Raw genomic sequence first — 71,379 nt, forward strand, 5'->3', positions numbered from 1 at the left:
GTTTCTTTTTGTGGTTGTGCTCTCGTTCTTGTCAGTCTCGTTGGTTCTTCAGCAATATAAAGTCTCCAATCCAAGCCCTGAAGTTTTACTGTAACCATTTCCAATTCCCACCCAAAGATACAACCTACAACGAACAGTATTGAAGATGATTTCACCCTACATTCTTAAAACTAATGGTCAGATGGAAGTCACTCTTAATATACCCAATTGACTCAATTGATCAATTATTGCAAGAACTAGATTTACCTCTTGATAACATGCATGTTTATTATGTTAATATGACCATTTTTACATGTCTATTTGCATTAGATCACTCATATTTGCATGTTATCAAGATTAAAATGATTAAATCTATTTTTAGAATGAATTTCTGAATTTTCTACATTTTTTGGGAATTTTCTGACAATAAATTCTAAAAGAATACAATTTTCGAGACAGAAAATGATTTTTCCAAAAATTTTCAACATTAAACTTGGAAAGATATGATTTTTATAGATCGAAATATATATATTTATAAGTATTTTTTGGGATTTTATTTTAATTAATATGGATTTTGAAAATATTTTTTAGCCCTTTATATTGCGCCACCACATGTTGCCGTTCGTGTCGAACGATGGCGAATTAGAAATGATTATGATGATTGGTGGCAACGAATCATTTCGTCACGCAATCATGGCTTTGCGATTCACAAATCCATGATTGCAATTATGACTAAAAAATCATTTTTTGAATTTTTTGACGCAGATATTGGCGAATCGGAAAAAAAGAAGCTATTTTTTGTAATAAATGAGCGCGCTGGCCGATGGAAAAAAGACAAAATACAGCTTTTCTCTTTTGTTTTCTTTTTTATCTTTTGAAATACGGGGGGCGACGTGGCCACACAACATGATGCCTTGTGTACACGTGGCGCGCACATCCGTTGCTGATTTAATAAAACAATTCCCATGCTGACATGACCTGACATGTCACCACTCCAGCTGCGAGTCTTTCCCTTTTTATTTTGTTGTCTTTTTCTTTTTCTTCATCTTCCCCTCCTCTTTCTATCCATACCCTCTGATCTATAAATAGAGGCAGGGATCATTGTGAAATTCATCTTGAACTTTCTGCCTACTTGTGTAGGCTGATTGAAATATAGTGAGTTTTGAGATCCATGAAGTGTGTTCTTGGTGTCCTAGGTGTGTGGGGAGAAGCATTGGAGAAGAGGGGGGGGAGCTTACCAGAACTCGTAAATTGTTGTGATCCTGGCGGAACATAAGGATCTAAGGTAAGAGTCTTCGCCTTACATTGTTTCTTTCCCGACATCATAATTCGTTTAATTAGTGTTTTTCATTGTATCTTCACTCGCATTTTACTCATTTATACTCTTTTATCTCATCTCTCTATCCTCTCCATCGTACCACTCCACATCCAACCACTATCCTCGTTCATACCATCGTCCATCATTGTGTTTGTCCCATTCACTTACTCTTTTCTTTAAGTTAGATTAACATATAACTTACGTATTTTTAATCAATATCACTAGTTCATATCCCCAAATCTTGTCTTCATATATCCTCTCATTGATCGTCACTATCATAAGAAATTAATACCTTAATCATCGTTCCCTGTGGAGACGATCCGTACTCATGACTAACTAAGTATTCTGAAGTACGGTTAAATATATTTTTATCGAATAATCTCAATTACCAACGACGAATTAAACCCCTAAAATTGACATTATCACCTCTTAATATACTTAACTCCATAAAGTTTTGGATGACCATTAGACCATATTACTTGTGCCCACTAGCACTTCCAATGATTGAGAATGACATGTCTATCCAAAAGCAGTCATTTCACTCAGGTTTGAATAATTTTCAAATAACTTTTTAGTCATCTGATGCAAATATTTGTCAAATGGAAAGGTTTCCCATTTGTGAAACCACCTGTGAGGATGTCAATACTATCAAAAGATGATTTATGAGATTCCAAATTGAGGAAAATTTCACTCGCGGGAATGGAAGCATTGAGATAAATCTCCCACAGACTTATTGTCAAAATCACATGAAATATCTGATGGCGAGGACGCCAACACATCACCATCGGACGCGTCGCCATGGTCAACCGAAGTCAACGTCTCCGCCACGGATATGCCACCACAATCAACCGACGTCATCACTTCCGCTATGGACATGCCGCGACCGTCCCCGCTATGCACGTCTCCACGCACGCACATCAACATTCCCGCTACGGACATGCCACAACCATCTCCGCTACGCACGTCTCCACGCACGCGCGTTCCTTCGCGCATCATGATACGTCGCCAACGGCAGATCAACAACCTTGGCGTGACATGAAGCACGTCTCGTCTTTAATTTCTCGTCTTTAAGTTGTATTTTCTCTTTCCTCCAAGGCCTATATGTATAGGCCATTGTTTCAAGAAACAGTTAGGCAGTCATATTTCAAGAATTGAGTTTTGTTTAACTCTTCTTGGAGGACTGCCCAAGCCTCCCTATCTCTCCAGCCCTAGCGCCGCCGCCGCCGCCTCGCACCGTCGGCCTTCCACCCCTCATCCTTCCCCTCCTCTACATTCTCCCCCTTCCTTCCCTTCTCTCTTCTCTCTCTTCCTCCCCCCCTTTCTTGTCCCAGGTTGCTCACCTAGGACCGCTCCTAGGCCGCTCCAGGCCGCCCAGGCTGCCCGCCCAGAGCCGCCCAAGGGCCGCCCAGGCCGCCCCTACTAGGGCCGCCCAAGGCCGCCCCCAGGCTGCCCGCTTAGGGCCACTCAAGGGCCGCCCAGGCCGCCCCGACCAGGGCTGCCAAGGCCGCCCCCATGCTACCCCAAGCCGCCTGCCCTCGGCCGCCCAAGGGCCGCCCAGACCGCCCCTCAAGGGACCGCCCAAGGGCCGCCCAGGCCGCCCCTGCCAGGGCCGCCCAAGGCCGCCCCCAGGCTGCCCACTTAGGGCCGCCCAAAGGCTGCCCAGGCCGCCCTAGGCCACCTGCCTAGGCCGCCCAAGAGCTACCCTAGGCTGCTCGCCCAAGGTCGCCCAAAGGCCACCAGGCCGCCCATCCAGGCCTCCTGCCCCGCCTCGCTAGTGTCTGCACTCGTCCGTCTCATTCACCACCAGGGCCGTTCAACGCCCGGAACGTCCAAAACCCAGCGTCCAGTGGGCCTCTCAACACCCAGATTCGCCCAGCCTCGTCACGATCAGAATTTCCCGCATCCTCTTCACGCACTACGGTGCCGAGGTACGCCTGAACTCTTTGGTGTCGAAAGTGTTCTCAGTCCAGTCTTTTCTTGAGAAGTTTCCACCGCCGTCAGAATCAGATTTGGTTTGAATTTCCCACTTCCCCCCTCTCTTCGAGTGTTTCTTCGTGACGCGAATTCAGGTATTGATTTCGGTGCTTAGGCATTGTCGCGGTAGGGGAAGACAGTACTCTCGTCCTCGATAAGGGTCGGAGCTGCACCACCAGCTTTTCATCAATTTTAAAAAACCGAATTCGACCGTGTGGATTTCTATGGACTGTTTTATCCCTCCCCTACCCTAACCTTCCATTGTCGTTCATCCATCCATAACCTTTTCCCGTTATCCCTGCCGTCCATTCCTTAGTTGCCCTGCATCACTAATCGCCCAATCCTTGGTCGTCCTGCATCAATATCTCAAGCAAAAGGCGATACAGTCCCAGTCGTATGTCAATGGTTTGTTTCTTCATTTCAGGCCAATAGTAAATTTCATTTTTAATGGGAATACCCTCCATGGAATTTTTGTAACCTCTTATCCTGGTGTACTTCTCACATCCTCATCTACTTGGAATCATCTTCTATCTTGTGCCTCAATAGAGGTTCTATCCAAGAAAACCTGAGATAGCCCTCTCATATTCCCATCCTTCTGATGATCTTTCTATCAGTCTTCCTCTACTATCGCTATTTTCTCTGATAATAAATCTTGGTTTCTTATCACAATGGACCTGCAGTTTCAAGACGCACGCGAGAATGATGAAGCAGGGAGTAAAGCCTCATTAGAAATAAAGGGATAAGTTCCATTGGTAGTTGAAGATTGGACTTATTGGAATTCATAACGACAACCATAGGAGAATGGGATTCTTTAATCCGAAGGGACAAGGTCATGTGGCTGACTTCTAATCCTTCTGTCCTTCTTCTACTTTTCCCCTTTGGAAATATCTCCAAGAATTTTATTCTTAGGAACGGTTCTAGATCGTTTGAAATTCCTATTTCTCAGTAATATGCTTTGGGATTCATAACAAACAAGGAAAAGTCCTGGCACTTTGGCAAGCTAGCAAGACAAAGCCAAGGAAATTTGGATGAACATGAAAAGGGAGATCTGGACTCTGCTGAAGTGGACTTAAATCATCAAATTGTGGGCCTCAATTATAGTTTATTGATGCTGCTGCTGGACCACTCTCATCATCCCACCTTCCCTCCCTATCTCAATGTTCATCTCGCTCTCTCTCTGTCTCTATCTCTGTCGTTCTCCCACTCTCCCTCCCTATCTCAATCTTCATCTCTCTCTCTCTCTGTCATTCTCCCACTCTCCCTCCCTATCTCAATTTTCCTTTCTCTCTCACACTCTCGTTTTCTCACTCTCCATCCCTCCCTTTATCTTCATCTCTCTATGTTGTTCTCCCAGTCTTCCTATCTATCTCAATCATCATATCTCTCTCTCTCTGCCGTTATCCCACTCACCCTCCCTATCTCGATCATCATATCTCTCTCTTTCTCTGTCTCTCTCTCTGTGTTGTTATCCCACTCTCCCTCCCTATCTCAATATTCCTTTCTCTCTCACACTCTCATTCTCTCACTCTCCATCCCTCCCTTGATCTTCATATCTCTTTGTTATTCTCCCACTCTTCCTCCTATCTCGATCTTCCTTTCTCTCTCACACTTTTATTCTCTCACTCTCCCTCCCTCTCTCAAACTTCCTTTCTATATCTTCCACTCTTATCGTCTTCCTAACTTTTTTCCCTCTCTTGATCTTCAACTCTTATTGTCTTCCTAACTCTTCTCCCTCTCTCAATCTTCTACTCTTATTTTCTTCCTAATTCTTTTCCCTCTTTCACTAGTTTATTTGGTCCAACTATTTTCTAATTTTATTTTACCATTGTAGCTGTGGCATGTGGGTGCTGCTGATGTGATTGCAAATGTGAGCTAAAGACATGACCTGAAGTCAAAAGTTTTATACTGGCAAATTTTGTATTCATTTATTTAAATATTACATTTTTGGGCAACGGAACCCTAGAATCTGAAGAGATTGGCGACGGAGAGCAAGGACAACATAGGGTGATAATGATGTTCCGCGGCATTGGTGTGGGATCGATGATGATGACAAACCACGCTCGACGGTGATGTTAGTCAACGGTGGATGACGGCGCGAGAGGTGGACGAGGCTTGAGGAGGACAACAGTCGAGGCCGTCTGGGGGTGGAAACCCTAGAAGGGCGAAGGAGCGCGCCAGAGGAGCAGGACAGTGATGGTCATCAGCGACACTCAAGGGTGACACCGTAGAGCATAATGGGCAACCAGCATACGTTATCGTAGTTTGTCGGCCAATCCCTAGGTGATGATTTGATGGCAGAGCTCAACAGCTGTGACATTGATGTTATTTGATAGTGGAGCGATAGAGCAACATAGACAATGTCTGGGTAGAAGCACATAAAGAGAGTACGCTTGGGCTCGACGGAAGAAGGCGGAGATGGTTTGTCCCAGGTTGTTGAAGGAGAGTTTTCAGAAAGTAGAGTCAGGGAGAGGCAGTCAGGAAGGGCGACCCACAATGACGAGGAAAGGTGGAGATCAATCAGCGGGGGTGGTTTAGGGTGAGGACACGTCAAGAGTCCAGGTACACTTTTGTGAACTCATTGATTCCTTGGGGGAAGGGGAAAATGATGATGACAAAGTGTATCTAGGCACCGGGAAAGGGTGAAGAGTAAACAATGCCTGGTGAGAAGAGCCCTCGAGGCAAGATACATTCTAATTCAAGAGTTTTTCTAGACTTAGTTGTCTTTGGGGGAAAGGGGTCAACGACGTGGGAGGACGCCCATAGGCAAGGGAGAGAACATGAAAACTAGAGAGAACTTGTGGCATCAGCAAGATTACACCTTGAAGTAGACAGAAGGGCTGAAGGCAATTGACGACGGGCAGACGCATGGTCGAATTGATAGAGTGGTGGGCCGAGGGGATGACGATAATCTCAGAGTGGACTGCCATCGGTAGTGTGATAATCCCAAATTTTGGTGTTTTAAATAATGATTTTTAGACTTTTTTTATCTTATCAGTGTGTGAGGATCTGAGATTATTCAACAAATAAAATTACCTCACTAACCTAGGGTAAGTAAGGGTCGAACCACAAGGAGCAGGTATTTCAGTTTAATTTCTATTTCAATTCAATCAATAGTTGTTTTAAGATTTAATAGATTTAAGATTTCAATTTTTAGAGTAAGAATAAAGATTCAATTATCTTAAAAAGATTTAATAATTCAAAATTTTGAATTATTATCTCAGATAGATCTGGACGCGTAGTGGCGCCCGGCGCTGCGCGTGTCGCGGCGCGCGGCCGTGCGCTGCTCGTGTAGCAGTGCTCGGCGCTGCGCGTGTCGCGGTGTACGGCCGTGCGCTGCGCTGTGGCGCCGGCTGTGCTGTGCGCTGCGCGTAGTGGCGCCAGTGCTGCTGTGTGTCGGCGCGGCGCTGTAACAGCGCATGCTGCTGTGCGCTGCGCTGCTGTGCGCTGCAATACAAGAATCCAATGCTTAGTTGAAATTTCAACAAAGTCTTAGATCTGCTTATCTCCCAATGATATTGAAATGATAAATATTGAACAAATTTGGTTGGATAAGTTAGAAAGTTACAATCCTGTACTTTCCAACCCAACTAAATCTGTCTTAAAAAAGAATAATTAAGCAATTACTGAATTCTAAGAAATCACATTTACCTTGTGTCACACCCCTTGATCGGCTTGGAAATGATCCTCCTCCTTAGAATCTTCTCAGCTTTGCTCCTTCACTCAACTCAATTGTTCATCAACAATAGAGGGTCTATAGAACTTTGAGAACAAAACAACACTCCACTCTCCCAACGAAATTTCTAGACAAAACTACACATTGTTTTTGAGATAGTATTTATAATATTTCTTCTCTCTAACTGCTTGGAGATTTGAATGGTCCATATTGATCTCCATAACTGCCACTTGACTTGGTGTATGTTGCTCCATAACCGCTATTTTGACTTGGTCCAAGCGCCCTTCTTTGATTCATTTTTCGCCCATGTATACTATCTCCAATCAATTTCTGTACTCATTTAAGCAATAAAACATAAACTCTTGTCATTTCATGATAATATATATGCGTAAATGATGGCATAATTTATGATAAAACTATGTTCATCATAGTGTTAGACATCAAGTGTCCAAGAGAGCAACGACATGACAGAGATCTCTAGCACAATGGACTGAGAGGTAGAGGGTGGTCGCAGTAGCGAGGAATCCATAGTCGAGATTGTGATAGGGGTTTGATGGTGTTAGATACAATATTAAGCATGGCACCGGCTCCAACTCCATGGCGTAAGTGTTGGTGGAGTGAAGAAGAGAAGCTAGGAGGGGACGACGCCAATTTGACGTACCAAAAATGGGGAGTTAAATTTGTTGTTATTATTTTTGCTTCAATCAAATAAAAAAATTAGTTTGTAAACTTACTCAGAATTTTATAGTGTTGAGTTAGGTCGTCTCCGCAGGGATTGGCTCTTAGGGTCAAATTTATTTAATGATTAGAAGAGTAAAGAGAGGAAGGAACTTAGGAGGATAATACTAAAAGGATTTTATGTGATTATTAATATTTCAATAGTATATAAAGAAGTGTTCATGAATTTTTAGATGACGATTTAATTGAGATGTAATATAGCTTGAAGGAACTGTCCACAATAGTGAGATACAAACTCCACTAAGTGTTTGATGTAATGTCTATGGGAAAAGAAGAGAGAATTAAATAGTGATTTTATAAACGAATTCCCATCTAAAGATTTTATTTGGATCTCAAATTATATATATATGCAGTAGATGTGTATTAATGATTTTGGGAAATTTTTGTAGAATTTTTCAGATTGGATTGGCCAGAGAAAAATAAGAGTCAAATATTGAAAATGAAGAGTTCGATAAAATGCCTTAATGGAGTTTTCGATTTTTTTTTCTTTTGCTCAAAATTGAATTACTTCAATTTTAAGAAATGGATTGAGGATGATTCCTCAATCATTTCTTATAGTTATATATCAACTAAAAATAACCAATTTGTATTTATTTACCCGATTTCTGTAGTAGGTGGAGGGTGCCGACGGCTCCTGACCCCGTCTCTGGCCACGTCGTCCTTCAGGTAAGCGTTCTTTGATCTTTCTTTGAATGTCTCTCACTTTTAGATCTCCCTTCAGGTCACAGACCTGTCAGGACCGACGACCGATAGAACCGAGAAGAGAATGACTGGAAATGTGGCTCCATTCAAGAAAACTCAGATTTTCTGTCTTGAAATTTGGCGGCGAAAGATCATTTTTAAGGAAATTTTGAAAGTATTTTGTAGGTCAGGAGTGTTCCAATGACCTTCCTAACCGATATGGGACATTCCTGCTGCCGTCTACGGCGACGAATCGTTGCCGGAATTACTGCTCTAGGGAAGGTCCGAACTGCCCCTAGAGCGTTAGATCCATGCCGTGATGGTTCAATGGTAGGATTTAACCGTAGACATGGACCCTCTTTAGTTCTGATGGACCCTGCTTTTTCAGTGATAACTTGCAAATTAACACGATTAATTAATGAATTTTACATTATATTTATGTGTTTTAATGACTATATTTGCATGTTATCATATTAAAATAAAGATAAATCACTTACACTTTCATTTTACTATTATTTCTGATTTTTTATCATTTTTAACATGGAATTTAACCTCATTTCAGTGAAGAAATATTTTTTGCAGGGCTTTAAATACTTGGCTAAAGGTTGGTAAGCGTTTTTCTAATTTTTCTGGAAATTTTCCATATTTTTATATAACTTTTTGACCATTATATAGCCAAGAAATGATTTTTATATATTTAAATAATACATATTTAATTTATTTGGCATTTTATAATGTATTTATATATATACTAAAGGGCATCCACGTCATTCGCCCAAAATTCGGGCAAATGAGTGGATAATTATTATTAAATAATAAGAGAGAGAGAGAGAGAGCGATTGATTTTTTAAAAAAAATAAGGCCACCGACATGCACGTGCGTTAAAAAATTAAGCAGCGTGCATGCGGCGTCGAGTTGCCGCGTGCATTAATGCACGCAGCAACCGACATGCACATGCATTAAAAAGAAACGTGCATCTGGCGTCGAGTTGCCGCGTGCATTAATGCACGCGACAACCGACAAGCATGTGCACTGATAAATAATAATATACGTGCATGCAGCGCTGAGTTGCTGCATGCATTAAAGAAACTTTTCTCTTTTTATTGCATTTTTATTTCACAAATAACGGGAATTAACCTAATTCCCTAGCTCTCAATTTTTCTTGTCTATTTTGTTTCAGTTTATAGCTTTTCCAGGAATAAAGAAGAAGAAGAAGTACAATTCGCACACAAAACGAGATGTCGGATCATCATTAGTAAGTTCTTCAAAGATCACGCCTAAGCAGGTTTGCAATTCTGAACTTCTGAATTACAATTATGATCCATTCCCATGCATTGAGGACATTGCATAATTTAGTGGGGGAGAACATTTCATGTGCTTAGGAGTGCAAACTTTTGTTTTTTGTGTCATATAAATTCCATGTATAATTGAAAACCCACCTTTAGGAGACCTTCTTCATCCATGAATTTGAATTACATGTGTAGGGAAGTTTGGCTTTATATAACGGATCATGTTCATGCAAAAATAAAACAAACCTTGATTTTGGATAATGTGGGAGTCAATTTCCAAATGGCTAGGGTATCTAGTGGGTGTGTATGGGATAGGAAAATCAAAAGATTGAAGCACTATGACTCAAAATGGTAGAGAGTTGTGTGAATTGAGGAACCCCACCGCGCCACCATTCACTGAGCCGATCCTACTTGAATGTTTTTATTCTTTCATTAAGTCAATCTCACTTTAGGGTGGAAGATAGGCATTTCTCCAAGTCTTTAAGCACATAATTTCCTTTTCTTGATTCTCCATCTATCTTGCCATGCCATTCCACTATGTCATTCCATTTGTTCAACCATGAGCCATATACCTATCCACTTTCTTGAACTTTTCTCTAACCAAACAGCCTTTCATGGATGGTAGCCATCTCCCAAGCCATTCTATCTCCCTTTCCATGGGATCACCTTTATCCCATCTGTATCACCATTTCTGTCTAATTTTACTCTTCAATTTCTTATTACCTCTTCTTCTCTTCAATGATTTTACATAATGCCCTTATTAGAGTCAATGATAACTCCATTCTGTTTTATTTTTCACAATGTTTAGTATTTTCTTTACCCCTTACAAAAAAAAAAGAAGAAAGAAAGTCATCAAGTTCAAGCAAAATATGAGGAAAATTAAAAAAAAAAAGGATTTTTGTGATAGGCATTGTTACTACATTAATTTTGTTTCAAGTTATTGAATCTAGTAAGGGCATTACTCATGATTTCTTTCTTTCTATTTCTTTCTCATTTGTCTAAGTCTTCGGAGAAGGCAACCTGAAATGATATATCATTGATGAAACCTTTTATTCGAAATCCATCTCTTCCCCTTTGAGCATGCTATCTTTCGTTCATTCTTATTCTCTGACCCATGCCATCACACTATTTGATATTCTGCGCTAACTGGGAGGCGGAGAATGTCTAGATTTCATCTTAGAGTTAGAGGAAACTTAGTGGGGAATTTTAACACAAAGTAGCCGCTACCCGGAAGAGAGTGATCTTGATATGAGAAGCGAGAGGTCCACCACTTGAAGAGTGCAGTGAGGAGCATTCTGGATCTTTCTGGAGAGAAGTACATCTTTCTATTTCATTTCATTAGCTCTACCCAAAACCAAGAGGGATGGCACCTATATTCCTGACAATGGTGGAATCCAAATTGTCGAGGGGAGTTTTGTTTGAGCATGTTATTGATAATCCTAACACTTCATGCAGATGAATGAGGATTGATGGATGAAGAAGTCATCTAAAGAAATAATGGTACATTGCTAAGGGACTAGCAATGATTTAAGTGGGGGGGTATGATAACTTGCAAATTAACACGATTAATTAATGAATTTTACATTATATTTATGTGTTTTAATGACTATATTTGCTTGTTATCATATTAAAATAAAGATAAATCACTTACACTTTCATTTTACTATTATTTCTGATTTTTTATCATTTTTAACATGGAATTTAACCTCATTTCAGTGAAGAAATATTTTTTGCAGGGCTTTAAATACTTGGCTAAAGGTTGGTAAGCGTTTTTCTAATTTTTCTGGAAATTTTCCATATTTTTATATAACTTTTTGACCATTATATAGCCAAGAAATGATTTTTATATATTTAAATAATACATATTTAATTTATTTGGCATTTTATAATGTATTTATATATATACTAAAGGGCATCCACGTCATTCGCCCAAAATTCGGGCAAATGAGTGGATAATTATTATTAAATAATAAGAGAGAGAGAGAGAGCGATTGATTTTTTTAAAAAAATAAGGCCACCGACATGCACGTGCGTTAAAAAATTAAGCAGCGTGCATGCAGCGTCGAGTTGCCGCGTGCATTAATGCACGCAGCAACCGACATGCACATGCATTAAAAAGAAACGTGCATCTGGCGTCGAGTTGCCGCGTGCATTAATGCACGCGACAACCGACAAGCATGTGCACTGATAAATAATAATATACGTGCATGCAGCGCTGAGTTGCTGCATGCATTAAATGCACGCGGCAACCGACATGCACGTGCACAATTTACGATTTTTAAAGTCGTTAGTGTGTGCATTTAATGCATGCGCTAACCGACATTTTTTTTTTAAGAAATCGACGCAGGTAAGCTTACCGTAATTTTTTATTATTATTTTAGAAATAACGCAAGTCAAAAATTGCGGCTAACCTTGTCCTTTTCTGCTTTTGAGAAAAATTAAGTAAAAAGGGGTGACGTGGCAATTTTATAGCCATTTAAACTCAGGAATCGATTTCCAATCATTGCGGGCGGCAAACGCGGACAACGACGTGTCGACACGTGATCCGAGAAGGCAAAAAATGAGAACAATCATGCCGACCAATAGAAAAATGCCATTTCCAAACTTCTTGGAGGAGAGATAAATAAATCCAACGGCCTAGATTAATCCTCACTAAAACCTTGATATCTTGAGATCTAGACGTCCGATTGGGCTGAAATTTTGAGGGTAGGTTTGTCTTTTCTCTGTCTACAATCAAGACGATTGGATCTTTAAATGGAGCTCTGGAAATGGGCAAAAAGTACTTTTTGAGCATGCATTCTGAATATTCTTATTCGAATAATAATTAAGAAGGACATTGAAGTATCCGGATAGAATAGCACTATCTAGCCTCATTCATATGATGAGTATTGTCGTTCTTATAGACATGAATGTGAAGAAGCTAAGGATAGATAGTCGGTGCTCTTTAGTAGAATGAGTTCACTGAATTGATTCGTATGGATCCCTGAATGGTATTATACTAAATTGTCAATAGATTTAATTCACGTCACGATTGTGTAGGTGGTCCATATGCCTAACATACCAAAGACGTCCTTTGGATGGACATTTTTACTTTGACTATGACCTATGAGTATCTAATGATGGGATTCTAAATAGTCTTAGTTCCGGTACATCTAGAATTTTACGAAGATGATTGAGTGGTCAAGGTTGGATTGTCCACCCTCGATATAGGAGGTGAAAGCTCAAGGAAGATGATGAGGTGAATTTCTTAGCCAAGGTAGTGAAGAGTTCGCCGATAATTTCTAAATACATCATTACTAACTCAAATGAGTGATTAGGGTTTGACAGTTGACCATACCCTAAGTCCTAGGAGTGTCAAGTGGATGAGAAAATATATGTACATGGTAACCGATGATGACCAAGTTCTATGAGTGATTCAATACACACTCATTTGTATCTTCTAGAGCACGAGGTGTAGCTTGGCACCCCACATGTTGGAGACTCAACTTATTGATTTGATTAAATCTATCCAATATTAATTAATATATATGATGATATAGTTAATTAATTTGGAAGTCTAATAAAGGTTATTGGGCCCTTGGAGTCGTTAACTAGAGTGATACATGGGGCTAGAAGGTCACGTGCAAATGGTCTTTGGACGTCAAAAGATATACTTAATTTTGGGGGTTTTATGAAAAATACCCACTTAGTATAAATAAGGGAAGGCCTTGAACAAAATTCACATATTCCAGAATTGTTCAGGGGCCTTCCCCTTCTTCTCCCTTCTCCCCATTCCTCATCTCCACTCTCGATGTGATGGGGATGATGCAATGACGATGACGGAGGGTGAACTAAGTTCGCAAGGGTGAAGGAGGAGATTCAATGATGGAGGACCATCGAGAAGCTCCTAGTCAAGCCTGCCAGCAACCGCAACGTGATGCCCAAGCCGATGCGAAGAACCCAACATTCAAGTACACGGCTTGACGACGGGTAAATTACGCATCTTATTCCAAGTATTTCTTTATGTGTAATGAATTTCAAATGGGGCCACCTGTTTAGGCCTTTTTTTTATCTTGATGTAATTTTTTTATTGGCCCATTAGGAAAAGGTCTCTCACTTGGACCTTTCCTCTAATGGCCCATTAGGCATCCACCTATATATAAAAGGGGGGGATGCCTTAATGGAGAACTGGTGTGTCATTTGGAAAAGTTAAATTTTCGAGTTAGTGGTCTTGTTCATTTTTTTCCTTCTCTTCTAGTAGTGGGTCCCATCTAGATTTCCTTGGAGCAACGATTACCGTTGAGTCTTTCATCAAAGAAGATGCAACTTTCATCAATCTCCACCAAAATGGTCTTGTGAGAGGAGGATCTGTCGTCGTGATCTTTCCAACCTGTTGGAATGTCAATATCCCATGTCTGATCCCTCTCTGGTGAGTCAGAAATGTGGCACTATCCTTGATGAAATTTATCTACCGGCGATTTAATTGGGTACGATGGCAACCAATGCATCTTGCTTGAAGAAAATTTCAACTTCTAGGTCAATTCCGAGTGCTATTGTATTCTTATTTGAGCAGATTATGGTATCATTCTAATCCCGAACTCCACGACCCTGATTTGGGCCCGACTTGGTTGATACTGATTTCATATGAGCACTTCAGCATGTGATCATTGTAAATTACCTGCTTGCCACCATTGTGCCCCAAAGGCATAAACTTTCATTGGTGTTGAACCTCAGAGATCAAAGAATATTTATTGATTTGAGCTAATGTATCTACGATCCACCGTGCTGTTTCCTTCTTCGGCCATTGCGACCCCTTTTATTCTATCGATATTCCTCAACATTTGCAATTTCCAGGGATTGTCAAATTCCATCAATTTGCGACATGTTTTCAACAACCAAGACTCCAAGCATCTCGATTGAAATAGCTTGTTACGTCATTAGTCGAGAAACAATCTTGAAAATCATTGCTCCAGTATTTACAAGTCGATAGTTAATCACACCATCCGGAGTATCATTGATCACCATCGACTGGGTCATCCGCTGCAGACCTCTTATCAATTGTCCGGTCGCAAACCATCACTAGCAATTCCTGGGCATTGACGGACAAGGACGAAAAAAAAATTCAGATCCAGTTCTTCCCCATTGTTTCCCTCTAATTTCAGCATAATTACTTTCTTTAGTGTCGAAAACATCATTCCTCTACCGGAGAGATTTCTTTATGTAGGATTAACCTCTTTGACTTTGAATGAGAATTCTCTTTCTTGGTGTCGGTTTAGTATTGTCTCATACAGGGTTGGAACATCTACGGGCAGTGATTGCTCATCTCACCTCATTCAAGTTCGTGACGGTCCCTTGGTCATTGGGAGCCTTTCGTATTCTAAGTTTTCATCTCGAATGTCCTATCGGGTCTAAGATCTTATCCGACGGCAATTGCGTATTTTAAAATTTATCATTCATTTGCGGCATTTGCACTTGTTTATTTATGATTTTGTAATTCGATCGATGAATTAATCAGATCATATTACATCAAATTGGTATCAGAGCCGATCGTGCTAACCTCCGTGCTTAGCACTATTGGTCCAGGAAAAAAAAATTATTTTATCTCATCTTTTCACGTCTTGCACGTATTCATATTTTCAAAATTCATATCATGTGCATTCATGCATATACTCATCATTTCGTCAGTGTAGGAACCCGATCCTATACTTAGTATCTGGCTAGACAATGGGTCAGAATTGTAACCGCGTTCAAGGAAACTACATGATCGATCATGGATTGGAGAATGACCCCATGTACTTACATGGATTGGAGACGAATTTATCGAATCGTATTACATCATTCAATGTGCCAAAGATCACGTAGATATGTCAAGAGGCTACACGCTTGAGCAGCTCGACTTGTCTCGCTCTCAGATCCAAAGGAATAACGGATGTGATCCATGCACAAGCACTTCGTTTCGATGTTTTGTTGATCTTGTTATGATTTTGTTATAAGTCTTCCGATGTGTGGAATCCTTGTGTTCATCCAGATCAAGGCCTCCAGAACCCAATAGAACATTCATGAAAATATAGACCTAGGCATTTACATAAATGTGCTAAGCCTTAACTTTCATTTATATGAATAGAAATCATCTATGATTGTGATATATTTTTTATATTATAAATGTTTGATATAATACCGGAAAAAAATATTACCTATTGGACAGTTTACCCTTGAAACTTTCAGATCGCTTAAAATATAGAAAAATATTCATATATTGTACTCTTTCTTGTATTTCGTGAGAGGAGCCTCTTATTGGGCCCTATGTGTGGACATGGCCCATATATCTCTCTTTTTCTCTCTCTTCTATCTATTGATGTACCTCCTAATTCTAAATTACAGATTCTATGTGGTCACATCACGGTTCTACATGGTATCAGAGCCTAGGGCTCAAACCTGTGGCGACCTCTTCCCGACGATCTTCTTCGGAGATATTTTGTGTTTGTCGGTGGTATTCTGTGTTCGCCGACAATCTTCCCGGCGGCCCTACATTCTTCTCGGCGGCCCTATGTTCTTCTCGGTGGCCCTATGCTTGTCGAAAGTATTCTGCATTCTTCGTGGTGGCCATGTGTTCATCTAGACCGACGGTGCTCTCTTCTGGACCGGCAGCATCTTCGTCTGGCTGGTGGTACCCTCTTCTTCCCGGCAGTGCCTTCCTTTTGGTTGACAGCGTCTTCTTTTAGTCGACGGCGGTCTCCTTTGTTAGTCGGTGTCATCCTTAACATGTTCAGGTGATCCTCCTCTCATCGGAAGTCCCTTTATCGTCATCTTCGACGATCTCTCTCTTTGGCCAGCAGTGGACTACTCTGCAAACTCTCTGTCGCATCTCGATATGCCCACTCATATGCCTGGACCGGTTAATCCATTTATCTCCCAGTTGTATCCCCCGTGTTCAATCTTCTCTGGGCGCGGCTCAAATTACATCACGTGGTCTGCGAGCTTTCGTTGATTCCTATTGATACATCAGCACGAGTCTCTTCTGACAGAAGAACCACCTCCACCCAATGATCCTCATTATATGAACTAGATCACACGTGATAGTACAGCCACTGCCTAGCTTCTTAAGATGCTCTCTTCCGATCTCACCGACTCACTACAACTTATCTCCCTGAAAAAGAAGATGTGGGACGAGCTCTTCTGGATGTATGGTCCCAAGAGTAATATAGCTTCCACTATAGACATCTTCGAGAAGATGTTTAAACTTAAAGGTTGTGAGGGTTCACCCAAGACGGTTTATACCACTCTTTGTGGATGTGGTTCTTACCTACAAGTGTATCAGCCGTATACTACAGATCTAGCGGAGCAAAAATGTTATCAAGAGGAGTTACAAGTATCATTATTTCTTAAGAACCACCTCCACCCAATGATCCTCATTATATGAACTAGATCACACGTGATAGTACAGCCACTGCCTAGCTTCTTAAGATGCTCTCTTCCGATCTCACCGACTCACTACAACTTATCTCCCTGAAAAAGAAGATGTGGGACGAGCTCTTCTGGATGTATGGTCCCAAGAGTAATATAGCTTCCACTATAGACATCTTCGAGAAGATGTTTAAACTTAAAGGTTGTGAGGGTTCACCCAAGACGGTTTATACCACTCTTTGTGGATGTGGTTCTTACCTACAAGTGTATCAGCCGTATACTACAGATCTAGCGGAGCAAAAATGTTATCAAGAGGAGTTACAAGTATCATTATTTCTTAAATCTATTCTTACAGCAATAAGTACACAGATATGTGGCTCTATTCTGAGTGGCGCGACTCTTCCCTCCCTGGACGATGTCTTTAATGTGACTCAATGTGTGGACAGCCTCACTCCCGTCAGGGGACCTTCTTCAGTCACTTCTCTCGCGTCATCTGACTTTTTGGCACTCTTTACTTCTAATCCTCTATCTCTAGCTATCAATGGGAGAAGCTCTGGCAATTCTTAACACTCTGGTGATCGCTCTTTTGATCATCATCGCAGCAAATATACCAGTCATCCATGCATTCATTGCTCTTGCCCGACGCATTCATCCGTGCGGTGCTATCATAAGTGGGGTTATCCACGTGGACATCCTCCTCATGTCCCCTCTTCATCGGGCACTCCACCGGTGACTTCTCAAGGGTCTGTGCAACCCTCCTCCTCTGTATCGGCCACTCCATCTTATGTGCCAAATATTTTCCACTGAGCTTCCGGCCCACTTCAGCGCACTTACCACTCCTACTCGTGGTACTTCATCATTTGGCCAAGGTACTACCTCCTTAGCCTCATCTTCGAGGTCTTGGATTATTGATTTTGGGCTTCGCGTCATGTGACGGCTAACGACATTATTCTTTCTCGTCTTTCCAAACTTGCCAACCCTAAATCCGTATTTGTTGTGGACACACGTTCCTGCTTGGTTACAAGCAAAGGCACCGCATCACCAACATCTCAGCTTCCGCTTCATGATGTCCTCTATATTCTGAGCTTTCTAGTCAATCTTATCTCCTTTAGCATGTTGACTAAAGCTCTTTCTCTGTTCGATAACATTTTTGCCTTATCATTGTGTATTTCAGGACTAGAGGACCGACGCACAGATTGGTTTGGGGCGTAAGACTCGTGGTGGCATTTATGAGCTCATGTCCAATACTCCATCCACGGGCCTGATCTATCACATCTCCCATTCCTCTACCTCTCTTGAGTGGCATCGTCGACTTAGACATCTCGGTATCACCAAGCTTCACCAAGCTCTCCCATGGGTTCCAATTCAAGATTATTTTTGTGAGTCATGTCGAATGGGAAAACATCATCATGCTACATTTCAGCGTGTTGAATCTATTAGTTCAACACCTTTTGATTCAGTGCATTGTGATACTTGGGGACCATCACACATTCCATCAAAACGTGGTTTTTCAGTATTACATGGTTCTTATTGATGATTACTCACGCGTGTCATGAGTCTATCTTATGGCCGACCACACTGATGCTCTCCCGATGATCCGCCAGTTTCTCTAGGAGGTCTCGACTCAATACTCGTGTACTCCAAAGATCATTCGTACGGACAATGCCGCGGAACTTGTCCAACGATAATTTCAAGAATTGTGCGCCGCAGCTGGATTTATTCATCAAACGTTGTGTCCTCACACCTCTCAGCAAAATGGAGTGGCTGAGTGGAAGTATCGTCATTTTCTCGACATGACTCGGGTGGTCTTATATGAGATGAATGTCCCGCATGAGTTTTGGGTTGATGCTATAATGACCTTGACCTTCCTCATCAATCGCCTTCCTTCCACACCTCTTGGCGGCGACATTCTTTTTCATCGACTTCATCCCAATAGGGTGCTCTTTCCCTTACCGCCCCTCGTAATTGGGTGCGTCACTTTTGCTCGTGACCATTCGGCCACCAAATCTAAACTTGCCCCTCGGGCGACCAAAGGAATGTTTGTGGGCTATTCTCGCACGCAGAAGGGATATCAGGTCTACTTTCCTAAGAGTCATCGCTACATAGTCTTGTCTGATGTTACATTTCATGAGTCGACGCCCTACTTCTCAAAACCTCTCCATCTTGGAGCATTCGGGTCCACCTCCTCCTATTACCTCGGTAGCCCCATCTCTTGTGCCTGACTTGCCCTTTCCCCTCCCTTCTGCTCCCCTACCACCATCACTCCCACTACCAGAGTCCACTCTAGCCTCTTTGTCGGCTCTACCTCTTCCTGCCCTCCCGGCTCCTGGCTCTTCGGCCCCCGAGCTCCCCGCTAAAGACCAATCTGCGTCCTCCTCAAGCCCGCCATCAGATGATCTTCATCTTCTGATCGTGCTTCAGAAAGGTACATGCTCCTACACTCTTCATCCCTACTCTAATGTGGTCTCATATGATAGATTATCTACGCCCTATCGTGCCTTTGCCGTGACATTGGCTGCTAAAACTATTCCTCAATCTCCTGAGACTGCATTATTGATTCCTCGCCGGAAAAAAAGAGTATTCTACTCATGTTTGTTGAGGTACATGGGAGCTCGTTGGTCAACCGGCCCACACTAACGTCGTCAGCTGTCACTGGGTGATCACCCTTAAATATAATCCTGACGACACAATTCATCGCTACAAAGCTCGTTTGGTCGCTCGAGGTTTCTCACAGGTCCACGGCATCGACTATGAGGAAACCTTCTCTCTAGTGGTTAGACTCAACTCCATTCATATACTTCTTTCGATGGCAATCAACTTTGACTAGCACCTGAACCAACTTGATGTCTCCAACACCTTTCTATATTGAGACCTCTGTGAGTGTGTCTACATGCAGCAACTTCCTTGTTATTCGGTTGAGGGGAAAATGATAAGGTATGCCTTCTTCGTCGCATTCTTTATGGCCTCAAACAGAGTCCACAGGCGTGGTTTGGGAAATTCAGTGAACTCATCTTGCATTGTAGATTGGTGGCTTCTGAAGTGGAGCCCACCATATTCCGCAAGACTACTTTGGTCTGTTGCATCATTTCACCTTCTACGTGGATGACATGATCATCACGGGCAGTGATCGTGTGGGTATCCAACATGTCAAGACCTTTCTACATCGACATCTCGACATTCGTGACTTAGGGGAACCTAAGTATTTCCTTCGCAACGAATTTGCCTCTCGGCCAAGTGCTCTCGTTCTCAAGCAACGCAAGTAAATCCTTGATATTTTGCAAGAAGCGGGTCTCTCTGGATGCAAACCCTACGCATCTGTGATAGATAGAGAGCCCCAGATTTGGAGTACTACGTCTCCACTTTATACGGATCCAAAACGGTATCGGCTGGTTGGGAAGCTCATCTACGCTACGCTGACTCGGCCCGACATCAGCTTCACCGTAAAGGCTCTGATTTAGTTTATGCTTGCCCCTCGAGAGGTTCATTGGGAGGCTACTCTGTGTTTGCTTGCATATCTTAAATATGCCCCAGAACGAGGACTCATCTTCCGACCTCAGGGTCGTCTATAGGTCGTAGGGTACTCCGATGCAGGATCTGTCGGCGATCGTAAAGACCAAAAATCTACAACTGGCTACAATGTGTATGTGGGTGGTAATCTTGTCATTTGGTGAAGTCACAAGCAATCTATCTCATCGGTATCAAGTGTCGAGCTAGAATATCGAGCAATGGTAGAAATATCCTCCGAGATGTTGTGAGTGTTGGGTTCTAGATGCCTAGATATGGATGAACAAATCGAAACAATTCGTAGCGGAAAACCTGAACGAATCGAATGGCATCATTAAAAACCATGAACAAAGTACCTTTACACAGATCAGATCCGTGATTTCCTGGATCCCAGAGCGAGACGAGTCGAGTTGCTCAAGTGTGCAGCCTCTAGACGTATCCACGCGATCCTCAGTACGTCAAATCTCCTCCTTCTCGTTGATGAGCCCCGTTCTTTCTCCGTCTTCGTCGTTACGTCATCCCGATCGCATCGGGGATGGAGAGGGAGTATGGGGAGGAGGGAGAAGAAGGGGAAAGGCCCCTGAACAATTCTAGCATGGGTGAATTTCGTTCAAGGCCTTCCCCTATTAATACTAAGTGGGTATTTTTCATAAAAACCCCAAAACTTAAGTATATATTCTGACGTTCAAAAGATCATTTGCGTGTATCAGTCTAGTTAATGACACTAGTGGTTCAATAACCTTTATTGGCCTTCCAAATTAATTAACTATATCACCATATAGATTAATAAATGTCGGTTGGATTTAACACAATCGATAGGTCGAGTCTTCAACACGTGGGGTGCCAAGGTACACCTTGTGTCCTAGAAGATACAAAGAAGTATGTATCGACTCAGTCATGGAACATGTTCATCATCGGTTGTTGTGTATGTATAATCCCGCATCCACTTGACGCTCCTTGGACGACTTAGGGTATGGTCAACTATCAAACCCTAATCGGTCATCCGAGTTAGTACTGATGCATTCAAAAATCATAGGAGAACTCTTCTTCGATATTTCACTATCTTGGCCAAGGACTTCATCGCATCGTCTTCTTCGAGATGTCACCTCTTATACCGAGGGTGGACGATCCCATCTTGACGATTCAATCGTTTTCATGAACTTCTTGATGTGTCTGAACTAAGACCATTTAGAATCTCATGATTAGAGACTTGTTGGTCATAGCCAAAGTACAACTGTTCATTTACAAGACGTCTTTGGTGTCTCATGTCTAAGGACCACTTACACAATCGTGACGTGAATCGACCTGATTGACTCTTCCGTATAATACTATTCAGGGATTCGTACTGATCAATTCAGTGAACTCTTTCCACTAAAGAGCACCCACTATCTATCCTTAGTGTCTCAACACTAATTGCTACGAGACCGGCCATACTCATCATATGAGTGAGTCTAGATAGTGTTATTCTATCCGGATATCCTTCTCGCCTATCCTTCGAATAGGGATGTTTAAAACACATGCTTAAAAACTAGTGAAGTCTGTATTATTGTCTCATCATAATTCACTAAGTCCGATCATATATTCATGGACTTCATTATAACCATCACACGTGGACTAAAATGAATATGTTCTACCAATGAACATCAAACGATATGTGGAATGTGTGATTGGCTTGCCGGCCACATATATTTCCATTAGTGGGTACGTAAATTCTTATTTGAACTTAGTTTTCCAGTTAAAGGGGCTATGCCAATGATGTGCGACGACCAAGTTGACATGTTCATTGCCAACAACCAAACATTCTCCATGCGTACCAAGCATATCAAAATTGACTGTCATGTGGTTCGTCACAAGACTTATTTCGACACCATATGTGACCTTTGCAGATCAACTTGAATATACATTCACTAACTAAGTGTGACATACTACAACACCTTTTTAAGCAAGTAGGGCCTATATGACATCTACGCTCCAGCTTGAGGGGGAATGTGAGAGGTGCATCTTATTGGGTTCTATGTGTGGACATGCCCCATCTCTTTTCTATTCTATATATGGATGTACCTACTTATTCTAAATTACAGATTCCACATGGTCACATCACAATTTCGCATATTTTATTGATCAACCATTAGATATATCTTGTATTTTTTATATCCCCATTATCTTTCTTGACCTATGTATAACAATAAGTTTATGTTTCACATAATCAAAATATTTATTATGGTCTTTGTTTTCTAACAAGTTTTCTAGATGAAAAAACAGAAGATTATTAAATAAAAAATATGAGTTTAACGTAACTTCATTCATATCAGGAATATCACACAAATACAAAACATTTTTTCCCTAGAGTGCATTGTGCGTCACAGTAAATAAATAATTGAGTTATTTTTTACCTCTATATGATCAGAACGTTTTATGTGGATAAATATTAATAAGAACTTATGTAATTTCATGTGTGATCTTTTTTATCTCGCACACACTGATTTAACATATTGAAATCTTGCTTCTTTTGTATCTCACATCTAACATATGACATTAGTACCATTCGGTGATTGGAGAAAAAATTTCACATGTCATATAAGTATTGATAAAAATTTCTAGAGATATAGACACAAAAAAGAAAAAAACCAATAGTCATCCTTTTAGTCTATTTCTGTCTGAACAGCAGCTGGCATACGTGTTGACAGTTTAAATAAAAATGTCATATATATATAAACTTCGATGTACAAATCAAATTTGACCCATGATTTGGCTTTATTAAGAGTGTTATTAGGATGGCTCTACATCGACAGGAACCATTTTCAAACAGTACTCATTAACTAGTCTTCAATATCAGTCATTTGTAACTTTAAAAATTCAAATTTTCGTTACAGATTCTTTGTAACATGTGACGCCTTTCTTAAGCGATTCCCATCACGCACATTATACTCCTTGATACCAGAAATTCATATCCATAAAAGGATATTCTCATCAAACTAATCCGAATCTTATTATATATTAATTCATTTGTCTTCGAATTCCTCACAGGTTTATGTGCAGTTTATTTAAATTAAGATTGTTTAAGTTTTAAATTATTTCTCCAATCGGAGGTTGCTAAACGCAAAAACATAGATAATCATTGGCATTCTTGCTTGAGACTATTATTGACAATAGCAGCGGTGGGGTAGCACGAGTTATTAAAATTCGAAATGCGTAAAGAAAGCTTCTTTGTGAGCCTCAAAGATCTCGGTGATTAATATTCATCAAGCGGGTCTCCCCGTCAAGAGTAGCAAATATTTTGGTTAGCATCATCGGCTCAACAAATCCGTCCAACTCTTAAAACTTCGAAAAAACGAAACGTAGTAAGTAAAGCAAGGTAGACTCGCTAATGGGTCAGAAGTAGCTGGTTTAAAGATCATATCATTAGATCATTGGGAATCCGATTGATTCTTTTCGTCATCCACAAAGCGAATCCACCACCACGTCAAAGGGAATAGATACATTAATCAAACAAGAAAATTAAGAAATTTGCAGAGGAGATTGTATCGACCTTGTCACCGAAAACCCTATCTGAAAATTAGGATCGTCAGAGCTAAAGGCAGAAAAAAAACGTTGATTTGGCCTGACGATAGATTCATTGCTGCACTGATTAGGGAAAAACCCAACAACAAGGAATTGCAATACCAGGCAAACGACGAAGAATTGCAAGAAACGATGGAAGCTTGAGAGATCGACGGCCTTCAATCGACTGAAGAGATAAACCCTAATTACACTCAGTTGGGCTTCGCTGGTGCTATATATACAGAGAGTCGCATCAGATGTTCCGCCGGTACAGCATAAGTGCGAAATATTCCCTATCTTGTTTGTCTGTTCTTTTGGTTCAGCCAATCAGATACCTTCTTCTAGTGAACTGATATCAGATCAATATAGTATCAGACTGCCTTTGATTTTAGCAAAAACCTAAACCTATGTTGTTGGATGTCCTCGTATTAACTATAATCTAATATGCGTATGAAATCTGGACGATATCAGATGCCGATGTCGGATACTAAATATATCAAGACGAATGCTAAATGTGTCATGATAGTGTCGGATTCCAATCTCCGGATACCAGATATCAGGATTCGTGCCGAGATTAGATATATGGATATCTACATGTGACTTTAATCAATATGGAAGTAAATTAGAGGAAAAAGTAGTGTAAGTACTTCTGTAGGATATTAAAAAAAGCAGTATTAGAGTCTTCCTTTTGTCTCCCAGTATTCATCCAACCAATTTCAACTGGTTCCATTCAATTAAATATTAATGAACAAAATTAACTGTAATTAATATTTATCATTCAATAAGAAGACGAAAGTTAACTAGCTTATTTGTGTATTTATGGGTGTTATACTAATTCAATAAAGTATTTAAGTGGTATTTCAATATATTTAGGATATCAGAAAAACAAATGTCTGATATCTTTGTTCAACTTAGGAGACAAAGGTAGGTGTTGTATCTGGATGGATAATGATATTATATACTGTATCAACTGATATTTGACAGCTTCATCCAATATCTAGTTCCCCATTTCTGATTTTTAGTACATCATATATCTTTATACCGGCATCTATTTGTGTCTCCTAACGAACGAGCATTGCTTATACCTGAAGTTTGATCTAGTTTCCGACTGGTTAGGTCAAGTTGACTTGTCAGTGATAAAGTAAATGGTAAAAGTTAAAGTCATAGGTTTAAGCTAAATTTTAATTTGAATAAATAAACCTGAAAATTTGCTCATGAACCAATGCAATAAATCAAATAGAATATTGGCATGAATTTACACCAAAAGGATTAACATATTATAAAATGTATTAATTCAATATTATAAAACATAATGTTCCCATTTCAAGGGGTTTCACTGATTTGTGGTCTCCATTTCCCCTTATTAGCTCCCCTTGGCTCGCTTCGTTATTGCACCACACCCTACTAGACATAAGTTTGATGTTGCCTAAGGTGTCAGCGGGTGTTTCATCTTGAAAACCTGAGAGGGGGAATCAAATTCATCATTACTATAGGCATAATTATACTACAAAAATATAAATTACTTTAAAAAATAAATAATAGTGCAAAACAGAGAGAAATTGAGATAGACAAAGAGATAGATTGCAAAAGGAGAAAGAGTGAGGGGAAAGAAAAAATTAGAGAGAGAGTGAGAAGGAAAAATAGAAACTAAGAAAGGGAGATAATGAGGGAAAAAGAGTTTGAGAGGGGGAGAGAGTGAATGAAATAGATTGAATTTGATAGAGGGAGATAGAGAGTAGTGAGAAAGAGATAGAACGAGTGAAGGAGAGAATGAGAGGGAAAGTTAGGGAAATGGATAGTGGACGAGCAAAAGAGAGAGACTGAGAGGGAAAAAGGGAGATGGGTACAGGCAAAGTGAAAAGAAATAAGATAAAGTTAGAGATGGGTGGAAAATTAAGTGGGAAATATAAAAATTTAGAGAGGAGGAGAGAATGGGAGGGAAAGGGAGGGAGATAGAGAGAGAGTGTGTGTGAAGTGGTGATAGAAGTTTTTAGAGGGAGATAGTGATATGAAAAGAGATAGAGATAGATGGATAGAGTGACTGAGAGAGAGAAAGGAAGGTTGATATAGGGTGAGAGTGATGCTGACAGATCTTATTTTGATGAAATGACGTTTGCCTTGATGTTCATCTAAGAGTTTGATTTGTTTATTGATAAATGTTTATCCATTGATTTTTTTATGTGTGAATTGATATTTAAAATATGTTTGAACCTTACAAAGAATGTAGACGCAAGAGTACCATGAATTTACATATTATATTTAGGACAATACTTTATATCTCATTTTTTTCTTGTTAACTTAAAAATTCAATAACACTATCTATGGAGAGGGTATTATCAGACTCAATAGTGATAGCATCTAGATATGGGGATGAAATAAGGGAAAATTATAAAAACGGAAAGACTGAGAAATGAAACCCCAGTTCTCTTAGTGCACTCCTCTCTCCATAACAATTCTACATTAATGTGGGATATCTGATAGGATGTCATCCCCATATTGGATAGTTATATAGGAAAATGGTGAGTACTGTGGATTGTCGTGGGGGTGTTCTCTATGTATTTTATCAAGGTATTTTTAAACCCCCGGCAAGGGCGAAGATTTGAGGAACTGCAGTAGACATGCTTGAGACTGGACTAAGGGTCACTAAGGTCCCCCAACCAGGATAAAAAATATACAGGTGCATAGTAAGGTTGAGAAATGAATGATAAATTCATGAATCCGTACAAACAAATTAGAAAATTCACAAATTTATCCCCCCTCTTAATTACATCACCACACTGGGGATGATAGATGGAAAGAGTGAGAGAGAGAGTGTGTGAGAGGGAAAGAGAGAGATTGGTAGATGGATGGATTGAGTGTTTAATAGGTGGAATTAATGAGACACAGAGAGAGAGAGAGAGACGTGAGCGATGGGGTGAGAGGGTGATAGAGTCGGAGAGAAAGAAAGTGATCAGTAGGTGTAGATAGTGGGTTTTTCTAACACATCTAAACCCACAAGACTTAAAAGATAAAAGGCCTTTTGCCTAGTCTCTTACCTATTACGAAGGTCAATGATGTCATTATCTGAAATTGTTCAAGCACGGAAGAATGGTACAACTGGTCTGCATAAATTCCCTAGATATTGGCTTGGACGATTAATTCAGGGGACGAAACCCATTGAGTATTACCAAACCAATCAGTGAATATATTATATCTATCTGAATTTTTTTATCAGGAAAGATGCCAATCTTCATAATTTGTTTTATGACATTATATTACTAGAGACAAAATGGATGAAACTCATAAGATGAGAGGATATTTATCAATATATTTGACATTGAGAATATTGGAAGGCTTTCATAATCCATGCTAACTGAAGAATCACTTTTATATATTTATCATGGAACATAAATATCAATGATATATTGATCAAACCCAACAAAAAAGTGTTTTGAACATTTCATTGCCCCCCTAGATGCAATATATCATGGAATATGCCAGTAGTTGTTTGGTAGAATTATCTATATACTCTATGTAGAACCTTATTTGTTGTGAGTTATAAACATGCTAGATCAATTTATGCATGACCCCCAGAAAACTGACATAATAGTGGATCATAGAATATTAAAGTATCTCAATCACGAATAACGAAACAGATAAGGTGATTGATCCTTCCCCAAAGGAATATAATTATATGGAGAAGCAGTGTTCAGAACGACGATGGAATAAGCAGAGTGGATTCAAATACTAATAAGTGGCTTGAAAATTCCTTATGAAGCTATGAGCATCATTTATTGTGGGACATTAAGTCCACAATAATAATCTCCCTTGACCCTTTCCTATTTTATAGAAAAAAATATAGAAGTGGATCCCTTTTTCAGAAAGGGGATAATTTAGTCAAACACATTCATACTCTTTAAGTCCTATTTTCTGAATATTATGCTGATGTGTTTGTGAAAAGCCATCATTGACCTCAATTTCAGAAGCTTCTTAGAAATCTGGGAATCACAAGCATATGTTTACTAATTTGATCTAGAGTACCGAACTTTATCCTTATATCATTTATTTATTCATTTCTATGATACAATATTTATGCATTTTTCCTTTTAATCTTTCAGTTTTCATTATAGATAAACCTTGTAACAGGTATATTTTATCAGGTCCATTGGATCCAATACAATACAAACGATAAATATTTATTAAAACCTTTTGAGAAATGAAAGATAAACAGCCATTTCTAGATCACTCGTGGTACTATTTTGCTCCCATTCCTCTTCTCCTTACCATCTTCACCGTCAGTAGAAATCTCATTCCTGATTGTTGACAAGCACAATGCTAGGATTTTGTAGGTGTAGTCTAACAGAGTACTTGATTCAAGGTTGTTTGAAATTGATTTGTCCAAACACTTTTAAGGATTCAACACATGAGGAAATATTGATAAATTAATAACTCCATGCAAATTCATTGGGAATTTCAACCCGATGTTTAAAGCCTGATTGTGAATTAAGAGCCAACTCTATCAAGACAATTCTGATATATTTTATTTATTCAATCTATCTTCATGATTAAAAATCCAGAACTCCATAATTGGACTTTGAGTGGGCATTCAACTCATATGTGTATTAGTCTCCCTCAGACATGCTCTTTCCTCTGTTGAATAATTAATTTGATATCTCGTTCTAGTCAACACCTCCCCTTTTTAGCCATTTCTCATGCTTTTAGTCACATAGCTTCGAATTCGAGACTAAAATTACCCGATAAAATCATCTATGTTTAACAAAGACTGCCACAATTAAATCATAACCCCTTCTTAACATTGTCCAAAAGTATCAATTTAGATTTGTTTGTATATTCCACATTCCAACACAATACCAGACCAGAGAGGACCACACCTCCAAGTGATCCATGCAAAGGACAACGATGAGTAAAGAAAAACCAAAAAATAGAATCAATTGTGAACACTTATCCCTCTCTCCAGTCTTAAAAAAAAAAAGATTGGGCCCTAATGGCCTCAATCTTTGTCGGTATTATGAGCATAACACACTGATACAAAGTAGGTGAGAATAAAGTACAAACTTGAGATGAATCCACAGATTTGTGGCAGAGAAGAAACCAACCTTGCCCTATTTTCCTTGAGCACTACAGTGCTCCTGTTCCCATCCAATTTGTTACCTTCTTTACAAGTTTAGCTCCTCTCTTCTCCCCCATCAAAACAGAAATAAACACCAACTCTGCAGACCAACTTTAAAAGATGGACTTTTAGAAAAAGGAGAGTGCAAGATCACATCATATTACACGGTGGGTCGCATATCTTTCTCTCTCAATCTGTTGGAGTGTACTCTCTTCAAAGATTATCATGCTCGATGACCTGAGCACCTCTCCAAGCCTCGCCGGGTTTTACCTGGAGGGGCACGAGCATCGAGGCAGGGCCGGTGCAGATGAAGTAGTCGTCGCCATGCTTCTGAGAGGAAGAACCAGGGCTGGCCAAATAGATGTCCTCATATCCCATCCTGATCACTCTGAACCCAAGTCCACTCCCCTGAAAACCACAATTTTGACCCATTTCATCTGGAAAATGATCTTCAACTTTTGGCGAAATGGGTCTGCCTAGAATTCTAAAAGCTCAAGTCTTGGCACAGAATTAGAGCAGAATTCAACAGAAAAAGAGAGAACTTTAGAAGAAACCAGCACCTGGTCAATGGTCTCGTATTTGGAGGGAGGAGTGTTGTAGATGCGCTTCAGCCTCTCTGCCGGCGGCGCAGCGTAGACCCGGCTGATCCTCTCTTTAAGAATTGTAAACGTGTTATCTTCCACCTTCCATGACCCTCTTCCTTCTGGCTCCATGGCATCTGCGCCGGAGATGAGCCCAAAGCTTGAGATCGGTGGCAGATAGGGAGAGTAGGAACAGCCGGTGAGGCCTCGGACGGCAGTGCCGCGGCGGCTTTTGGTCCTTATGTGACTCAGAATTGCGCTCGTGAGCTTCACCGGCTTCATGCCTTTGTTTGTGACCACAACCGCCGCTGCCATGCTCAGTGGGTAGAGGGAGATCACGTATGAAATTTCAAGAGAAGTCTTATCTGTGCAGCTAAGTTCCACCTGCAGTGAGCATCAAAAGGGGAATGAGGAGATACTACTTGTTTGATCATCCCAACCAAGACATCAGTCTGAATTCCCCTTTCGATATTTGTGTTTAATGAGGGCTGATCAGATAAGAAATCAGAAGTGATCTACGGCGGAGGTGGAGAAACCAAGAAGGACAAAGACCCTCGTTCGTTCAATGACAATAAACGACAACTGATGCGAGTTTTAGCAGATCATACTTCAAAATTTATCCAAATAAACAGTCCTTGCGCCAAGCATCCTTTCACCTCATCTCCAATTCAAAATAATAATTTAAGGGCTTTAGCTGCCATATGCACATGAGTTGCAAGAAACCTTCATGGATGGCAATGGCGAAAGAGCTTGGGAGAGAGGAGAGATGAATATTAGATAAATAGAGTACGTTTTTATTTATTTTTGGATAACACCATATTTTATTGGATAATAGAAAAAACCACGCTTAAGGATAAAGGAGGATTCTTGAGTGGAATAAATAGAAGAGATGAGATTTTATGGAGAATCATAGCATGCGAAGTAAGTTCCAAATCACAAGAAGAAGAAGAAGCTGAAAACGTTCACCAAACCTCCATTAAAATATCTAAAAACTTCAATAAATAAAACTCAATTATTATAATTGTCTATCAACGCAAAGTTTCTCACTCCAGTCGCTGCTTTTCTTTCTACGACTTCAAAAGAAGCTGCTTTAGATTTACCCGGGTGAATCTTCCATGTTCCTTTTAATTTCTTACCAAATGAACGATATCTTTTTCTTGAAATCCTAGCTACTCCTAGCATGATAGAGGGGAATCTCATTGCTTCTACTAAAATGAAGAAGAAGCTGAAAACGTTCGCCAACCCTCCACTACATTATCTAAAAGTTGCAATTAACAAAACTCAAATAATATAAAATTTCAGTAAAATTTCTTAACTTGCTAATTTATCATTTTCTTCATGATATCCCATTTCCACCATTGAACGAGTTATCGGGCCAAATTCTACAATAAACGATCTCTCCCGGTTATTACTCCGGAAAAGATACATGAAAGAGGAAGAAGAGGAAGTAGCTGCTTAAGCTTTACCGACGATTATTTTCGATTTTCATTTGAACTAATCATCAAATCAATCCCCTCTTTTTTTCTGCAAAACCCATTGCAACCACCGGACAAAGAATCGAGTTAAAGCACTCAAATAACCAATCTCTCGTCGCAATTACTCTAGGGAAAGGAAAGATCAAGGAGGAAGAAGAGGACCTGGACGGCGTCAATGGAATCAGAGTCGACATCCTTCACAGCCCACTGAGAGGGTCGCCATGGCTGGCCCCCCTCCTTTGTCACGTCATTGAGAACGAGCCCAAGACCCCCTTTTGAGGCCGACCCACCAACCGTATGAAGAACTTCTTCGAACCCATCATCCCTCCAGTAGACTTTGGGCCTGTAAGAGGTCACAAGGGCGTCGGAAAGGCTAAGTCTGAGAGAACTGCCGTTGCGAACGGAGAGTTCTACGGTGGGATTGCCGTTGAAATCGGTGAATTTGATGCCTTTGCGGCCGAATTGCTGCTCGAGAATGTCAGCAGAAGGAGATGTGGAAGGTGGGGAGGAGACGGCGGCCCTGATGGGGGAGATGGGTTTGGGGATTCGAAGGGGCAGGAGAGAAGCCATGGGAGAACGCCCACACCCACACACTCCTCTCTCCCTCTCTCTCTCTCTTTCTCTCACTCATCAACGGTCCCATGCTTCTCTATCCTTCTCTCTCTGTCTTTGATTCTCTATCCTTCGTTCTCTCTCTCTCTCTCTCTCTCTCTCTCTCTCTCTCTCTCTCTCTCTCTCTCTCTCTCTCTCTCTCTCTCTCTCTCTCTCTCTCTCTCTCTCTCTCTCTCTCTTCTATTTCTCTTTATCTTTCTTCCCATTTCTATTTTTTCCTCTAGTTTTCTCTCTTACTCTATATTAGTCAACTGGAAGATTATTCCTCTCTATCTCTCTCTGTATCTTTCTTCACGTCTCTATTTTTTCCTCTAGTTTTCTCTATTGAGAGAATCTTATACCAGATTACTCTCTCTATCTCTCTATCTCTCTATCTATCTATCTGTCTATCTCTCTCTGTATCTTTCTTCACATCGCTATTGAGAGAATCTTTTACCAGATTACTCAACTGGAAGATGATTATTCTCTCTAACTTTCTCCTATTTCTATTTATCTTTCTCCACACTTCTATTGTTTCCTCTTGTCTTCTCTCATAAGATAATATTATCCCAGATTACTCAACTGGAAGTTGATTATTCTCTCTATGTCTTTTTTTTGTTTTTTAACTTTATTTTTCTTCACATTTCTATTTTTGTCTTCTAGTTAGGGTTTGATGGTCCCTGTTCAGTTCGGTTTTCTGCCATGGACCTAAATCGTACCTGAAGTTCAGTCCGATTCCTGTCCGGTCTGGTTTGGTCCCGGTCCGGTCCGATACCAGGGTTGGCGGAGGAGCACGAGGGTGGCGGCAGCGCTGTGCGCGCGGAGCAGCGACAATGAACGCTTGGGGCGGGTGATGGGAAGGGCAACGGGGAGGAGGATGGGTAGTGCGTGGGACTGGGTCCGGTCCAGACCGGTCCGGTTTTTGACATGGACCTAAAGCTTACCTGAAGTTCGGTCCAGTTCCGGTCCAGTCTTGTTTGGTCCCTGTTCGGTCCGGTCCGACCGGTCCTCGATCCAAAATGTCAAAGCCTACATCTAGTTTTATCTCTTAAGATAAGCTTATTCCAGATTACTCTGCTGGGATATGATTCTTCTTTCTCTATCTTTCTTTTATTGCTCTTTATTTTTCTTCACATTTCTATTTGTTTCTTCTAGTTTTATCTCTTGAGAGAAGCTTATTACAGATTACTCATTGGAAGATGAATCTTCTCTCCCTTTAACTCTGTCTATCTATTCACTGTATATATATCTATATATATATATATACATTTATCCATCTCCCTTTCTCCTAGATAAGGCACCAAGACTACATAGATTTAGATCCACATATGAATAATAAAAGGACCAACAAAAAATGAACTTATTTAAAATATCAATAATTTTTTCATGACAAGAGTTCCTTACAGCATCAGTTTTTAGTTGTCACATATGTTACGTGGAATGGTAAATGATTTTTTATATCAAGCTGATGTTGATTGTTAAAGCCAGATCATCTCAGCATCATAGTCCATGACAACAAGTTTCTTATCATCGTATTAGTAATAAAAACTGATCATAAAAACATATTTGGTAAATGTACAAAATGTAAGCCATAATCTACATTTCTGTAAAATATAATGATGAAATCACCAAACTTATATTCCAGATAATACCAAATATTTTGAATAAATTTGGTAAGAGTGAAAACACTCAATATAGTGGAAACTTTGGCCCTTGGAATAAGCATGTGCTTCTTGCATGAAAAACATATTGGAAATATGGTTTTCAGGGTCATTAAACAATAAATATTGTCAATATAATGTAAGCATGTGCGATCATATAACCAAATGGCATGGATAATATTGGTTAAGATACAAGTAATATTTGAAATACTGATAATTTTTTTGTACATATATCACACTGATAGCAGTAGTATTATTAATTTAATGATTTTTAGAACTCTACCTGATCCTGGAATTTTAATATAGCGATGATCTATTGCATGCGACATGTATCTTTTAGGGATCTAGGTACCCAATGATTGCATAAATTAAAATGAACCATAAAATCATCTATACTTTATTATTTTAAAGTAAACCCATAACCTGCTAAAATGATCCGCCCAGCCTGTCCATCACTTGATGTCTGATTAATGTTATTTGATAATGATAACATGCAAATAAGAGCTGATAAACTGTTAATTTCATCATAGTTTTGGGCTTTTAATGCATAAAACATTAATTTCTAACGCATGTTATCATGATTTTAGGTTAAAATAATAAATTCCTTGAATTTCAAGTTAAATAATACTTTTAATCAATACTTACGTCAATTTTTACACTTTAAATGTTTTTAAAATGAAATTAAATGATTAATTGACCTATTTCTATAAATAAAAAGAAAAGAAGTAAATAAAACAAACTTTAGAAAATAATAAAATAATTTTTAGGTATTAATAGATATTTTTAGGATTTATTTTAGGTATTTTTCCATTTAAAATGTTTTTTTATGAAATTGACCCTTATTGAGCCAGTTTAAGCACTAACGGGTGTTCAGTGTGCAGCAAGATGCGCCCAGGAGAGCGCGGACGAATCACAAGCCGCGCTCAGCCTTCGGTGCGTGACATGCATGCACGCGCGTCGTGCGTGTCGCGCACCACGCGCAGCATGGTGCGCGGCACACACGGCGCGACGTGGACCAATCCCAATCGACTTAACTCGATTCAGTGTGGTGCGTCGTGGACCAATCGGAAGAGAGATCTAAGCATAATCGTCTTCTCTCTTTCGTGTGTTTCACACGCACGATCCGCCGTACGCACGGCGCACTGACCTACACATCACTACATGGCCCAATCCGAAGCCTTCGTGCACCCTGCCTACAAAGCGATTAACACGAAAAAAGTAACAGAATCAGAAGAGCTGTTGTTCCGATTCTACGGCTATAAAAGGGGCAAATCGAAAAATTAAGGGGGAGTTCTTGATTTTAAAGCTCGAGGAAATAAGCCCAGCCTCCTCGAAGTCTCAGGAATCTGCCAGGAGAAATTTGGAGCTCAAATTCTTGAACAATTTTGCAGATCTGTCGCCGCATTTTCCAACTGAGTCAAGCCAAAATTATTGAAAATTCTGGGCGTTCGTTGCGCGGAATCAGTACATATCGAGTCTCTGACTATCTCTGGTATTTCTAGGCTCAATTTTACTGCATTTTACAGTCATTGGTTTTTAATTTTCTCCATTTCGCAATCCCGTTCACGTTCATCATTTTTCCCAAATTCCAATTTTAATCATCTTAATTCGTAAATTTTAGTTCGTTTTCAAATCAATTAGCATTGATTGATTATCAATTTCCTACCTCAAATCATATTTGTCCCATAAATCATCAAAATCAATCTCGTACTTCTTAAAAGTAGCAAATCACGAATCGTATTCACGATTTGCCATTTTAGGACATTTTTACAATTTCAAATTACTTAGGATAAAATAAAAAAGCTCTTAAAAATAGCATAAAAATTAGTTTTCTGATTCTTTAAAAATAGTAAAACATTATCTGATAAATAAAACAAATTAAAGAAATACAAAAAAACTTAGAGTTAAATCCATTTTAGAAACAGATTTCAAATTCATTAAAAAGAACGTTAAAAAAATATAATTCAAAACAATTAAAGATTTTAAATCAAATAAAAAGATAAATTTAAGTGATTTTAGATCTCTGATAATAAATAACAGAGAATTATTAAAATCATTTAAGCTCAAAAAGATAGAATCTAAATAAGGAGCATCTAAATAAGTAGTTAAAACATTATTTCATATAGGTTTTGAATTCTAATCCCTTATTTGAGGAAAACTGAATTCCCCTATTGCCTCCCTAGGGTTCGACCCTTAAACACTAAGGGATAAAATAAATACTATTGCTTAAGTTCAAAAAACCCTTAAATAACGACACATAGAAACACATATTTTTTGAGCTTATGAGATAACATGGTATATATAGTGATAGTAACACTGAAACTATATATATTTGGTTCTTATGTTCTCACGTCATCTTGTAAAAAAAATTAATTGAGGAATATATGATATATTATGATTTTTGAGTTTTTATTTTAAAAGTATTTATATATATTTTACAAATAAATAGTATGAATATAAATATAATTTTATTAAATAGTTTATACCATTATTTTATTTGGAAATCCTTAAGTATCTTCCCCTATAGGGTAATCACCCATTTTACTTCATGACCTAAACACATGTCAGAGAATAGATTAATAATATTAAGTTCTGTAATTTTGGATATCAACATTTTTATTGAACAATAAGTCCTCTTTTGCATTTTTAAAAATGTTCCCCAGGTATTTTAGATATTAGCAATACCTTGAGTTTTGTGTATTTTTAGTAGAAGAATGTTTGTTTCAAGACATTATTCTCGTTTGTTGGAAACTGATAAGATTCCCCTGGTCGGCCTTTAAGTATTTCCACTGTACTTCTGAAGAACGATGGTCGCTCAAGAAGGGAGATGAAATGCCGGGGAAACTCAACGGAAGTCTTGCAAAGTGGAAAAGAAAACAACACCGAGGGAAAACCTCGTGAAGGGAGAAGTAAGGACGGGGAGAGTACACTCAAGGGGAATCTATGGAGGGTTATGGCCGAATCAGCCTCGCCTCCTTCTGGTGCAGAGGATCTCTCACCAGGTTGCGTTCAGGCGACCCAGAAAATAGCTCGATACCTTCCTCCTTATTTTTGTTTCTTATTTGTAGCCTCCCCTCCCGCCAGTTAGTCAAAAGTGCTATACGTATTTATGGCAATTCATACGTATGATGCTTCGTCTCCTTCGGGGCGCTTGTCAACGGCCGCCCTTTGTCTCCTCTGGTACGTTCTGGGGAGATGCTTATCAGAAACATGGGACACAAAAAATCCAAATAGACCTGAAATAATGTGAAATCCTTCAGAAATAAGGGAGAAATCTCAAGTTTAATCAGTGGCTACCATTTACAGAACAACTCATGCAAATACCACATGACCTGGCTCAAATACCAAAAATGTCGGCCCATTATGTAATGTACTGAGCAACACATGGAAAATAGACTCGATGGAAAATAAATGGCTGATGATAATCGTAAATAATTTTAAGCTCAAAATGATTTATTGGATTTGTAGTTTCTATTTTTTCAAAAAATAGTATTTTTACATAATATATAATTATTTAAATTTATATATGTGTTTTATTTCAATATTGTTAGAGTGAGATTATATTTTTTAAATGATATTTTGACTTTCCTGATTTCCATTATTTTCTTATAACATATGAATTTAAAATCATAAAGAAATAATTTTATAAGTCATAGAATAAAATTTTGAAATTACTTTATTATTTTAAAGAGTTTTTAAATTTTCTAGTTTTCCAAAAAAAAGTGGCATGGAATCCACCACATGGATGAAAATAGAAGAGAGAAAACCAGACAATGTGGAATGATTCAACTTCAAATTGCAATTTATATTGATCTAAAAATAGTTTCAGGCTGAAATTTTGAGGTTATCTTCATCTCTAATCCCTATATCCATCTATACTACACAATTCATGTATAGACTCCACCCCTATTTTTTCAAAAGGTACTATTTGATTTTTTTCCTACTTGCAATTGGTAGAATGACTAGTGTACTCAAAATCTTGTTCTTGAGTCTCAGGAGAAAATGGTTGAAGAAGTGGCATTATTATCAATACTTGTGAAGATAAATCACCACTTGGCACTTTGGGCACATGATCATGATGTATGTGTAACCTTCGTCTTTTTTAAGACTTGTATCTTCATTCCTTTTCCTAAGTTAGCATATCGAGGATATAAAACGTTTTCACCATCTCACATGCCACCATCGAGTCTGTTTCTTGCTGGTGCATATCCCCCACCATATCCTTCATACGAATGATAGTAATCGAGCATCACTTTCCCCTGAGCCATAGCTCCTGGGCGCATATGCACTGTCATCTCTATCCCAATCAGTGATGTTATTTCAATCATCTACTCCATACCACTGACACTCTTCCATCATGTTAGAATTAATTATTGGAATCAACACTAATTAATTACAATTAATTACCATTGCTCACTGGAAAATTCATAATTTTATAAAATTTGGATAAATTGGGTCAAATAATTCCTAGTAATATGTCAATGTTATAAACTTTTAAATTGGAATTAAATACTTTTTCCTTAATTATTCAACCCTTTCTCGCTTTGTGCTTGTAAGAAAATTTGTAAATATCATTGAATAAATCAAAAGCCTTAAACTATGTAATTAACCTCAAATTTTTAGATTCTGAGAGGTTCCTAGGAACCCCATCTTGGAACTTTCAAAATATGCCACATACCTTAAGGGATATGCTTCAACGACCCTTTGTGTGTCTCCATATGGCCTAATAGCCAAGAGAGGTGTGGATCTGATCTTCCTCATAGTCCAAGATTACTTCCTCTTTTGTTTAAGTTGTCAGAGTATGAACGAGCCTTCAACAGCTCTTTACTTTTTATTACTTTTTTTTAAAAAAATACACCATAAAATCATTAAACGTATGAAAAAGACATCGAATGAGGTATTAACATTCCATAAAATCAGTAAACGTATAGGGAAATTCACTTATGATTCTACTTCTCCTTTTAGCTAAAAAGTAATGATATATATATAGTAAATATGCATTTTTCTACTTCAGAAGATCAAAATTTTAGGTTGAAAACCAAAACAATATCTTATTAAAGCTCATTTAGATTTCTTGGAGACATAATCTCCACTGCTTGATGATATCAATTTGAATGAGAGATTACTAGAAAGCTGGTATGTTTGACAGTGATTCATCATGACATTATCTATACAAATGGGAATATTGCAAAAACTTATGCAGGTGCTTTGGCATATGAGAAACAAGACCCAAGAAAATACTTGGTATATGTGATGCATGGGCGCCTTTGATTTAACATTTATTTTAACTCTAGATATGTAAGCTTTGGTATTGTACATATATTGGTGGTTCTGTGGGCACTTTGAAATGTAGGAAGTGTAAGTTGGCATGTTAATAGATGGATGATAATACCATCTAGATATCATGGAAATAATTTTTCTTGAAACTTTAAGAGTTCAGGCTTCTAATCTTTTGTGAAAATGCTTTGACAACAAAGCTTCCATCTTCTCACCCAGCTTATGTAATAACATGATATATTATGGTAGAAATAATGGTAGTCAAATGAAAAAAGACATCAAATTTATAAATCCTTCCCCATAGTTCACGAACTTTGTGAGAGTCAATGCCAACTTTCTACTCCTTCAGCCAACCGAATTTCATCTCCTCTGAAGACTTCATTCTATATTTCAATGTTGTTCATCTCACCATACACATCCATCCCAATCAGGGTCTGAAAATAATGAGCTATACCTGATTTATGAAATGATTTTTATAAGATTTCCATTCAAAGATGTGGTCTAAATATCACCTTGTGAGACATATTATGCAAAACATATTCTTCTAATGCACCATATCGCTCAAAGATAACAAAAAGATTGACCCATACTCAAAACACAAATAAATGGACTAAAGTCCCAGTAAACTTTTGCAAATATGAAAACTCCACTTTTCCTTGCACGATAAATTTTTTTTAAAAAAATGAAGGTATTCCTTGGATCAATTTGTGCTGTCCCCCTCTATGTAGGGAAAGCTTATAAGATTTTCTGCCCAATCTTCTAGAAATTCATTATTCCAATTCAAAAGATACATAAAAATAAGTTAATTCTTGTGAGACAAAAGGTTTCCTTATAGTGATGAAATGCTCCTCCAAAAAATTTTAGCATGTTAACCTCATTTAATATGACATTATCTGAAAACTTTGTATAACGCCCTGACAACTTAAAATTACATGTTCTCACCCCCCCTAGAGTCCATGCCACTTCAGTATATGATTTCAAAAAACAGAAGTCAGACTCTCCAAACCACTCTAGACTGACATATTTGTATACCAATTCATCTTGTGAGGATAGCAAGAGTAGGGCAGGCCTCAACTCTTTTCTCTGCCCAAACCTTGAACCCCATCAATACTCTGATTAACCAGGGACTATTTTGAGGAAGTGATAATACTACTCTCTTCCTCTGAATCCATGTCAAGTTGTAGATTAAGAGTCAACAACAAAGCTCCAGAATCATCAATCAAGGCCTCATGGCAATATCCACAAGAATGAGAGAATCCTCCTCCACCAAGATAACCCAGAACCAAAACAACACTGATGAATCATCATCATATGAGCAGCAACACTGCTGCCACAAACGCAGCGGCAGCCGCCAGGACTGCAGCTACCCGGCTGCCTCCACCGGAGGCTCCCCCTCCAACTATCTGTATCGTAAAGTTGCAGGTCCCCGTGGACGGGTTCTGCGTTGTCACTGTTGCCAATCCATTGAAGTAGCAGCTCTCCTCTGCCTGGTTTTGCACCTGAAAGTCCCTCCCACACAAACAAAGAAAAAGGTTAGTAAGACAACAGCTTGGGACGGAGCGGATGACTGAACGGAGAGAGGGTCCAAGGACACTTGTAAAACAGACAATGGAGTAGAGTTTGATGACGGAACGAAACAGGACCCGGTAAGGGTTTTTGTTAGATTCAGGCGCTTAACAACTTGTGGTAACAGCTGTAGCTGATTTGAACCAGCAACCTGACTCTGATTCATGTTAGATTTGAGTGCGCACCAACTATGCTAAAACCTGTGGTAACAGCTATAGCTTTTAGCGTAGTTGGTAGGCGCTTGAATAAAACAGTTTTGTTCCGTTGCAGATGACGGATGATGAATTGAGATGTATAGTTCCTGATCATCTGGGACGTGGACGACGGACGGGACGGGATGATGTTAGTCTGTTCTAGTCCTAATTTTTAGAGTTTCATATAAATCGTCCCGTCCAGGGTTCATCTTGTCCCATTTTTTTCGTCCACATCCTGTCCCGTCTGAAACCGTCCTGTCCAATAAATTCTTGTCCTGTCTGACGTCCTGGGACGAAACATGGCATGCATCAGCATGGGACCACTCAGAAATCGACACGTGGCGCAGCGCGTACGTCGGCCAGCTGGACCTGTCAGACTCATACTATACTCCCACAGGACGCAGAAACCGTCCCGTCCCGCGTCCAAGGCCCCAGACGGGACGGTTATTTCGTCCATGGACGAAGCAATCGTCCCGTCAGGGGAGGGGCGGACGATTCTTCATCCAGTCAATCGTCCGAAGTCCTGGACGGGACATTTTTTTTGTCCACGGACAAAATTAGACCGTCCTGTCTCCGTCCCTGCACTATATTGAGATGAAAGAGGCAGTCAATGCACCTGGAAGAACATGTTAAAGGCGTAGGAGGCGTTCCCTCTGGCGTCCAGCCCGTTGCACGATGAGCCGTACCCAAGCGCAGTGCAATCAGAGAATGTGCATGCATACGTGATGCTCTCCCCCAGCTTGGAGAGGTCCTCTGCAGCTGGGTTGAAGACACACCACTTGGCTGGCTGGTACTTGACATTCTTGGCGGCGGTGAGGAAGATTTGGCGGCGCTGACCTGAGAGGTCCATGGCGAACTTAGGCTGCCCATCATACCGGAAAATTCCCCAGTGCCGCTCAAAGTTGCCCGGAGCAATGGACTTGGCGTCCTCGTCTATGAGGCCGAAGAGGTAGACCTCGTCCGCAGCGCCACCCGGCCGGGCCGGGGTGGCAAACTTGGCGCCACCAGCGAGCTGCCGCAGCAAACCAGCATAGAATTTCTCGGCACTGTCGGAACGGGCAGCCATGTCCCCATCTGTAGGCCAGCCCACTTCTCCGATGATCACCGGCATGCTCCCATGGCCAGTGGCCGCGAGCGCAGCCACCAAGGTGTCAAAATTGGCGTCAAGGACATTGGTGTACTGGATGTTGCCGTCGACAACGGGGGCGGCACCGCCATCGAAGAAGGCAAAGTCAATGGGGAAGTTGCGGTCAGCGTAGAGGCTGAGGAAGGGGTAGATGTTAACTGTGAAGGGGGCACCGTTCCGGGCCAGGAAGTCGACAATTTGGCCCATTAGAGGACCGATGTCGTCGCGGAATCGGCCAGAGGAGGGGACGACGGCAGTGGGGCCGTAAACGTCGGCATTGAGCGGCACCGTAGCCTTGATCTTGCCCCCTACTTTGGCCTCGTTCAGGGCATTCTGTATGTTTTGCAGGGCAGGGAAGGTGGTGTTGAGGAAGGAGCCTTTGTAGGAAGACAAGAACGGCTCGTTTCCCACTGCCACGTACCTGGCATGAAAGCAAGTCAATGAATGAGGGGTTAACATTTCTCAGAATAATTCAAACTCTGCAGTTTCGGAGGAAAAAAAATGGAAATTTTGGAAACCCAGGTGAGATTTCTGGGTTTTGATCGAACTCGTGATTTAAAAATCGCCGAAAATGGCTGAAAATCTGAGAAAAAACGACGATTTCAGAGATTTCTTTTCTTGGGGAACATACATACATACATCGCAAGAACCACCAGTCTTCTCAGACTGTGAAGCCCGGATGGGATTCTGGGTTTTTTATTAGATCCGTAACTTAAAAATCGCTCTAAATGCCCAAAAATATGATGAACGAACAAGAATTTCAGGAATTTTCTCTCTAATGGAAACAGACATCCCAAGCTCCACCAGTCTGCTGAAAACAATGTATTTCCGACTGAAACGACGATTTAAAAACTGCTGTAAATACACTAAAATGAGATGAACAAATTAAAATTTTCAGGAATTTTTCTCCTTGGGAAACATATATCGCAGGAACCACCAGCCTCCTCAAACTCTCGAACCCAGAACAGATTTCGTAATTTCCGACCGAACCCATCATTTAAAAACAGACAGAAATGCCCCAAAATCGAGATCCAGAGAGAGAGAGAGGGGTAAACAAAAACACTCCGGATTTCCGAAATTCTGAGAACGAACAGCAGCAACACTCAAAATGGATAAGAAACCGGAGATTAAACACCCAACGGAAAAATCCGAAGCTAAACGATCAAAACAATGAATAATCCAAAGAGAGAGAGAGAGAGAGCGGTAAATAAAAACACTCCGGATTTCCAAATTTTCAATAAAACGAACAACAACAACACTCAAAATAGATAAGAAACCAGAGATTAAACACTGAACGGAAAAATCCGAAGCTAAACGATCAACAAAAGGAATGATCCACAAAGAGAAAGAGAGAGAGAGTTAAATAAAAACACCCCGGATTCCCAAAATTTCCTCAAACGAACAACACCAACAATCAAAACAGATAAGAACCCGGAGATTAAATTCCAAAGATAAACAATTAAAAAGCCGAATGAAAAAAAAGAAAAAAAAACTAGATAGAAATACAAGATCGATTGCTCACCTGATATCGACCCCGCCGTCGAAGAGGTAGCGAGTGACGCTGCGCTTGACCCAGCTCTTGGCGCCGTCGTAGTCGGTCATGAACTCAAGATCTTTGTTTGGAATGGCGACCATGACTTCGAGCCCAGACCCAGCCAAAGCCTTCATAGTAACCGGATCAGCATCAAAAAGCTTCACTCTGTTGAATCCATTGTCTTTCAACATCTGAACCACCGTCTTTGGAGGCAGCTGATGGCTCGCCTGAGTCCCCCAATTCACCCCCAATCCCTCTCCTCCCACCCACAAAACAACCGCCATCGCCGCCCAAAGAGCCACCTCTCTCCTCCCCATTTCCCTCTCTTTCTCTCTCTAAAACGCTCCGTCTATCCGTGCCTGTCTCTCTCTACAGAAGGAGAGAAGTGGGTCGGTGCAAAGGCGGTGTTTTTCTCTCTCTCTCTCTAGAACTCTTCGTTTATCTGTGCCTGTCTCTCTCTACCGAAGCAGAGAAGCTCGGAGGAAAATGAAGCCCGGATAGGAGGACGGGGAGAGAAGAAGTGGGTCGGGGCAAAGGGAGCGTCTTTCTCTCTCTTTATCTCTCTCTCTCTAGAGAAGGGGGAGAAGCTCAGAAGAAAATGAAATCGGGAAGGAAGAAGGAGAGAGAGGCCGGTGGGGGCAGAGAGAGGACGTCTCTCTCTCTCTCTCTAGGTTTCTCTCTCTGCAGAAGGGAGAAGCTCACAAGAAAAAGAAACCCAGGAAGGAAGAAGGGGATAGAAGAAATGGGTCGGGGCAAAGGTGGCGTCTTTCTCTCTCTAAACTTCAATCGCTGTATTTTCTGTCTAATCCTTCGTAGTTCTCTGGAGTGGGTGGATTTGACAATGACGTTTCTCTCTCTATCTCTACTGGAACTTCCAGTCTGGAAGAGTATTGAGTGGTGGTAGATTTGATGAGAAGAACCAAGAAAGAAGAGACGGATCCTCTCTTTCTCTCTCTAGCTTCTCTCTATCTCTCTCTATCTTCCAGTCTAGCTTCTCTCTTTCTCTCTCTAGCTTCGACGAAAGTTTCTCTCTTTCTCTCTACTGAAAGTTGGATTGAGGAGAAGACGAAGAAGAGAGAGAAGTGGAGCTTCTTCTCGTTCTCTCTCTAACCTTCAATCTTTCTCTCTCTACTGCAATGGTATCCAAGGGAGGTGGATTGAGGGGGAAGAAGAAGAGCCCAGAAAGCAAGAAGAAGAGAGAGAGTGAGAGAGCCGGACCTTCTTCTCTTTCTCTCTCTGACCTTCGATCTTTCTCTGCACTTACAGGGGAAAAGCTTTGATGACAAAGTTTCTCTCTTCCTCTCTCTAGTGGAGAATAAGAAGAGAGAGAAAGAAGAGAGAGAGAGGTGGAGCTTCTTCTCTTTCTCTCTCTAGTGGAGAATAAGAAGAGAGAGGTGGAGCTTCGTCTCTTTCTCTCTCTAGCTTTTCTCTGTGCTGAGGGGGAGAAAAGGGTTGAAAGCGACGTTTTCTCATTCTCTCTCTAAAAAAAAGAAGCGGGAGAAGCTCAGTTCGCGGGGTTCCCCGCGAGGAGTGGGATCCACCTGCCGACGTGGCCCACGAGGCGCGCGGGGCCCACACTTGGCGTGTTAAGATCTGCCAGATGTCTGGGCCCCAGTTGCCAGCGACGTGTTCCACCGTTTGATATTTTTTATTCCAAAAATACCCTTGTAATTTCCACGTGTGAGGTCATCCTCAGTTTCTAATAAAAATTACATTTAACCCTAATTTTTAATTTCATAATGCGAAAGATATGTAAAATGCTTAGTAATTTAGACGGGAAATTAAAGAATATAATTTCATTGTTCAAGTCACTTAGTTTCCAAGGCCCGAGAGATTGAAGAATATGGAAATTAGTCTGCTGAGTGGAGGATGGCGCGAATTTTTTGTTTCGGGACGAGAAAACCGCTCCATCCTAGATGTTGGACAGGAAACCCAATGAAAGTATAAAATTTTGCTTTTTGAATTTTTTGTTGGTAATTTGTTATGTCTATCTTTCTCTATCCCTAATATAGCGCATGGACGCGAAGGGGACAGTAATTTCGTATGTGGACAGGAAAAACGTCCCGTCCAGGACTTCCGATGATTGACGGGACAATGAATTGTCTGCCCATCCCCGGACGGGACGATTGCTTCGCCCATGGACGAAATAACCATCCTGTCTAGGGACTTGGACGAGGGATAGGACGGATATTTCGTCATGTGGGAGTATAGTATGTGCCTGATAGGTCCACCTGCCCCGACGCATGTCAATTTCTGAGTGGTCTAATGCTGACACACGCCTGTTTCATCCCGGACGGTGGACGGGACGTGGACAAAAAAAATGGGACGGGACGAACCCTGGACGCGACGATTTAGACGAAACTCTAAAAATTGGGACGTAGGATGGGACAAAATTTGACCCATCCCATCCATCATCCACGTCCCGGATGATCCATAACTTCATTCCTAATGTCATACAGAATCGGATGCGCCCTTTCCGACATGGGACTGTTTTGGATGGGATAGTTTTGAATGACCCGTAGATAGGGACGTGGAATGGGACAAAAAACATCCTGATGCATCCAATGTCCCTGACTACTATTGTTGAACTATATAGCTACATTGCCACGTGGTCTATCTGTTCCAAATGACCATGTGATCTAATGCTTCATAATGACTTTAGCCAATTAAAAAAAGTCTATATAAGCCTGACGCCACATATATATTTTTTTCCAAAATTAATTAATTAGTTTCATCGTATACAACATATGAGCATTATATGAGGTTTATAGAGACGTCATATATTTTGTTCCCTAGCAAGTATAGATGTCAGAGGTTGTTATGTGTTATTCACATCATGTGCAATCATGATGTAAACCCAAGATCCTCTGTTGGATATAAATTGCAGCATATAAAAGAATAATTTTATTTGGGAATAATGAATGATAATGAAATTTGTGTATAATGTATAACTTAATGCCCTGGTGAAGGTTAAAAGTGCCACTTCGTCGTCTGACAGTGTTGATTGATCATTGATCAACACCTATTAAGCGACATGAATATATCCACACCATCTCGAGATTTGAATCAACGGTAGAGTAAATTATATTGGAACTTAATATAGTTGTTAATTAAAGGAGAGTTGCCATTCCGCGTCAAATCTTCAATAACATGTAGGTAATGAAACTTGTACATCTCAAGCTGAATACTCATGGGATTGTGTCGTTGATATGATACCTAACTTGCATTGAATATCTAAGTCAAATGCTAAAGAAAATTCAAATGACACCTAACTTATATTGAAAAATTGGGTATCTAAGTCAAATTCAAGAGGTTGAAGTCCTCTACTTGATTTCATAGAAATAGGTTATAAGTAAGAAGCCAATCAACGACCTATCATTTTACTACTAATTAATATTTTATAGTTCCATGCATGTATAACTTTATAGGAATTTAATGTGACTATTAATAATGGGCCAGAGCACTCTTCAAAAAGTTGGCTTCAAATCAGGTGGCTTGACCAATAAGAAAATAATAGTGAATGGCATAGAGAATATATGCAAGGGCCTTTTAGAAATAATGTTTGTATATAAATATCATCCTCTCTTTCTCGCATTATGGGTCATATCTACCAACAGCTAGCCAGCACTTTCCTGTCACTCTATCTCTATATAATCTAATATTGTCTACCTTAAACTCCAAACTCTATTTACATTCCTCTCTAAAATATTTCATAAATATTTTCCTTCATACGCCCCTCCAATCCCTATTTCATCTCTGTTCCTCCACTATTGACAGTCTGCAACCCTGACTGTGTGCCCGGTGCCATTGTCTACCACGATTGATCGCCGGTCACATAACATTTATTGATTAATCATTAATTAAAATATTAAGTAAAATATATGTATAAATATTATATTTTATTAATCATATAAAATCGATACTATCATGAACTTGACTCATAAGAACCATACATATTCCAAAATATATTTATTAATATATATTTTTTTGAATTCAACTATTAAATAGATAGAAAACATCAGTATAAATGGACTTAAGTTATATTTATTCCATTTGAAATTAAGATACATCATACGAAAATAATAATAAACAATAAATTGCATAAATACCAAAAAAAGAAAGAAAAAACTCTAAAAATATAATCATCGGTTATAAATGTATTACTATCATTTATAATGTTTATCAAATTTAATTCCTTCCTTCCCATGGATCAAACCATTTCCTTCTCTATGTGTGATGAATAGAAAGTACGAAACATTTTCATAAATATTTTTTGTCGTGTCTAAACTAGAACAAAGGCATAAAACCCTTGATATGGATTTATAAAATAAGAAAATGGTAACATATTGGCAAGCGTATCAAACAAAAAAAAGTGTACATTTTTGCATCTGAAACTGAGACCATTTCGAGGGTTAGTAAATCATGATGTTGGACAATCAAGATGATTGTTGGACGGTGTTTGGATGTAGACTATGGAAGTTTGTTCAATAATTATCGGATGAATTGCAAAAAGTATGTATTCCGTGTATATTACCAACGATGATTCCCTACTGTATGACAAACACTCCAACGGCAAATTTAAATGATTTAGAAATTAAAAATGTGAGATTAACATACACCGGGGGTAAATCATGCGCAACATATGTTTTGAATATAATGAATACTTCCTTTATTAATAGTCTTCATCATAACAGATGAACTATGATTGCTTCTCTTTGAAAAAATGGTATCCCTATTCATGTTATTATATTGATTAGAAGTTAAAATTTTAATAATTTCATTTTATACTATATACATTTTATCCAACCCAACAAACAATAGAGATATCATGATATCAATGATGAGTTAAAACAATTAAACAATGATCCGCACACGTGCCAAAATATCTTAATGCGTCTATTATCATTTGCGAGACATTGTATAGTTATATATCTCATCAGTTGTATCAAACTCAAATCAGTAATTTAAATTATCCACTCAGTGGATATCAATGTTGTTATTAAAACATGATTGAACTTCAATTCATTATTTTCTTAATACAAATACCTTACATTTATTCTGGAATTCATAATTCAATTCCATAGACATCTCGAGCGATTAACTGTCCATCAATTTATTAGAAAATTAAATGCTCCATCATTACATTTTTTTATACTGATTTTATGTTTTACTTGCATTAAATTATTTTACCGCGGGGCATTTATGATTTTTCTTTTATCTGGAACTCAACTTTATCTTTGACATCAAAAGCTTTTTTCATATTGATGATCTACTTTGATTACAAGCGCTCTCATTTTACATGATTAATGACATCCTATATATCAATGTAAGTCATAATATCATTTGTTTTTTTCCTACCACGTTTATCTCGAATATATATATATATATATATTTAATGAATACAATCTAAATAAACCGGTAGATTTCCCTTGAACGGCCAGGATCCCGCCACCTCGGATTCATACTGCGGTGGAAATACTCACCGCACATAAAGTTACCGCCCACAGTGGCAGTACACACGGAAAAGGTTGAGGGCGGTGACTTTAACTCGCGAAGGACCGCACTCGAGAAACGGTTACTAGTCAGTCCAGGTCGTCGTTGGCAATTCTGTTAGAACAAGTCAAACTAATTCTTCTCGTTCTTCTCTTCTTCTTCTTCTTCTTCTTCATCATCATAATCATCATCAAATTCTTGTTAATTTTCTTGTTCAACAATTCTTACAATTTTTTCTCGCTGTTCATCATCATCATCATCTTCTTCTTCTTCTTCTTCGTCTTGTTCTTGTTCTTATTCTTGTTCATTATCAGCATTATCTTCTCGCTTTTGCGTTGTTTTTCTTGTTCATCATGGATAAGAAAGTGAATCGATGTTGACTCGAGAGATGTCTTTTTGTTGAATGGAAAGAGTCTCGTGCGTTTGAATCGAGTTTTTCTTATATCTTTTGTTATCTTCGTTTTCTTGTTTGTCATCGTCGAAATCATTTTCTTATTCTTCTTGTTCGTCATCATTATCATCAACGTCGACATCATTAGCATTGTCATCAGCATCATTGCGCGCGAAGAAATCCAAGGAGAGGAGAAGACGAGGAAATGGAGTCGTTAGGAGATGGGAAGAACGAAGATTTTCGGGTACAAATGGATTGTAGGAATATTTCTGTGCAATCCACGGCTCAAGTTTCCACTCCGACCGCGCCGTTTCAGGTGAAAATCCTGCTCGTATCATTGTTCATCCGATTTCCTTATTTTTCTCGGTAATTTGTCGCCGGATTTGAGCTCAATTGTTCATTTTCGATCCGCCAATAAGTTCTTTAAATCTGCGGCGAAACCTTTTTCAGACTGCGTCTGCCTTGTGATCGCGCTCAGTCCTTTAATGTGATCCGACGGTGGCCTTACGCCATTAATCTTCATTTAGGTTGATCATGTCGCCTCCTCGTTCTTAAGATTCTTGAGGCCGATGAAAACCTCCGTCATGACTGTTGGATCTGGACTACATTTCGATCACAGCTCGAATCAGTTATTGGATTTCCACCCGATCATAGCATGAATCTTATGCATATACTTCAAACTTTCCCTCTCTGACGAGCCAGAACAAGATTTTTATTCCAATGCTCGAGTCATATAATTTCAGGACTAGATCTCAGATAGAAATCTTTCTAAATCTACTCTTGTTGAATATCTGGGACAAGAAATTTGATTCCAAGTAGAACCAAATCTCAGTTTTCCAGCCGATTCTAGCCAAAAAATTGCACAATCTTTCAAATTTATCTTCTCGCATAAGAACCAGGACCATAATTTCAATACCAACTAGAATCAAATCTCCGGCTTCATTCGGTTACATGCCAAACAATCTCCAAATCTCTCAAGATTTCCCTCTTTGTGGAAGAACTAGGACTCAAATTTTGATTCATTCTCGAGTCTGATCTCCAATTTCATCAGAGTTAAACCCAGGGGCTCTCCAATTCATTCAAACTCTTCCTCTTGCAGAATAACCAGGAGTAGAGTTTTGATTCCAGCTCGAATCTGATATCGATTTCATCAGATGAGCAGCCAAATAATCTCAAAATATTTTAAATTATTCCAGTTATAGGAGAACCATGACTCGAATATCGGTTCTAACTCGAGCTAGATCTCTGATTTCTTTAGATTCCAACCCCAAAGATTTCTAAAATCATTCAAAATTTTCCTCATGCGGAAGAACTAGGACTAGAGTTCTGATTCCAACTCAAAACAGATTTCCAATTTCGGCAGATTACCATCCAAATAATCTTAAAATCTTTCGAATTATTCCTATTATCTAAGAACCTGGACTATAATTTCGACTCCAACTCGAGCTAGATCTCTGATTTCACCATATTTCAACCCAAAAGACATCCAAATCACTCAAAATTTTGCTCACGCGGAAGAACCAGGCCTAGAACTCCGATTCCAACGCAATCCAGATTACCAGCCAAACTATCGCAAAATCTTTCAAATTATTCGAATTATCGAAGAACCTGGACTATAATTTCGACTCCGACTCGAGCTAGATCTCAGATTTCACCATATTTCAACCCAAATGCCATCCAAATCACTCAAAAATTTTAAGAACTAGGATAGAACTCCGACTCCAACTCAAACCAAATCTCCGATTGCAGCAGATTACAAGTAAAAAAAATTCTCAAAATCTTTCAACTTATTTCACTTATCTTTCAACCCAAATGCGATCCAAATCACTCAAAAATTTCAAGAACTAGGATAGAACTCCGACTCCAACTCAAACCAAATCTCCGATCGCAGCAGATTACAAGTAAAAAATTCTCCAAATCTTTCAAATCATTCAACTCGGCCAAAATTTCGGTTCGAACTCGAGTTGAATCTCACAAAAATCTGGCAAAAAATTTCAGGAACGCAGGCTGGCGAGCTCAATCTGGCGGATAATCTTTATAATCCACGTCATCATCTCCGTCGTGCTCGCGGCCTTCCTCTCTCTCCGCGGCCTCCTCAACCGCGCCGCCATCTCCCTGCTGCCGCCGCTTTCCGCCGCCGCCTTTTCCGCCGCCTTCTCCGCCGCCTTTCTCCTCGCCGCCCTCCGCCGCCCCTCCGCCGCCATCCGCGCCGCCTTTTCCCTCGCCCCCCTCCTCTCCCTCTCTCTCTCCTTCCTCCTCCTCGCCGCCGGCGGTGCCGCCGCCTCCGCCGTCATCCCCGCCGCCGCCCTCGTCCTCCTCTCCCTCGTCCTCTCTCTCTACGCCTGCTGGGCCGCCCCCCGCCTCCCCCCCGCCGCCGCCGCCCTCGCCGCCGCCACCCCCCCCACTCTCCCCGCCGCCGTCGCCGCCGCCTCCCTCGCCGCCGCCCTCCTCTGCGCCGCCACGTGGACACTCGCCGCTACCGCCACGTGGACCCTCGCCCCCCTCCTCCTCTCCTTCGCCTGGACCATGTCCGTGGTCAGGAACGCGCTCGCCGTCGCGGCCGCGAGATCCGCCTACACGTGGCTGGCCGCCGGGGAGAAAGTCCACGTGGCGGGCATCTGGCGAGCCGCGTGGACGGTCTGGCTGGGTGACGTGGCCCTCGGCTCGGTCCTCGTCCCGGTCGTGGTGGGCCTCCGCGGCTCGGCCCGCGGGCTCAGCCTGCTCGCCGGCAGCGCCGACGAGTTCCTCTTCTCCTGCGTGGACTGCTCGGTGGGCTTATCGGGCCGGCTTATTGGGCTCGCCAACCGTTGGGGGCTCGCCATGGTGGGGGCCCACGGGAAAGGCTTCCTCGCCGCATCGGCCGACACGTGGCGACTGTTCTTGACACGTGGCATGGTCCCGTTGGTGGATGAGGATCTGACCAGCTCCTTCTGTTTCTTCGCCGGGGTGGCCGGCGGCGCCGCTGCCGGCCTCGTCGCCGCCGCCTGGGCCGCCGCCGCCGGCCGCGATGACGTGGCCGCCCTCGCCGTCCGCTCCTTCGTCGCCGGGTATTTCACGGTTCGTATTTTTTCTAATTTTATCGGGAAGTCAAAGGGTTGACTTTTGCTGACGCAGTGCCGCGTCAGCATGGCGTGGCCGCAGGGCTGCGTGTGCGCGTTACACGTGGCGTACGCGGAGAAGCCGCGCGGCGACGGGCCGTTCGCGGGGATCGACCAGCGGATGAGAACGCTGAACGCGGCCGACGAGTGGCGATGAATAGCGGGAAAAAGAAAAGGTCAGTATTTTTCTTGCTAATTTTAGTTTTGATTTTTTTTTTCACGTTTATTAGTCAAAGAAGTCACGTTAATAAGAAAATTAATAACAAGTGTTCCGTTGTTTCTAGTTTTCGCGCAGCTTTGCCCTCCTCTCTTGAGATACTGTTCTCTTGTTCTTGTTAGCGGATCGGCTATATGAATTATTTGCAAATTTATGTTGGTGTTTCTATATTAAGCTGGCAGATAAAATTGCCTTGCAAGAAATTAGTCGCGGCGTGGCGATTAGGGGAATAGGGTGTTTAAAATAAATTTCATGCGTGTTGGGGGGATTTTGGTGAAATCAGTTTTGATTTATATTCTCGTATATTTGATAATAATAAAAAACAGCTATCTTCTTCTCGTAAGTGATTTTGCTTTTTGGAATTTTTTGCAAAATTATGTTGACGTTCTACGTTTAGCAGACGGATAAAGTACCTTGCAAGAGGTGGATTTCCGTGGAATTGAAACAAAAAAAAGAAATAGACGAGTGGCGATAGGGGTTAGCGAAACAAATTACATGTGCTCTGGGGGATTTTGGTGAAATTAGGTTATTACATTTGTTCACGTTAATTAGTTAATGAAAAAATAGATCTTTCTCTCTCGAGATTCTGTTCTCTTCCAAAAAAATTGGAAATTTTGTTGACGTTTCAACAAATAGCGTACGGGAAAAAATACCATGCAAGAAATGGATTTCCGGGGGTATAAAACTCAAAAAAATACGCATTGCCGGTTTTCTAAAATAAAATTTCAACTTGTTAAAGTTGAAAACCTTGACCATTTAGAAAAAAATTGTTAACATTTACAGTGTGGATGCTTTAGAGATAGATTTGATTTACATTCAACCGCACGAGACAGAGATGAAACTATACAAAACTCTTAGCTTATAAAATTATCGCTGCAAACGAGAATGGAATGAGCAAATTTCGGAAGATATAATATTTCAGAGAAACGGAAATACGAGAAAGATGACTGAAAGTAATAAAATCAGACATTGTAGACGAAAACTAACAGGAAAAAGAGAAAACGAGTGAGATTTTGTGAAATAATTAAAAAATCAATCGAAATTAAAAAACAAATGAGAAAATGGAAATCCTCTTTCGAGAAGAGTAAATCTGCTGGTGAGAAATATTAAGCGGAAAATAGCTTTTTCCGGGGTCCTAAAAATGAAAAAAGGAAAGCCTGGGTGCACTAGAAATAAAAATTTACCACTAATAAAAAAAGAAACCGCGTACGACCTTAAGGCGGAAAAAATATGAAAAAACATGTAGCTGATAAAATTATCACTTCTGGAATAGGCAAAAATGAAAGATGTTCTTTTCGGAAGAAACGAAAATATGAAAGAAAGATGCGGTAGATAATTAATGGCAATACTGCGTACGAAGTTATAGAACAAATTAAAAAAAGGAAAACGACTGCTGATATTTAAAGGGAAATGCTGCTGGCGAAGTATTCCAGAAGTTCGATAAAAAAATATTTCAAAAAATTGCACCAGCCGGGAATCGAACCCGGGTCTGTACCGTGGCAGGGTACTATTCTACCACTAGACCACTGGTGCTTGATGGAAATGTATAGCAAAAATTATATAATTTATAAGTTAATCCCAAAATGGATGAATGTGCATGAAAAAAGATTTCTAAGAGTAGAAGCTTGAGAAGAGATGAATGCATAAAATAAAAATGAGTTGTTTTTGCTTTTAAACGGGTTTGGGGGAGGTTGTATAAACAGAGAAGAACTGGTTCTGCCTCTTTTGTCAATGTCACCAACCGTCAGACACATATTTTTTCTCTTACATGCTACAGATCTTCCTTCATTTCTTCTCTGATCTAACCCCCAAGACCATTTCAAAAACAGAAACGAATCATTTTACTTTAAATCATTCATCTCTTCTCAAGTTCCTAGTGTTGGAGCTCCACTGTTACTGAAAATTCATACATTTCTATATTTATTATTCCATTTCTAGTTGGGATGCAAATAAAACAAAAGATGGGCATCTCTCCTGATATTTTTTTGATCCTTATATGTTTGAACTATTGAAGTCAAACCAGATTAGAAAAAACAGACTACAATTAAATTCAAGCATGTGATTACTAAATTTAAATTCATCCATGAAAATATATAAACAATTACCTTATAAATTGGTAATGTGTATTTTGGCTTTCAAATGCACGTATTTTAAATTCATTTTCATAATAATATAATGTGTTTCTTCATATATACTCTCAATATAAAAATATAACTAATGACATGCGTATAATGTGGTAAAAGGCACATATTTAGATTCCACAAATATTCCTGCTATGCCTTTAATACTGTGAAATGTCCTTGCAACACAAAATGCACAGTTTTAAATCACATCTAATGTGCAATGAGGCCATGTCAACATTTCTCAGCCAATCAAATTCTGCCATGTATCCATGCTCGTTTTAGCTTTTTTATAACATTATTAACTATTGAAATCACTAAATTTTGTACTGCTAACATGTGTCCAATGCATTAGTCATATTTATTGTGAATAAAATTTTCTTCACATATCCATGCACATTAAAAAGTGGTTTGACTTGTTAATGGATACAATACAGTAAATTTTTTTTCATAATGTTTTGAATGCCAAGCCTTACTTATTGAATGGATTCGTCTTTATCCAAGATAATCAGGTAGAGAGACTTGGATTACTTGGATCCAAGTTAATCACATGGTCGTAGATTGCATTCATTTTTAAATCACTGGACAAATATCACACCTAATTAATTTAATATAGAATAAAATAAAAATGTACCCACGAGATACCAAAAAGTAAATATCCATAAAACCATGTCGGAATATATGAAATCGGCCATAGATTTCTTAAATAAAACTATTTGATTCATTTTAGGGAAGTTAGAAATTCTTTAGTTTTTTAAACTTGGGGAGTCCATCATAAATGGACCATAACTCATTCAACCAAAATATAATCAATCATTTAGTAAACGCAGTAACACCATGTATAAACTGTGATGGTTTACTTTCATTTTAAAATACTTATGTTCTGAAAGGGAATCTAAATATTTAATTTAAAATTACACATCCAAATTTATCAAACCCATAAAAATAAACTAGAATTTCTATAAAATGGTTTTCCTTTTATAGTTGAAAACTGATCCAAATGATCCATAGAGTGTCCTGTAAATTCAATGGAACCTTAATAAAATTAAATTAAACACCCTTAAAGTAATGAACAAGGTACTAAAAATGTGCCGCTAATGACTTCTCACTTCTTAAGTGGAGTATTGATGAGTCACTCATATGATTATGATTGCAATGATGCTGATTTGGCATTACTAACATGGTCCTTGTGATTGTGGTTGGAAATATCGGGGTGCTTCACCAATGAAGATTAATATGGTCACGACTTGAAATACATGTGCAGATGAAGAACGATATTCATGAGCCAATATATTCTCTGATTAATGAAAAATTACTTGAGCAGCTGGAGAGGCCCATGTGGTTAAGAGTAATACCTTCTCAAATAGAGATGCTTGAGCAGATAAATATAATATATTTTAACGGTCTAGTTATGCACAATCTCATGAAGTGGTATAATAATGTAGATGAAACTTACATGATGTATGAATCACACCATATAGTGATATTCTTATTCTTCTTCTTATTCTCATCTTATTCACATGATGTATGAATCACACCAATTATCCCTTATTATTCTTATCCTCACTTCTCTCCTTGATTCTCAAGAGCTTATGATGAGATCATAAAGAGTCAGTGAAAGTGATATCACAAATGCATCAAGAATTGTAATGATCTTTTCCCAGTCAAACATTTATGCGACAAGTGATCCACGACAAATCTATCCTGATCATGTATGGTGATTTTTGAGGATGTTATCTATTATTTTTGGATATTATTTTTTTGGTTATATGCATTATTTTGGGTATTTTCATTGCATCTAATACTTAAAAATGAGTAAGGTTTCTAAGTTGATTTTTTAGAAAAAGTAGAGAAGCAAGCATGACAAATACAATACATTTTGAGCAAGGTAACTAATTTATTTTAGGGTTGTAAAATTATTTGACTTTATAGTCCAAATGGTTATATACAAAGTGAGAAACCCTTATTTTCCAATGAGCTTCATGACCTAGTATGTAAGAAGGCCCATTAAAACGGAAAATGTAAAAAATGAATTGGTTATCGGTCTCTGTATTCCTTTTTCCAATTATCTTTAAAGAAATTCCTGATATGTGACTTCCTGGTAATTTCATTTTCTAGTTTAAATAGTGTTTGGAATATCCATACATCATCACTTTGACTGTAATTTATTTCTTAAATTTCCATGTAATTGTTTACAGTATTGAATTTCAAATTTATCTGAAACTCTCTGTATACTTGTGGCTGAAATTTCTATAAAACTCTACAGTTTTGTTTTTCAAATTTCTTTGAAACTCTCTAAAACATAGCAGTCAAAAATTCTCTGCATATCTTTACATTGTTTAATTTCAAATTCTAAGAAACTCTTTACAACTTTGTAGCTACTTTTTTAAAATATTTGAAATATTTTACTTCAAATTTACCTGAAAATAACTACGACCTTTGAGGCTGATATTTCTCTGAAACTCTTCTCAATATTTAAATTAAAATGTATTTCAAAACTATCTACAGATTTATCGGTGAAATAACTTTAAACATCTTTACAATATTGAATTAAAAATTTCTCCAAAACTCTCTACATCTTCATAGCTGATATTTCTCTAAAACTCTTCAGAGTTTTGAATTTTAAATTTCTCTGAAACTCTTCATATCCTCTTAGCTGAAATTTGTCTACAGTTATTCACCATATTCAATTTAAAATACATATGAAACTTTCTACCATCTTGAATTTAAAAAATTTAAACTCTCTCTCTTTCAAAAGTTTTTTTACACTGGTGAACATTACAATTTTTCTGCAACTTCAGATAGTAGAAAATATTACACGTCTCACAGAAATTTATAAAGCATTAGAGTTGATAGTCATCTGTAATTGTTTTAGAGTACTAAAATTGGAGATCATACTCAAATTTTCTAAAGATTGAATTAAAGTTTTCTATTCAAAATGTATGTAGACCAATTTTTTTAGAAATTATTTTAATGTATTAAAGTTCATAGAACCATTTTGTAAAAACCTTACTGAAACTGAATAAAATAAAATTTTGACATCTTTGAAATATTAAGGAGAAAAATATGAGAACTGTAGCATGGGATTACTGCAGTACTATTTCAAGTTGAAACATCGAGGTCGGAGAAACTTATCTAGGAGAGCCCCAAATGAAGATTGGAAACATAGAATCTTCAGAGACCTGTTAACATCCAAAGGACTAAACGAGAAGTTAAATGTGACCTTGGATAAAACTCAAAGGGAAGAATCGAATATGACCTAATTCTAGAGATCTTCAGGTAATGCTTGAGATGAGAGTGCAAAGAGTACAGTTGAAGCTATAACTTAAATGAGCTATTGTTTGTTTGATAAATAATTTCCAGAGTATTATTAAGTATTTTGGGATGGATCACATCAGAAATTAGGTTGGTTTAGGCATCTCTCAGAATAAAAACAAGGCTGAAACTGACTCATAGTTCTTATTGTTTTCATTTTATTTGTTTTCATCATTTATCTAATTTATTTGAGTCAGGTCGGTAAGGAAAAAAATCAAACTCTAATATATTGGAGCTTGCTGCTAATATGTGATAAATCACAAATAACATGCTAATTATCGTAGTAATTTCATGCAATTTACGTGTTTATTCTCCTAGAAATTATGATAAATCCATGTTATTAAAGCTAAAAATGATTTATTTCACTGTATAATGAAAATATTTTTCTGACATCAATTTAATGAATAAAATAATTTTGAAAGACATAACTATTTATTTATATTTATTTAATTATGTTAAGGGGTTTATTAAATTTTTTAATATCATATTCTGTTTTTTTGGCTTTTCTTGTATTTTATGGAATATTATGAAGTTAAATTCATAAAGAAAATAATTTTATAATTCAGAAAATATAAATTTGAATTTATTTAATTATTTATAATTAATTAATTGAAATTATTTTCTCCTAGATGTTTGTGCCATGCTTGTAATACGCCATAAAATTAGGAGGAGAGAGAAAACCAGATGGCTCAAATTTCTTCAAATTAAAACAATGATATCTAATGATATAGAAGGAATTTTAGGCCGAAATTTTGATGGTAGTTCCAAATTTCCCTCCTCTATCCATTTACCATCTTGGATCTATAAATAGATACCATTGTTGTAAAAAAAGACACCCTCATATTTTCTTCCTAATTATGATTAGCATGGTGATTTGTTCATTCAAAATCTTGTAGGGGCCTGTTCTTGTACTCCAAGAGTGAAGGATTGAAGGAGTGGCATTTAGGTCAAAATACATGAAGAAAAAGCATCATTTGACCTGTGGGGCACGTGACGAAGAGTTTAGTGATCTTTGTCTTTTTCCCACTCATGTCTTTTTTCCTAGGCTATCATCACCGATAGCCTAGGTTTCCACTCTCACACACACCACCTTTTATTGGGTTCTGTAGGCCTTGTTTAGATGAACAGCTCAAAACAATCCGCAACGGAAGACTTTAATAAAATCGCAATTACATCAAGAAAACATTGAAACAAATCACCTCAGCATGGGCCACTTCTGTGATTCCTTTGATCCTCGAACGAGTCACATGGAGCTGCTCATGTGTGCATCCTCTAGAAGTATCCACACAGACCTTGACACATTGAATCTCTTCCTTCATGTTGATGAGCTTTGTTCAACCTCCGTCATTGTCGTTATGTCGTCTCGATCACATTGGGAATAGAGAGGAGCCTTGGGGAGAAGGGAGAAGAAGAGAAAGGCCCTTGAACAACTCTGTCTTGGGTGAATTTCATTCAGGGCCTTACAATATTTATTTTTCATAAGGAGCCCCCAAACTTAAATATATCTTCCAACGCTCAAATACCATTTGCGTATGATCTTCTAGGCCCATGTATCAGTTTATTTAAAGACTCTAGTGGCCCAATAACCTTTATTAGAATTCCAAATTAATTAACTATATCATCATATAGATTAATTAATGTCTGATTGATTTAATAAAATCGACAGCTTGAGTCTCCAACTCGTGGGGTGCCAAGCTACACCTCGTGCTTTAGAAGATAGAAATGACTATGTATCGACGCACTCATGGTTCATGCTCATCATTAGTTACCTAGCACGTATAGTCCCTCATCCACTTGATGCTCATAGGATGACTTAGGCTGTCGTCAATTGTTAAACCCTAGTCAGTCATCCGAGTTAGTACTGATGAGTTTGAAAATCATTGGATAATTTTACTCTGATATTTCACGACCTTGGCCAAGGACTTGATCACATCATCTTCCTTGAGCTATCACCTCTTATTTGGTCAAGGGTTGACGATCTGATTCTTACCTCTCAATCATATTTGTGAACTTCTTGATGCACCCTAACTAAGATTATTTGGAATCCCATGATTAGAGACTCATAGGTCATAGTCAAAGTACAATTTCCCGTCCAATAGACGTCTTTGGTGTCTCATGCCTAAGGACTGATGGAAATATATGTAGTTGGCAAGCCAATCACACATTCCACATCTCGTTCCATGTTCATTAATATAAAATATTCATTATAGTGCATGTGTGATGTGTATAATGATCAAGTCCATGAATACATGGTCTTAGGACTTGATCAAGTCCATGAATACATGATCGGACTTAGTGAATTATGATGAGATCGTAATACGGAGATCACTAGTCTTTAAGCATGTGTTCTAAACATTCCTATTCAAAGGATACACGAGAAGGACATCGAAGTATCCAAATAAAATATCACTATCTAGCGTCATTCATATGATGAGTATGGCCGGTCCCGTAGCCATTAGTGTGGCGACACTAAGGATAGATAGTAGGTGCTTTTTAGTAGAAAGAGTTCACTGAATTGATCCGTACGAATCCCTGAATGGTATTACACCAAACTATCAATCAGGTTGATTCACGTCACAATTGTGTAAGTGGTCCTTAGACATGAGACACCAAAGACGTCTTGTGGACGGAGGGTTGTACTTTGGCGATGGTCAACGAGTCTCTAATCATGGGATTCTAAATGGTCTTAGTTCGGGTACATCAAGAATTTCACGACGACGATTGAGTGGTCAAGATGGGATCGTCCACCCTCGATATAAGAGGTGACATCTCAAGGAAGATGATGCGATGAAGTCCTTGGCCAAGGCAGTGAAATATCAGAGAAGAGTTCTCCAATGATTTCCGAATGTATTAGTACTAACTCTGATGATCGATTAGGGTCTGACAGTTGACCATACCCTAAGTCATCCAAGGAGCGTCAAGTGGATGAGGGATTATACATACACAGTAATCGATGATGAACAGGTTCCATGAGTGAGTCAATACACACTTATTTGTATCTTCTAGGACACGAGGTGTAGCTTGGCACCCCACGTGTCGGAGTCTCGACCTATTGATTGGGTTAAATCGATCCGACGTTAATTAATTTATATGATGATATAGCTAATTAATTTGGAAGGCCAATAAAGGTTATTGGGCCGCTGGAGTCATTAATTAGACTGATACATGGGCCTAGACGGTCACACGCAAATGGTCTTTTGGACATTGGAAGATATACTTAAGTTTTGGGGGTTTTTATAAAAAATACCCACTTAGTATAAATAGGGGAAGGCACTGAACGAAATTCACCCAGGCCAGAATTGTTACTTCCCCTTCTTCTCCACTCTCCCCACACCCCCTCTCCATCCCTGATGTGATCGGGACAACGTAACGACACCGATGGAGAAAGAACGGGGCTCGTCAATGAGAAGGAGGAGATCCGACTTACTGAGGACTGCGTGGATACGTCTAGAGGCGGCACAATTGAGCAGATCGACTTGCCTCGCTCCATGATCCAAGAAACCACGGATGCGATCCATGGAAAGGTACTCGTTTCAATGCTTTTGTTGATGCCGTTACGATTTCACAAAAGTCTTCCGCTGCGTATCGTTTTGTTTTGTTCATTCATGTTAAGAACCCAACAAGGACCACTTGCACAACCATTACGTGAATCATCTTGATTAAAAGTTTGGCATAATACCATTAAGGGATGCGTACTTATCAATTTAGTGAACTCTTTCCACTAAAGAGCACCCACTATCTATCGTTTGTGTCTCCACACTAATGGCTATGATAACAACTATAATCATCATATGAGTGAGGCTAGATAGTGCTATTATATTTGAATACTTTGATGTCCTTCTCATGTATCATTTGAATATGAATATTTAGAAAATATGCTTAAACACAAGTGATCTCTGTATTATGATCTCCTCATAATTCACTAAGTCTGATCATCTATTCTTGGACTTTATTAGAAGCATCACATGTGCACTATAATGAATATGTTCTATTAATGAACATGGAATGATATACATAATGTGTGATTGGCTTGGCAGTCACATATATTTCCATCACCTTCAACTCTGCCAGTCGTCAACGTGTATAATGAATATGTTCTATTAGTTGTCATCACATAACCCCACTTTGGTGTTCGTCGGTGCCTATTCATCATCATCTCTCTTGAAAACAGCATAATATTTCTTTCATTTGGTCCACTCCACTCACGTCCATCTCTTTCTACTACCACTCATCGCTCCCAAAGTGCAAGATAAGGTATTTTAAAATGTATATTTATTAGTGATTTTCTTTTATGATGTCATTTTAAAATTCTCAGAATTATTCTATAAAATCTGAATAATTTAGGTTAAATTGGACTCGTATTTTATGATCTTCATATACTTTTTTAATTTTTTTACTTGTCTCTTTCTATTTGACTTTTTTAAAAAATAAATATAAAAATACTAAAAATAGAAATCAAGATAAAATTCACTTATTTAATACTTGATCTTTGTGGATTCAATCTTTACTTGCTCTATGCTATGTAAAATTATAAATATTGTCGTGTAAACCAAAAGCCTTGAATGGCATATTTAACCTTAATTTATGGTTCATCAATATGTGGCTCCCTATTAAGTATTAAGTAAATGTGTTCATAAATTATGAAATTTATACATTCCATTTTTGGCAAATATGTTAAAAAATAGGAAATTATTCAGTAGAAACTCAGGCTCTAAAATAATGGAACTAGAACACAAAGAGAAATATTATGATATGTAAGAGACATTCTAAAAAAATATGCTTTCCTCGTCCTTCGATTTGGATACAATCATCATTCAGGCTATTTTTTGACATATTTTTTTAAATAGTATATTGATCTTACAAAATAATGTTGAAATTTTTTTTTATATCATTTGATAGCAGTTTACCTGTATAATTCTAAATATTTATTAATAAAAATACTTGAATTGTTAATTATTTTACTACCTCAAATTAAGATAGACTAAAGACATAGCTGACAAAAAGTAGATTCATGTGACTCCGTTAGCTTTCTTCATAAATGATCTCCATACGAGTGTTCAAAATTTGGGGTTTTGGTTTATTAGAGTATAATATGAAGTTAAGATAAAACTATAATATAATGAAGAAAAAATAATTTCATGCGACTTGGTTAGCTTTCTGCGTATGTCAGGATCCATAAACAAGTGTGAGGAATATAGGCTTTTGGTCTCTATAATAGATGCAAGAAATGCAAAATCATTTATGACATTAGGCAACTAGTTTTCTGAATTATTTATAAATTGAATCATACATCAATCTGACCGGTGCAAATCATATCTGATTCATTAATTATCTTGTAGCTATTTTTTTACAGGAACAAACATTCTCTCATATTAAAATGGTAGTCAACCCGTAATTGATAATCATTCAATCGTTGGAACCCGGTATTACATTGGATCTTGGTTTGTCAGAATCTGAATCATAAATTTCAGTTTATCCCAGATGTAGATACCCACTGGGTTGGTAAGTTTTGACAATATAATCCGATACTGTACGGATCAAATATTATCGTTGAAACCCAGTATTACATTGGATCTTGGTTTGTCAGAACATGAAGCATACATTTCAGTTTATTCCAGAGGTAGATACTCACTGGGTTGGTAACTTTGGACAATATAATCCGATACTGTACGGATCAAATATTATCGTTGAAACCCAGTATTACATTGGATCTTGGTTTGTCAGAACCTGAACCATAAATTTCAGTTTATCCCTGATGAAGATACTCACTGGGTTGGTAAGTTTTGGCAATATAACCTGATACTGTAAGGATTGAATATTATACTGCATGGCGCCGGAAAAATTCAGCAGACGATTCAGGAGTCTATTTTCCTCCTCAGAAGCCTCAAATTTAAATTAAAAAGTATAAGTTTATGATCCTCGGAACGATCAAACAGGGGAGGCGATCTCGCTGCCTCCATTGATGGCCAGGAGGAGATCTGAGAAGGCTTCATAAAATCATGGCCATGCTTGTCCATTCTCCTCTCTACCCAGAAAGAAAATGCGCATCAAAAGGCTTCTGTTCTTCTGTATATGCGTCTCCATTCTCCTTACTCTTTTCATCCTCTTCCCTCCTCTCAAAACCAGATCTTCTTCTTCTTCTTCTTATTCTTCTCCTCCTCTGCGACAATACCCAGCGAGATTCGCCTATCTGATATCGTTATCCAAAGGAGATGTCAACCAAGCCAAGAGACTTGTTTATGCGATTTACCATCCGGGCAATCACTATCTTCTTCATCTTGATGCGGAGGCATCAGACGGCGAGCATGAAGATCTAACGCAATTCATCGCCGTTGAATCCGTGTTCCGAGAGGTGGGCAACGTCTGGATTGTGAAGAAATCTAATATTGTTACTTACAGAGGGCCGACGATGCTGGCTAATACGCTGCACGCCATGGCTATGCTCTTGAAGGCCTGCGATTGGGACTGGTTCGTGAATTTGAGCGCTGCAGATTATCCCATAATCACGCAAGACGGTGAGGGGGGAGAGAAGAATCCGGTTAATTTGCTCTGTTTGGTTGGAATTTTGTGATTGTTTTGAATTACTGTGCAGATCTGATCTGGGATTTCTGTTTTCTAACGAGAGCCAGCCGAGTAATTCGATTAATGTGCTTCAGATTTTAAAAGTTTTTTTGGTTTTGTTGATTTGATCTACGCTTTCTCTTTTCTACCAAGAACAGGCCGATTAATTCGATTAATATGCTTCAAAGTTTCCTATTTTTTTAGTTTTGTTGATCTGATCTACGCTTTCTCTTTTCTACCAAGAACAGGCCGATTAATTCGATTTATAAGCTTCAAATTTTGCAATTTTTTTGGTTTTGTAGATCTGATCCAGGCGTTCTCTTTTCTACCGAGAATAAGCCGATTATTGTGCTACAAAATTGGTTTTTTTTTTGATTTTGTAGATCTGATCTACACTCACTTTTCTACCGACAACAAACCTATCAATTCGCTTAATATACTTCAAATTCTGTATTTTTAAAAAATTCTTTCGGAGATCTGATCGTCGCTCTCTTTTCTACCGAGAACACATCGATTACTCCGCTGAATTTGCTTAAAATGAAGTAAAACTATTATTATTATCGTGCAGATCTGATCTACGCCTTCGCTGCGCTACCGAAAGATCTCAACTTTGTTCATCACACCAGTCACCTGGGTTGGAAGAGGTGGGGATCAAGATCTAGCGTTTTCTCAACTTTTAATTTTGGTTAAAATAAAAATAAAGATTTTTGCAGGAACAAGAGGGCTAAACCTATCGTTATTGATCCGGGACTTTACAGCGACAACAAATCTGACGTTATGTGGCTGCCCATGCAGAGAAGCCTGCCAACATCGTTCAAGCTATTCACTGGTGAGAACCCATCTCGTCTTCATCCTCCCTCTACAAACCCAGATGCTAAAAACCACAACTTTCAGTGATCGTGTCTTCTTGCATTGCATTCTCAAGGGTGAATCAATTACTTAACAGAAGAAATGGAGAACATACCTGAGTCCATTGAACTAGGTTGATCCAGAGGGTTAATTTTTTTGAGTCTACTGGTAGGAACTTGGTTATTCAATCTCTAATGGGGGCTCTCAGAGAAGTTCAACATTAGATTTAACAAGAGAAACTTAATCCTGTTTAGTCTATCCTAAGTCATCACATCACTTTAATTAGGTTAGACTTAGCCTCTACACATTATTTTAAACTCTACCCATAATTTGAACACATAAAGCCCATATTATGAAATCAGTTTGTTGGGTTTATATCATAACTTACTGCATATCACTTTCCTTAAAAAGAAGTTTAAGATTTAGGTTTTTGCAGGATCTGCGTGGACGGTGCTTTCCAGAAGCTTTGCAGAGTATTGCGTGTGGGGATGGGAGAATCTACCAAGGACTCTCCTTCTGTACTTCACCAACTTCATCTCTACTCCTGAGGGCTACTTTCAGACAGTGATCTGCAACTCTAAACTCTTCAAGAACACTACGGTGAATCATGATCTGCGTTATATCACATGGGATAACCCCCCAAAGCAGCATCCTTTGCCGCTGGGTTTGAAGGATTACCGGAGGATGATCATCAGCAGTTCACCGTTTGCAAGAAAGTTCAAGGAGGGTGATCTAGTCTTGGATAGGATAGACAAGGAGATCCTCAAAAGAAACCCTAATAATGCCTTCACTTATGGCGGGTGGTGTGGTGGCAGAATTGGAAGGGTTTGCCGTGGTGGAAATTTGAGGAACAGCTATGGAATGTTGAAGCCCGGGCCTGGTGGGAGGAGGCTGAGGGCTTTGTTGAGGAAAATCACGTTACCCAGTAGCCTTAGGAAGCAGCAGTGCAGGTGAAAAGCAGAAGAAATTTTTTTTTTTTTTGTGGGTGGGATCTGGTGGAAGTTTTATATTTTTCTAACCCTTTCTAGCCGAAAGCTAAACGGTGAAAAAAAGATTTTTTTACTGGGAAGTCTCGGATTCAGATGGATCTGCTCTGATATTAGAGTGAACAAAAACGAGTTACCGTGTCTGGGATATTCAGCAAACTCCAGAGAGATTTTGCTCGATTGGGTGATGTTTTATTGAGTTACTTGTATTTTTTTTGGGTCCGTTAAACGACTTCACTCACTAAACAATAAAAGCTTTTAGAATGAGCACCTTTTGATGGTATACCTTGTTATTACGTCACTCTGCAGCCTCAGGAGGCAGCAATGCAGGTAAAACACAGAAGAAAATAATTATTATTTGTGACTTCTGGCGGAAGTTTTAACTTTTTCTAACCTTTACCTTGCTGGTAAAAAAAGTAGATAATTTTTTAATGGGACGTCTCAGGATCAGATGGATACGCACTAAAGAAATAGCAAAAGGACATGGAGTGATATTCCCTATCTTATATAACAAACTCGCATGAAATTTTGCTATACTGGAGGATATTTAATTGATTACTTTCATTGTCAAACATCCGTTTTTCGTGTCTGTTAAACGACTTCACTCACTATAGTAGCTTTTGGTGCTATACTTTGTAACTTCATCGCTCTTGTAGACTTAGGAGGCAGCAATGCCGGTGAAAAACAGAAGAAACAATTAATACTATTATTCTTTGTAGGCGAGTTCTGTTGAAAATTGTAATATTTTCTAACCCTTACCCAGAGGGTAAAAAAAAAAAAGGAAGTCTCAGATTCTGATGGATATTTAGATAAACTCGACTCAATGGAAACGAATTATCCTGCAAACTAAAGAGAAAATTTGGTAGATACTGGAGGTTGTTTTGTTACTGCACTTGCATTCACATAAAATCTTCTATAAATAGCAGAGTTTGCAGCTAAACTCTTTAGTTTTAAGTGGGTTTCTATTATCTTTTGGAGATGTGCGTCACCGCTATCGCCTTAATTATTGCCGTGTGTTCTGACAGCCACCGATTGTATAGCCGCAGTGTAGCCGCAAATTAGAGGTGGACCAGAGACGCCGCTTGTCTCGTTGTAGAGAGAGAGAGAGCCAGGGGACAACGGGAAATCCGCAACACGAATTTATATATATATATAGAGAGAGAGATAGATAGAGAGAGAGAGAGAGAGTGAGAGAGGGCGAGATAGAGAGAGAAACAGACTGAGGGAGGCGAGATAAAGAGATAAAGAGAGAGAGAGATAAATAGAGATGGATAAAAATAGAGGGAGAGATAAAGAGAACGCGAGATAGAAAGAGATACATATAATAGAGATAGATAAAGATAGAGGGAGAAATAGAGAGAACGCGAGATACATAGATAGCGAGATAGAGAGACACAGAGAGAGAGAGCGAGATAGAGAGAAAAGAGTGAGAGAGGGCGAGATAGAGAGAGAAACAGAGAGAGAGCGAGGTAGAGAGAAACAGTGAGAGAGCGAGATAGAGAGAAAGATAGATTGATATATATAGAGAGAGCGAGAGCGAGACAGAGAGTAGAGAGAGAGAGAGACCGAGATAGAGAGGCAGAGAGATAGGTAGAGAGCGAGATGGAGAGATACAGAGAGATAAAAAGATAGAGAAATGGAGTGATGCAGAGAGAGATAGAGAGAGAGCGAAATGGAGAGATACAGAGAGAGAGCGAGATAGAGAGAGTCGGAGAGAGCCAGATCGAAAGAGACAAAAAGAGAGGGAGATCGAGAGTAAGAGAAAGAGAGAGACAGAGAAAGAGCGAGATCGAGGGAGTCAGAAAGAGAGAGGCAGAGAGTAAACGAGATAGAGAGAGACACAGAGAGAGAGAGAGAGAGCGAGATAGAGAGACAGAGATAGAAAGAAAGACTGAGAGATAGACGAAGAAGATGAAGAAGACGAGGAGGAAGGTGAAGAAGAAGGTTCAAACGTAGCCGCCATTGACGCGGACGACCTGGGCATTCACCCACTCCCCACCATCAGACGCAAGGAAACCCACCAGAGGCGCAACATCCCCGGTCTCCCCCAGCCTCCCCAGCGGCGCCGCGGCCTTCGCCCTCTCCACCATCTCCTCGCTCTTCCCCGCGAAGAACATCTCCGTCGCCACCGGCCCGGGCGCCACGCAATTCGCCGTTATCCCCGTCCCCTTCAACTCCTTCGCCACCACCTTCACCATCGCCTCGACCGCCGCCTTCGACGCGGCATAACTCCCATACCCCGCCGGCAGCGACCCCACCACCGAGCTCGAAAGAACGATAATTCTCCCCCCTCCGCCCCTCGCCAGGCGATTCGCCGCCTCCCTACAGCACAAGAACGCGCCTTTCGCGTTAACTTCCAGGACCCAGTTCCAGGATTCCTCTTCGGTGGCTGCTACCGCGGGGTAGGCCGGGTCGAGCACGCCGGCGGAGTGGACGAGGATGTGGGCCGGCCCGCCGAAGGCCGCCTCGGCGGCGTCGAAGAGGGCCTTCACTTGGGCCGATTGGCGCACGTCGGCGCGCACCGCGATGGCCTTGGAAGGGCCGGCGGAGGAGTTTATCTCGGCGACGAGGGCGTCGGCCGTGGCGCTGGAGGCGCTGAAGGAAGCCACGACGTGGGCGCCCAGCGCGGCTAAGTGGCTCGCGATGGCGCGCCCGATGCCGCGGGAGGCGCCGGTGACGATGGCCACGCGCCCCAGCAGCGGCAGCGAGGAGGAAGAGGAGGAGATGGAGGGCTCTTGAGCTGCCATGGGAGGGGAGCGGCAAGAAGGGATTGGAGTGGGAGGAGGGTGTGTTATATCAGGGCGAGATAGAGAGAGAGAGAGAGAGAGAGAGAGAGAGAGAGAGAGAGAGAGAGAGAGAGAGAGAGAGAGAGAGAGAGAGAGAGAGAGAGAGAGAGAGAGAGAGAGAGAGAGAGAGAGAGAGAGAGAGAGAGAGAGAGAGAGAGACAGACAGACAGACAGACAGACAGACAGAGTAGAGAGAGCGAAATGGAGAGATACAGGGAGATAAAAAGATAGAGAAATGGAGGGATACAGAGAGAGACAGATAGCGAAATGGAGAGATTATATAGAGAGAGCGAGAGTGAGACAGAGAGTAGAGAGAGAGAGAAAGATAGATTGATATATATAGAGAGAGCGAGAACGAGAGAGAGAGAGAGAGACCGAGATAGAGAGGCAGAGAGATAGGTACAGAGCGAAATGGAGAGATACAGAGAGATAAAAAGATAGAGAAATGGAGAGATACAGAGAGAGAGCGAGATAGAGAGAGACAGAGAGAGGCCGAGATAGAGAGAGTCAGAGAGAGAGCGAGATGGAGAGATACAGAGAGATAAAAAGATAGAGAAATGGAGGGATACAGAGAGAGATAGAGATAGAAAGACTGACGATGGCCACGCGCCCCAGCAGCGGCAGCGTGGAGGAAGAGGAGGAGATGGGGGGCTCTTGAGCTGCCATGGGAAGGGAGTGGCTAGAAGGGATTGGAGTGGGAGGGGGTTGAGATATATTCGCCTAGAGTCGAGGGGATGGCAAGCAAACGTGTCACCCGTCGCGTCATTCATCCGTTAAGTCGTTTGTCTCGGAACGACCATGGGAGGGGGTAGAAAGGGGAGTCCCAAGAAGGGATTGGAGTGGGAGGAGGTTAAGTTATATCCACCTAGAGTTTAGGGGATGGCAAGCAAACATCATCGGTCATGTCATTCGTCAAATCGTTCGTTGGGGAAGGAGAGGGCCAAGAAGGGATTGGCGTGGGAGGAGGTTGTGTTATATCCACCTAAAATTTGGTGAACGACGACGAAATGTCATCTGTCACGTCATTCATCAAGTCGTTTGTCCTAGAACCGCTATGGGAGGGGGATGGAAAGGGGAGTGGCAAGGGGGAATTGGCGTGGAAGGAGGTTGTGTTATATCCACCTAGAGCTTAGGGGATGGCAAGCAAACGTCATCCGTCACGTCATTCATCGTGTCCTTCGTTGAGTCATTCATCCAGTCATTCGTCTTAGCCGCTATGGGAGGGGGTGGAAAGGGAAGAGGCAAGAAGGGATTGGCGTGGAAGGAGGTTGTGTTATATCCACCTAGAATTCGGGGAACGATGACCGAATGTCATCCATCACGTCATTCGTCAAGTCGTTCATCTTAGAACCGCTATGGGAGGGAGTGGAAAGGGGAGTTTGCAAGAAGGGATTGGTGTGGGAAGAGGTTGTGTTATATCCGCCTAGAATTTGGGGTAGACTTTGGGGAATGACAAGTAGATGTCATCCATCACGTCATTCGTCAAGTCATTTATCAAATTGTTTGTCTTAGAACCACCATGGGAGGGGGTGGAAAGGGGAGGGGCAAGAAGGGATGGCCTAGGAGGAGGTTGAATTACATCCACTCAATTGGGGAAAAGCAAACGTCATCTGTCCTGTCATTTGATACCTTTTACGGCTATCGCCGGCGGCGGTGGCGGCGCGGACTGGATGAGCTGGTGGTCCTTGTGTGGCCCTTATAGGACTGGCCTTAGTGGGTCACCCCACTAAGGTTCAGCCCAATTCGGTTAAGTCAAGACTTAGCCAAACGAGCTAAGCCCTAATGGGCTTGACCTAATATGGCTAGGACTCAGTCAATTTGACTAAGTCCTTCACTCTCCACTTTTTTTGCCCTAAATGATGGAATTGAAACAAGAGCTTTTTTTTGAAATTTGAAAGGAATATTGAATGATGATCTAGAGAGATACTGGAATGGATTTAGAGAGATAAAGAAATGTTTTAGAGAGAGAAAATGATTGAAATGAAGAGATAGAGAGAGAAAATGAAGAGAGTGTAGAAGAAGTTTGAGATGGAATTTGAAAGCAAAAATGAAGGATGATTTTGATGAAATTTGGAGAGGATGAACTAGGGATATAAATGAAGATCTAGAGAGAATTAAATGATTCTAGAGAGAGAAAGTTGGGAAAACTTGTATTTAGAGTGAGAAAATGATGGATTTTAATGATAAATGGATGGATGATGATGTGAAAATGAAAGTCTAGGTTCCTAAAACCTCAATGCAAGTCTAGTGAGCCCTCAATGCTTCCTCTCAAGTCTGGATTCTTATATTTTGCCAGGATCAGACATTTTTCAATGCAAACAAGAGACGAGATTGAATGAAAACTTCAAAAAACTTACATTAAGCAGGTT

General features: G+C 39.7%; 5 protein-coding genes and 3 non-coding genes across 11 annotated transcripts; 2 read left to right on the top strand and 6 right to left on the bottom strand.

Annotated features, from left to right (window-relative positions):
- Positions 1-23,751: 23,751 nt before the first annotated feature.
- LOC144702814 (small nucleolar RNA SNORD24) lies at positions 23,752-23,835 on the bottom strand. Its single transcript, XR_013581391.1, has one exon. It is a non-coding gene; the product is annotated as a small nucleolar RNA SNORD24 (small nucleolar RNA).
- A 71-nt stretch (positions 23,836-23,906) lies between these two features.
- On the bottom strand, positions 23,907-23,984 carry LOC144702800 (small nucleolar RNA R12). Its single transcript, XR_013581380.1, has one exon. It is a non-coding gene; the product is annotated as a small nucleolar RNA R12 (small nucleolar RNA).
- Positions 23,985-29,290: 5,306 nt separating this feature from the next.
- On the bottom strand, positions 29,291-31,891 carry PNSB2 (NDH-dependent cyclic electron flow 1). Its single transcript, XM_078574741.1, has 3 exons — positions 31,408-31,891; positions 29,750-30,154; positions 29,291-29,597 (listed from the first exon to the last, which is right to left on the bottom strand). The coding sequence occupies exons 1-3, from the start codon at positions 31,813-31,815 to the stop codon at positions 29,403-29,405; spliced, it is 1,008 nt and encodes a 335-aa protein (XP_078430867.1). The 5' UTR covers positions 31,816-31,891; the 3' UTR covers positions 29,291-29,402.
- Positions 31,892-39,966: 8,075 nt separating this feature from the next.
- On the bottom strand, positions 39,967-44,436 carry LOC144702727 (O-Glycosyl hydrolases family 17 protein). Its single transcript, XM_078574742.1, has 3 exons — positions 43,183-44,436; positions 41,151-42,081; positions 39,967-40,273 (listed from the first exon to the last, which is right to left on the bottom strand). The coding sequence occupies exons 1-3, from the start codon at positions 43,509-43,511 to the stop codon at positions 40,082-40,084; spliced, it is 1,452 nt and encodes a 483-aa protein (XP_078430868.1). The 5' UTR covers positions 43,512-44,436; the 3' UTR covers positions 39,967-40,081.
- Positions 44,437-49,001: 4,565 nt separating this feature from the next.
- Positions 49,002-52,711, top strand: LOC144702728 (uncharacterized). Of its 4 annotated transcripts, none has more exons than XR_013581341.1 (4): positions 49,002-49,394; positions 51,077-52,125; positions 52,193-52,352; positions 52,461-52,711. XR_013581341.1 is itself a non-coding variant. In XM_078574744.1 (4 exons), the coding sequence occupies exons 1-3, from the start codon at positions 49,284-49,286 to the stop codon at positions 52,331-52,333; spliced, it is 1,311 nt and encodes a 436-aa protein (XP_078430870.1). In that variant the 5' UTR covers positions 49,003-49,283; the 3' UTR covers positions 52,334-52,352; positions 52,461-52,711. The 4 variants fall into 4 exon arrangements, 3 of the variants coding, with proteins under 3 accessions (XP_078430871.1, XP_078430870.1, XP_078430869.1); XM_078574744.1 differs by having other exon boundaries at positions 49,003-49,394; positions 51,077-52,135; XM_078574745.1 differs by having other exon boundaries at positions 52,193-52,711.
- A 1,144-nt stretch (positions 52,712-53,855) lies between these two features.
- TRNAG-GCC (transfer RNA glycine (anticodon GCC)) lies at positions 53,856-53,926 on the bottom strand. The gene has a single exon. It is a non-coding gene; the product is annotated as a tRNA-Gly (tRNA).
- Positions 53,927-63,728: 9,802 nt separating this feature from the next.
- On the top strand, positions 63,729-66,507 carry UNE7 (Core-2/I-branching beta-1,6-N-acetylglucosaminyltransferase family protein). The gene is made up of 4 exons (XM_078574746.1): positions 63,729-64,343; positions 64,958-65,033; positions 65,103-65,218; positions 65,675-66,507. Exons 1-4 carry the CDS (start codon positions 63,869-63,871, stop codon positions 66,190-66,192), a joined length of 1,185 nt encoding a protein of 394 aa, XP_078430872.1. The 5' UTR covers positions 63,729-63,868; the 3' UTR covers positions 66,193-66,507.
- An 843-nt stretch (positions 66,508-67,350) lies between these two features.
- LOC144702730 (NADPH-dependent aldehyde reductase-like protein, chloroplastic) lies at positions 67,351-69,691 on the bottom strand. Its single transcript, XM_078574747.1, has one exon. The coding sequence runs from the start codon at positions 68,969-68,971 to the stop codon at positions 68,171-68,173; it is 801 nt and encodes a 266-aa protein (XP_078430873.1). The 5' UTR covers positions 68,972-69,691; the 3' UTR covers positions 67,351-68,170.
- Positions 69,692-71,379: the final 1,688 nt, after the last annotated feature.

This window comes from Wolffia australiana, chromosome 4, assembly GCF_029677425.1.
Source record: "Wolffia australiana isolate 7733 chromosome 4, ASM2967742v1".
NCBI classification, from domain to species: Eukaryota; Viridiplantae; Streptophyta; class Magnoliopsida; order Alismatales; family Araceae; genus Wolffia; species Wolffia australiana.

Excerpts from the sequence above, each read along its gene's own strand:
- PNSB2 (XM_078574741.1), bottom strand. The coding sequence starts at position 31,815 with ATGGCTTCTCTCCTGCCCCTTCGAATCCCCAAACCCATCTCCCCCATC. Across the intron at positions 30,155-31,407 it reads ATTCCATTGACGCCGTCCAG|GTGGAACTTAGCTGCACAGA; the intron begins GTCCTCTTCTTC and ends TGCTCACTGCAG. Across the intron at positions 29,598-29,749 it reads AATACGAGACCATTGACCAG|GGGAGTGGACTTGGGTTCAG; the intron begins GTGCTGGTTTCT and ends TGTGGTTTTCAG.
- LOC144702727 (XM_078574742.1), bottom strand. The coding sequence starts at position 43,511 with ATGGGGAGGAGAGAGGTGGCTCTTTGGGCGGCGATGGCGGTTGTTTTG. Across the intron at positions 42,082-43,182 it reads GACGGCGGGGTCGATATCAG|GTACGTGGCAGTGGGAAACG; the intron begins GTGAGCAATCGA and ends CTTTCATGCCAG. Across the intron at positions 40,274-41,150 it reads CCTTTAACATGTTCTTCCAG|GTGCAAAACCAGGCAGAGGA; the intron begins GTGCATTGACTG and ends AGGGACTTTCAG.
- LOC144702728 (XM_078574743.1), top strand. The coding sequence starts at position 49,284 with ATGGAGTCGTTAGGAGATGGGAAGAACGAAGATTTTCGGGTACAAATG. Across the intron at positions 49,395-51,076 it reads CTCCGACCGCGCCGTTTCAG|GAACGCAGGCTGGCGAGCTC; the intron begins GTGAAAATCCTG and ends AAAAAATTTCAG. Across the intron at positions 52,136-52,192 it reads TCGTCGCCGGGTATTTCACG|TGCCGCGTCAGCATGGCGTG; the intron begins GTTCGTATTTTT and ends TTGCTGACGCAG.
- UNE7 (XM_078574746.1), top strand. The coding sequence starts at position 63,869 with ATGCGCATCAAAAGGCTTCTGTTCTTCTGTATATGCGTCTCCATTCTC. Across the intron at positions 65,034-65,102 it reads AGTCACCTGGGTTGGAAGAG|GAACAAGAGGGCTAAACCTA; the intron begins GTGGGGATCAAG and ends AGATTTTTGCAG. Across the intron at positions 65,219-65,674 it reads ATCGTTCAAGCTATTCACTG|GATCTGCGTGGACGGTGCTT; the intron begins GTGAGAACCCAT and ends AGGTTTTTGCAG.
- LOC144702730 (XM_078574747.1), bottom strand. The coding sequence starts at position 68,971 with ATGGCAGCTCAAGAGCCCTCCATCTCCTCCTCTTCCTCCTCGCTGCCG.